General features: G+C 24.2%; 6 protein-coding genes across 6 annotated transcripts in view; 2 read left to right on the top strand and 4 right to left on the bottom strand.

Moving 5' to 3' along the window:
* Positions 1-23,559: 23,559 nt before the first annotated feature.
* On the top strand, positions 23,560-42,667 carry LOC105363668 (Kv channel-interacting protein 1-like). Its single transcript, XM_011501418.1, has 2 exons — positions 23,560-23,772; positions 42,049-42,667. The coding sequence occupies exons 1-2, from the start codon at positions 23,593-23,595 to the stop codon at positions 42,157-42,159; spliced, it is 291 nt and encodes a 96-aa protein (XP_011499720.1). The 5' UTR covers positions 23,560-23,592; the 3' UTR covers positions 42,160-42,667.
* A 12,089-nt stretch (positions 42,668-54,756) lies between these two features.
* Positions 54,757-57,954, bottom strand: Fnta (farnesyl transferase alpha). Its single transcript, XM_011501417.1, has 5 exons — positions 57,103-57,954; positions 55,814-56,168; positions 55,203-55,403; positions 54,942-55,128; positions 54,757-54,870 (listed from the first exon to the last, which is right to left on the bottom strand). Exons 1-5 carry the CDS (start codon positions 57,263-57,265, stop codon positions 54,772-54,774), a joined length of 1,005 nt encoding a protein of 334 aa, XP_011499719.1. The 5' UTR covers positions 57,266-57,954; the 3' UTR covers positions 54,757-54,771.
* Positions 57,955-59,405: 1,451 nt separating this feature from the next.
* LOC105363666 (RNA-binding protein 7) lies at positions 59,406-60,474 on the top strand. Its single transcript, XM_011501416.1, has 2 exons — positions 59,406-59,635; positions 59,792-60,474. Exons 1-2 carry the CDS (start codon positions 59,552-59,554, stop codon positions 60,350-60,352), a joined length of 645 nt encoding a protein of 214 aa, XP_011499718.1. The 5' UTR covers positions 59,406-59,551; the 3' UTR covers positions 60,353-60,474.
* Positions 60,475-61,737: 1,263 nt separating this feature from the next.
* On the bottom strand, positions 61,738-63,379 carry LOC105363716 (UDP-GalNAc:beta-1,3-N-acetylgalactosaminyltransferase 1-like). Its single transcript, XM_011501467.1, has 3 exons — positions 62,532-63,379; positions 62,000-62,276; positions 61,738-61,746 (listed from the first exon to the last, which is right to left on the bottom strand). Exons 1-3 carry the CDS (start codon positions 63,377-63,379, stop codon positions 61,738-61,740), a joined length of 1,134 nt encoding a protein of 377 aa, XP_011499769.1.
* Positions 63,380-63,612: 233 nt separating this feature from the next.
* LOC105363665 (glucose dehydrogenase [FAD, quinone]) lies at positions 63,613-66,134 on the bottom strand (the record flags this gene model as incomplete). The annotated part of the gene is made up of 10 exons (XM_011501415.1): positions 65,984-66,134; positions 65,593-65,904; positions 65,390-65,524; positions 65,158-65,273; positions 64,924-65,091; positions 64,614-64,767; positions 64,374-64,534; positions 64,126-64,303; positions 63,843-64,047; positions 63,613-63,784 (listed from the first exon to the last, which is right to left on the bottom strand). Coding segments are annotated over exons 1-10 (1,752 nt in total), but the record flags the coding sequence as incomplete, so codon positions are not given.
* Positions 66,135-69,481: 3,347 nt separating this feature from the next.
* Positions 69,482-70,575, bottom strand: part of LOC105363715 (uncharacterized) — a 22,949-nt gene continuing 21,855 nt past the window's right edge. Inside the window, exons 2-3 of the mRNA XM_011501466.1 lie at positions 70,541-70,575; positions 69,482-69,799 (exon numbers count right to left, since the gene is read on the bottom strand). The exon at positions 70,541-70,575 is cut by the window's right edge and continues 55 nt beyond it. Coding sequence (XP_011499768.1) covers positions 69,572-69,799; positions 70,541-70,575 — 263 coding nt within the window. The 3' untranslated portion in view covers positions 69,482-69,571. The remainder of the gene's footprint in view (positions 69,800-70,540) is intronic.

The raw sequence follows: 70,575 nt of genomic DNA, 5'->3' as shown, positions 1-70,575 counted from the left end.
TTTAGCTGAAATATTGTCTTGTAAATTTAAATATGAAATATTTGGTAAATATTCAAAGTATATTCACATTATTGTACTATCAAAATGGGTAAATAAAATTAATTTCGTTATTACTGTCTTATATATTTCATTTAATGATGTATTTCGAATGACTAATCTATTCGTATTATTTATACAATATATACTTTAAAATAAAAAATTATTATGTTAATAATCATATACTTTTACATGAAAAACAACTTTTCATCGACGAAGCTTAATATTTTCCCTGGCTTCCTTGTGTCCCTTTCTAATTCAATTATTCGGCTCATCATGTATATAAATTCATTTTCCATTATAATAGATTCACAGCACAAATAAATATCTGTTATAGATTCATAATTATTGTAATACATAAACTGTATTTAACTTACTGTAAAAAATCATTTTTACATATGCTTTTTATTAAAAAATTTTTAATACTAATTGAATGACAGCTGGTTGAATGAAGCAGGGATTAGGATTTAACAATAAACGTGAATGGTATTGGTGAATCATATTCCATAGAAGTGAAGTATGTGGTATAATTAAATTGTAAATAATTCTAGAATATATGAGAATTAAGTTTTGTAGATTAAAGCTATAATAATTATTCACCTAGGACTTCCATTATGTTTTAAGTATCTCATTCACAACTAACGACCTGTGTGTAGATCAAAATGAACTGGATCTTCCTACAATCTAATAATATAAATTCCTTTGCGAATTCATATTCCTAGAAAATAATAGATTAATTATTTAATAAATATAAATTAAAATAACTTGTATATGAAACAAATTCATTACGAAAACAATAAAATTTAATGGGATTTTTTAACGAACAACATCACACAATCGTCACAACGTATTTTTTCGCTATTTTGTTAAATTTTTTTTATAAAAACATATGTTTAATATTATTCTACCCATTTTATTATATATAGGAAATAATATTTAAAAACACTTGTAGTAAAAACTTTAGTATTTTTACTATTTATAATTCATTTATTAATGAAATTTATTTAATATCAAAATGCTAAAATAAATGATATTTTTTTTAAATTCAATTTAATTTTTAAATCCATCATTATTTTAAAAGACAAATTCTTTAATTCGAAATAATTTCAATAATTAATCATGATACTATAATACTCGTATCTTATAATACTGTTTTTTTTGTTGTTGTTTTTTTTTTGTTATTTGTAATATTATTTTTTATAATATTACAAAACATATCGAGCTACTGAAGTATTACATATTGAATAATACTTTAATCTATATTAAAACAAAAAAAAACAAAAAAAAACAAAATTATAATTACTATTGCGGACGAGGAGATAATGTAGCGAACACGCGTGGATAACTAATGATCTGTAACAAATACGTGAGGATATTCTACTTTAATATAATGTTTTAAAAATTTATCGAATATTGCATTTTAATATAAAATAAAAGCTAATGTTATTATTGATACCAAACTATGTACCAAAACAATTACACGACTATTAAAAATTAATCAGGATAGTCCATTCAAAATTAAGCCAGTGTAAATTTAACAAGTATGTTACATAAACGTATTACTGGAAATGAAAATTTGTGCCTCTTCACATTCACAACATCTTGAATTTTGTAAAGATATAAAAAAAAAAAGAAGCAAATTATAGTTCATAAGAAATATTACTTTATTAATTTCTTTGCGATTAGACAATTTCAATAAAAATTCATAAATTTATTAAAGCTTTATTAAATTTCGCGAAATAATTTAACAACTTAATTTTACTTAAATATATGTCCTTAAGAAGATTGAAAATTCTCAAGCAAGATAATGATCTTTTATTTATTCTTGGAATATCCATTATCGAGAAGTTTCTTCATTCTCGACGCTCAAGACTATACTTTTTCTGTAAAGCACGTGCCTATCTTATTGATCGATGTTTTTTTTTTCTTTTCCAGATACATAAAAAATTAAAGAACATGCGTAAATGTGTATGTTACATTGATATAAAAGTTTATGTCCATGAGCTCTCGTTTTATCAATCTCTATTCTTTTTGCACTGAAAATTTCTTTCGTATACTTTACGCTAATTACATAACAATTGTTAAAAATTAACCTTAAATAAATCGAATAAAAAGATCTGGGAGCATGGTAAGAACGAACGAATAAAGAAATAGATAAGTTTATTTATATATATATATATATATATATATATATAATGAGCGATATTTTATTTGAGACGTAAATTCAATAAAAAGTATTTTTAATTCACAAGCGTACTATAAATAATTCTAAATACAAATTATAAACATCACTGCACTAAAGCTTTTCAGTCTCTGGTTTATTTTCAGTTCAACGTATTTCTTTCATAATAATAACTAAGCATAATCAAGAAATTTTTTAAAAAATGAATAAATGAAAGAGAAATCTTATCATTTTTTTTTTCTTTTTTTTTTTTTTACTATTTATAAAATATTTTCAAAGCACGTCTTTTTCTAACTTTTTCTATTACGACTTAGTGCTTTATTCGCTTAAATGTAGAAAATACTGTTCAAATATTGACAATTTTCAAAGCGTTTTCCGTTTTGGTTGTTTGGTAAAAAAGTATTATAGCACCTTTGATACATATATGATTCCAAATAAACCTTTTTAGTTCTTTTATACCTTTCACCTGATTATATTACATTTTTCTTAATATGCACGCATACATACGCGAGTGCACTTATATATTCGTATACTATTTTCATATTTATGTCTTTAATACATAAATTACGTATTATTTTTATTAATTAAATAGCTTCGTATAATAAAGAAAAAAATAACAAAGCAACGAGTCCCTCATTTTTTTTTTTTTTTTTTTTTTTGTTACCTTTTTTTGCTTGTTTTGGGGCACTTTACAAAACTTTCTCCGTAAATGTTCACCCTTTTTCCGACGGTCAAGGTTTTTTGCATAATCATATGATCCCTTATGGATCTCTTTCACCAAACAGTATATCTCAAATTTGATCAACAATTAACTAAATATAATCGGAAATAATATATAATTTATATCCCCATAGTATAATATTTCCATTTTTATTACAATTTAATTAATTACTTTTGGAGCAATAAGCATTCAACTTTGTAATAAAAATAAACACACCTTGTATATGTGTACGTCATTGTAACTGGCACACACTTATTACATATTTAAGACTTTCCGTTGTCGTAAGTGATAAACTATAAAAAATTATCATAATACATTGTATTTCCGTCTAAAAGTTTTAAAAGATACATGAGATATTACTTAAATCAATATCGTATGATAGTTTCAAGTGATATTTATCACTGAAATGAAGTAAATATTCTAAATGGAAACTTATAACTGTCTTTATCCTGTCACTCAACGCGTATGCATTGCGTAAACTAATACATAATTTCTCACATTAAATGCATTCCTGTAACTACATTGTGTAAATGTTATATTGCTGTTCATTTTGACAACATTAAAATTTATTCATCAAATAACTGTAATATAATGTTTTGTATCTAAAATTAAATTGTAAATATTAATGTTGTTTAAAAAAAAGTGTTTCAAGGATTTTCGATAAATGTAGTACTTTATTTATACTGTATTTATTTATTTTTTTTTTTTCAACAACCAATAAATTATATTGAATGTTAAGAACAAATTATACTATTTTCTTAAAACAGCATTCAATTAAAAAAACATTATTAAAAGGAACAATTACTATTTTCATAAGGTGACCAAATATGTTTTTATGTCAATTTTAAAACATAATGCAATTTCCTTGAATAAAAATTTCAAATTCAATTTTGTTATTTAAATTTGAATCATTCAATGAAAAATATTTAATTTATGATCGACCTTTAATATGCTATTTTCTAATAAGTAATTAATTAATAATCGCGATACATTATTTTAATCGCAAAATCAACGTTTCACGATTTTACTTCCAATGTTCTAATAAAACTCTACCTATACCTATCCAAAAACAGATCGATACGTATCTTCAATGTATATGGAAGTCGTAAAATCTTGCTTAACTGTGTAGTATCAGCAATTCTAACTAAAAGTACTGTTTGCAAGCCATATCTCGGATTAAACGTGTGACAAGTGATTTATCAACAATCGGGAGTAAAGATGCTCTTAACCGATAAATATTAAAATCTAATATAGCCACTGCGAAATATTTAATGACAAAAGGACTAATAATCGAACGAACATAGAGAATACTGTCGTTTAGTTATATTCGTTCTATGAGACAATGAAACAAGACTAAAACTCTTGATTTTTACAAGGATATTTTGTATATATACAATATTTATCAGTAATAGACTAGACGATTGACGTTAACAGTTTTAAAAGCTTAAGAAGACAAGATAGAATTTCTAATCAATATTATAGCGTTATAAATTTAGATTTGAACAGGTTTACTCTGATTATAATAGATTCTATTATCGCTATTAATTTACATTTTTCTGTATTCTCTTATAACTTTTAATACCTAAAAATTACCCAATACACTTAATAATGATAATATTTAGTATAAAAATATAAAGTAGATTAATAATACAAATCTTATATTAATATATCTTCGATCGCAATCCAGAATATTTTCATATTTCATTCTTATTATTGCTTAATTCATTATGCACCTGTGTGTAAAACATTATTTTAACATAAACCTGTATAAAAATACACGAGTTATATCCTAAAATTTTATAAAAGACAGTGTCAAGCAGTGGCTACGAGTCGCCGGAAGCTCGCCCTCAAAAACTGACTTCATCGCTCAAGTACAACACGCGTCATTACTCGGCCAACACTTGCAGACAGACACTTTTTTTTTTTTTTTTTTTTTTTTTTTTTTTCTCAAGGTTGTAAGGTAATGTCATAAGTTATCAATTAATTTTGCGCTAAATCAATGTATTTTTACCATACCACCAAAAATCTTTTATTTTTCCGATTTACTTGTGAGCAAGCATAAGCATAAACAATTTATAAAGCTAACTTATTGAAAATTTATAAGTCCCATAAAATTAAATGCAATTTATTATATATGAATATTAGATTATAAAATATATAGGTAATTATTACTTTGATATTTACTTTCGAAGCTTTTTTTCTCCTCGAATGCAAAAGAGCGATAAGCCGTTAAAATCGGATATTGATATAAAAGTGTATAGATTTGTTTATAGAGTAAAATTTAGAATTATTACTTTTAGATAATGGCAATTCTATATTCCTAAGTTATCGATTGTACAAAACAAACATCACATTTACATTATATTTCATCCATCAACGTATACTGATTATTATTATTCAATTCAATTTTTCATTTGGCTACGTTATTTTTTATTTATATTGTAATATTTTTAATTTTTTTAATTTTCAATTTTTAATTTCACGATTTACTAATCGACTTATTAAATTATTGTCTACAATTCTAAGCAATTTGCATAGGAACTCTTAAAAACGAAATGAAATTTACATATCGCAACTGTTATAATCGATAGATAAATCCAATGTTTCAGAAAAGTAATCACTTTTAAGTAATTTGTAAAGTTAAATAGCTTTAGGTAAAAACCCAATCCGTCGTTAAAAGAAGTAATAAGCAGAAGAACATCAATCTCTTGCAGATATATTCGACAGCATTGAATATTTATAACGAGTACTGGATCAATACCACCGAAATTAAAACTAAAAATATAATAACAAATATGAAACTACTTCAATCAAGAACATATAGAATTTTAAAGTAATTTAACTTTTTTTTTAATTAAAGCAATTTACCTAAAATATTTATATATTTATTGACTAATTTTCATGTAAATCATTTTTTAATTATAAGCTTAAACATAACATTAACTGTAAAAAAATTTGTTAGATTATTATGAAAGTAAAAATTTTTATTTTTATTTTTTATAAATTTCTTATATTATCATTTGTCATTGCTGACACGTTGTATTATGCTAATAATAAAAGATTATATGTTTCTTATCATTTAATTAATAATAATTATGAAATAAAATTATATATATATACGTTAACTGTTAAAATTGCAGATTAAAAAAAATTTTATATTTTCTATGATAAATTTTCATATGAAAAATGTTTCTATAAATTATAAACATTGCATGCTTTCTATATCGTTATTATACCATACAAGAGTAATATATTTCGTTAAAGAATGAAAGAAAATTTAATCAACGTGATATTGCATTGCGTGTAACTAGAAACTTTTAAACTAAATATCAAACACAATATCCCTGTAATAAGTAAGCAATACAATTTGTTGCTAAATTGTTTAAATTTTATATGAATAAATAATTCTTACAGCATTGATTAATGAATCATAAAATTAATATTTATCATATAAAATTTTTATATTCTATATTGAATATAATTTGATTTATTATAAATTATTTGAACTATTTTTATATTTCAAATTATATAGAAATAATACGAACTTTCCTACATAGTTAGTAAAACAATTACTACTTGTACCACCTTCTCTTCATAATCAAATTGAATATTAATGAACAGTAATACAGTGAGTACATGAAGAATAAGATAATATTCATAAAAATATATGGCTAATAAATAATTTTAATTATTTATGAGGAAAAATTAAAAAATATATTGAGAAATATTTGGGATAAAAAGGTAAATAAATAAAAACTTAAAAATTTATAATTTTTTAAAATCTAAAATACTATAAATATAAATTATTAAGTGCAAAAGGTTTTAGAATTTCCAAATTTTATATAATCTAAGTTGAAGATTGATCATTTATTTTACAAATAACGAAATATTTTAACGTAAAATGAATTTTAACTTAAGACTTGGTGATATTTATTAAAGAAATTCGACATTCGCTTCACCGACTGCAACGAAAACTTATTTTACATAACAAATTCATTAAAAAAAAAGGACATAATTATATATTAAATCAATGAAAAATAACTTGAATGATCAGTATTATCGAATAATCATTATTTTAAAATTTACTTACAGTAAACGTCAATAACATATTAGCTTATTATTATTTAATGTAAAATAAATTTATCACTAAAAGAAAGTTTTAAAAACAACGTGTCTTAATGAACATGTAATAATTATCTTTATTCCTACAAATTCCATTGGCACACAAAAAAGATTGCTAAGGCATATATTATATAGCTCCTTATTAAATGAATTTTCAGTTTAATAAAAGTAAGGTCTGAGAAAAAATAGTAATCATGAATTGATAAGAAATGTATTAATTTCATTTTATCGAATTTTTGATAGATTACAGAGAATTTTGAATAATTGTTAAAGATTAATTAACATAATGCTTGATGTAGTAGTATTTCTTAAGAAATATATATATTTTTTCAAGAATATATATGAAAAAATTTTTCTCCTACAAATTAAGTAAAGTACTGGGAGAAAAACTGATAAATCTCAACTTTTTATGCTTAAGAAAGATCTATTATTTTTCTTTACTAGGCATACATACTTTTTATATATTTTGTCCCTCGAGATTATCGATGTAAATCTTTCTAAACTTATCATTATACAACATGCTTATAAAGAACGACTTTGTCTTTATTTTATGATAAATATGTCGGAAACTGTCGGCATTAGATACATATTTTTCTGTTTATTATCTAAATATATTCTAATGATTGTTAATAAAAACAAGCAAACTATAAAACATATATATATATATATATATATATATATATTTATATAGTATTGATGATAACTTGTATTTATCATACTTATAAACTATATTCTAAATATTATTAAATAAGCAATTATAAAGAAAAAACGAGCAATAACAACAAATTATAAAAGAAGAATGAACATTGTTTATAGTTTCTTTTTCTTTTGAAGGTATTATAATTACATTATAAGCAATTTTTCTATCACTTTTCTATAAAAAAAAATTGATAAATCTAAATTCTAGGCAGCTCAAGCATACATAATTATGATTTTGAAAGTCTCGATATTTTCTTCAGATAGCAATAAATTTTATCATATTAATTTCAAGAAATATATCTTCTGCATTTAGATAAAAATACTCAAACGCCCGTCGTAATTCTATAAATAATTCTTTGTAGTTTTAAATATAATAAATAGCTGACTTTGAATTTTCATATTCCATTATTTTCATACGTCACTCTGCAAAATTTCTCTCTTGTTGGCTTTCTTTCCATTCTCTAAATACTCGATAATTTAGCGTAATTATAATTAATTAAATTCAAAGTATAATAATAAACAGTAGTTCTGTTTATAAAAAAAAGTTACGTGTACGCGCTTTGTGAGATGAAGTCTTTTCAAAATGATCTTGCTGATTAACAAAATCATGGAAGTTAATAAGTAAGTTAATGTTAAATTCGGCTTGGCTGCTTTTCCCTCTTACTCGCTGGATGAGCATGGCAATGGTTATCAACTTTCCCACGATTAACGTCAAGTCTAATAAATTAGCTTCTTTCGAGTAACAGCTTGAACTCGTAACTATAACATATTTTTAACAAGTTTCCGGATTTATGTAATGTATATTTTAAAATATACAAGTATGTTAAATACAGTTATTTAATTTTAATATAAAAAAAAGTTTTGTAAATAAATTTCTTAATTTCTAAAAAAATATAGAGAATATACAGAATAAAATATACATATACAGAATTAAAATAAATTAAAAGCTTAAAATTAAGATTAATATAGACAATACTTTTATATATTAGATTTAAGAAATTTGAAAAATCTTGCTAATATTTTACTAATACTTCGAATGAAGAGTAAAGTGCATCGATTGTGCTAATTAATCGTTAATATTCCTTTAATGTAAATAAAATATTAAATTCTCTATACTTAGAATGAAGTTCATATATTATCATATTCGTGTCAGAAAATTTGCTTAAAGGAACATATTATTAATAAAATTATCTAAGCATACAACATTTATATAGAAAAAAATATGTAATAATATTATTAAATTAAAAAAATATATCTATATATTAACAGTAATAACAAAATTATAATATAATTAGTGTATAGAATAATAAAATATTATACGATTACAGAAAATATTATTGCAACTTTACTAGGAATACATGACTTTAAACGAAAGTTTTGTAACTATTTGCATTTATTATATTTACTTTTAATTTGATTTTTAAAAATTAAAGATTCTTCTATAAAATATGCAATTAAAACACCATGTTATCATATAATATTAAAGTAAAACATATTTAGACATAGATGTTCAATAAAATCTTACAGTTTTTTAAAATTTGCAGTAAATGAAATTATACAACACAAAATATATGCGCTTATTATTATGAAACTACAAGCTCTATCTCACTTATCCATCTCTCTCTCTCTCTCTCTCTCTCTCTTCTCTATTATATACGTTAAGGAGCGTGCATATATATATATATATATATATATATATATATATATACTTAAGAAAGTTTTCCTACTGTTTTACCAAAACACACAGAATGCGTCCGTATGGATGACCTCTATGAGAAAATAAAGATCTACAGATATGTTTTCACACATCTGCGTATATGTAAAGGTAGTGATACTCTATTAGATGTAGACGTAAAATTGTCCGCAGTAATGCAAATCAATCACTGGTAGTGATTGAGGCATCACATCATCATTATTAACACAAATATATACTAAGCTACACAATAATACAGTTATGAGACTTGTCAGATAGTTGTGTAAATCCATATGAAGAAGCGAATTGAAACAACTAATCACTGTATTAAATTATCGTTAAACAACAATATCAACATTATTTACATATCACTGGCATTGATTATGCTATGGTTGATGTTTACCGAGAAAATAATAATTACATGATGAAATACTATGAATAATTTTATAATAATGAAATTTTTATTAATTTTGCATCAATTTTATGTTAAGAAATAATCCTTTAATTGGATTAACTCTACACTCTTGTGATCTTTTTCACCTAAACTTTAAATTACATTACTGTGCGTCTTATTATGTATATACTTTTATAAATTAATAAATTAAACTATTATACTGAGAAAATCGAAAAAAATTTAAATAATCATATACAATACTCATATATTTACTAAAATTTTCAGTCATTCAATTAATTAAAATTAAATTAATAGATTTAATAATATTATTTTTTATTTAATGCATATATAAATATTATTTCTTTTGGTTTCTCTCTCTCTCTCTCTCTCTCTCTCTCTCTCTCTCTCTCTCTCTCTTCCCTTTCTCTTTCTCTAAATAAGTTGCTGCTTAAACAAACTCGCTATTTATATTTCCCGACATTGCTTTGTTTCAACTATCTATTAATATAATATTCTACATACTAAATTGCTATTTTATGCTTTATGAATAATTAATATTAATTTAAATTTTAATGAATATTTTTCAATCTGTAATATCATTCAATGTTCAATTCTATTCTTATTGCAATTATTTTTTATTAAATTTAAACGTAATTTTTTCATAGTGACCAAATTAAAGAAAATACACGCTCCATGAATTAAATAAAGAAAAATATTCCATCACATAAATGTATACCAAACAATATAGTAGACCGAAAGAAAAAATAGAATTTATGCGGAGAATTTATTTTTTAATTTAAAAGAGTTTCTCTTCCCTTCTTTAATTCCCTTGTGAAATTTTATAATTACTAAAGTGTTACGAACAAATTCGTGTATCTATTTTCCTTATCATGTATTAATTTAACTTGGAGAAATTCAATTTGAAAAATATCACATATTCGTCCATATGTATGTAGAGAGGCGTTATATAATAATAAATAGAGGAAGTTTATAATGTATAATTTAATATATTCTGCCATGTGAAACTAAATAAAAGAATTAATCAGATAGCGCATTGTGTATGTTACAAATTAGTCGTCCGTATGAAAGAAATTCAGGATAAAATCGGCCATTCTCTTTGAAAATCTAATTTATCGATAGAAAAATTCACAAAAGCAATTAACTCTCACTCTCTCTCTCTCTCTCTCTCTCTCTCTCTCTCTATCTATCTATCTATCTCCCTCGCATTGTCTCATTCTCTCGTCCAGAGAATGAGACTATTCACAAGCAACTCATGACATGCACTCAGGAACTCATGTACAGATCACTTACTGTAAAGTTAATTAACGTCGGAAATTCCGGTCGAAAATCATTGTTGTCGACCTTCGTCACATTACCAAACTTGTAATTTCTAAAATACGAGAATCATATACTCTCAAACTTATTTATACGACCTCGAACATAAACTTTTCCCTGTTCCTCCTTTTAAACTAAGAATATCTTGTTTTCTACACTTATCTGCCCGGCGATAAACGTATTTCAAAATATAAGGAAAACTATTATCATTCAAATATGTTATGTACAAATACATACATGTTTTTTCTATTAACATTAATATTAATCCTAAATAATTTATTAAGGTTATTTAGATTATTTAATCGATTATTGTTCAATAGTACACACAGTAATTAGGCATTATTGAAGATATTAGTATTATTTCTAAGGTATTGACAATTTATTTAAAATAAAAAATTATTAAATTATTCGAATTAAAAAATAAATTGGAAATATGAAGGGAAATTAACGTTCTATACAACTATAGTATTAAAGTTATAGTATTAAAGTTATAGTATTAAAGAAAAATTATAATTGGCTTGTATTCTATTCGAAAGAAAAAAATTATTTACGTAAAAAAATCCTGAATTATACAATTTGATTAATTTAAATCACGAAACACAAAATTATTTATCATATTTTATTATGGAAAAATTTATAGTGTTAAGGATATGTCAGAAATAACCCTAACATAAATTAATTGATTTTACAAATAATAAATACGAGGCATCGAAATATTTTCGAAAATAAAATATGAACAAGGGAATTTCAACTGCAATTACATGATTTTTATCTCACTTTTACCCATTTATCAAAATTAATTATTTCCTTTCCGTGTCTCATTATGTTAATTATTACCGTAAGTACAACAACGGAATTATGTAATATCACAATCAACCATCCACAGAAAATGTATCTCTTTATGTATGGGCATGCATAATTTTAAATTTGTATGTGTATATATATATATATATATATATATATATATATATATATATATATATATGTATATATATATATGTGCACGCACGCACGCACGCACGTACACATATATATAAAATTCCTGCTTTTACGAACGCAACGAGACGCAAGAGTACATAATAGGATGCATTTCGCTTGCAGCTATCACTAGGGTATACGTGTCCCTTGAGGTTTTATTCAAGCATACGTTTCTTGCACATACTATAACGCATCAAAGTCAGACCCGCATTCGTTAAAATTTATGTAAAACTTCAAGTTTTATAGATCGCGATGACAGGCACTTTTAACTGGATTTTAACAATGAGGAAAAGTGATAGGAAAAATGGAGTGAATTTCTCTATTTCTTTCAACATTTTTCAGTTAAATATTTATGTATAAACACGCGCTACTTCTTCCGGCCTCAAATCTTGAAAATTCTGGAAAAATTTTTCTTTAACTTTAAACATATTTCTAATACATACTGTCATATATTTCATCTTAATTTATGATTTTAAGAATAGAATAAGTTAGTAGTAGCAAAATGCAAAAATGATCATAATTGTAAAATTTGTCGATACTGTTTGGATGCTAATGAAAGTAAATCTTCTGGGTTTTACTATAAAAAATTATGTGACTCCACTTATTGAAGAACTACACATACATATATGATCATATGTTTAATAATGTGTATATTATTATTATTATTATTATTATTATTATTATTATTATTATTATTATTATTATTACTATTAATTAATTAATTAATAATCAATACAGTATGAAGGTTAATAAAAAATCAATAATATATAAAGATTCTGACTACTTCGAAATATTACTAAAACAATATGTTCATGGGTTTCCTCATTTGAAAATTTTATTTTAGTGTATTATATGAGAAGTCATTATTTTTTAAATTAATCAAGTTGAAATACGTTATTAAATAATAATCTATTTAGTTTAGTTGTCACGCTATTTCGACTTTAAATATTTAGATGCTTAATCGAGTAAAATGAAAAATAATATAATAGTTGAAAACTCAATTTGAAAATTCAGAATCAATTTTTTAAGATAATCTCTATAATAAACTATGTTTATTTATAAAATATATTCGCATATGAACATATGATGTAGCACAAGAAGTCAATATAGATGTTATATAAAAATTTTAGATTAAATATTGATAGATAATTTATAAAATAAAAAATTGGTACTATACTTTACGGTTAAGTAAATAAATATGAGTTATTATGAATACATTCAGCGATAACAAAAAATTATAATTTGATCGATATGGAATAAATTAGTATAACATCAAAATTTTTTTGACTGATTACTTAGTTAGTATATACGAAAATCAAGTTTTATGAACCAAATCTGTGTGTGCGTGTGTGCGTAAATGCGTAAAGCTTAATCAATCTCCATGTATATAATTTTCTTTATGAAAACTGAAAAAAAATTTCCCTTCTTATAACATATTCAATATTTATCAATTCTTTTATAACTTCCTTATCATTAATATCTTCATATATTGTATAATTTGTAAATATAATGTTATTGCATCTTGTTAATATCCTTTGTAAATGATTAAATATTATTAGAATTATCATTTTTAGGCAAAACAGCAAGTTTTATGGATCACGATGACAAGTAAATTTAATTGCATTTTACAATACCCAAAAGTGATAGGAGAAAAGGGGCGAATTTTTCTATTCCTTTCAACTTTCTTTCAGTTAAATATTATTGATAAATACGTACGTAATATGAATAATTATACATAAAATAACATAAAATATTATCTATTTGAGCCGAAATATTTATAAGATGTTCTATTAGCGTCATAATTTTAAATTGCTAATCATGATATAGATAGCACATAATAAACAAAATACGAGTAACTTAATCAAATACTTTCGACTACAATATAAATATATTTAAATATTTAATTTTATCATAGACTATTATTAACCAGGTAAAAATTGATTTTTCACTTACCGTTTTTAAATCCAAAATTATGTTAAGGACCATCCACCAATAATTCGTGTATTTTATTCAAATGTAAAAATTTATTCATTTTTCTTCTTATAACTATCTATAGTATAAAATGCTTTCCAATAATTTGTTGTTTAATAAGTAGTAAATTTAAACTTAATTATTAAAACAATAATAAAAAAACAAAACGTAAAAACAAAGAATAATCGTGTATTTTAAATGTTTATGAAAGGTAAATATAAAATTATAGATCGGTTGCGCTTTCGTAAGAAATAATATAAATACGATTAAAATTTCACGAGGGTTTACAAACTTTCTTCGCTCTTGTTTCGCAATAGAACCACTGCACGTAAGCTCAAGCACGTATGTTACTTCTAATGGAGAAAACCCATTGAACTACTGTATTTTAGAATGTTTCCAATATCCAGGACTGTTGGAGGTGAAAACGACGGCGCTCAGAATTTCGGTCTGTCGGAGCTTGTGACTGTTTTGTAACTGTTTGTAGTCACAATATTTACTCTGCTTAATATGCCGATGCATGATATGTAAAAACTTGTGCATAAAGTTCCCTCTTATTATAATGGATACAATAGAAAATTGGTAATAGAGGTCCCTTTTTTACGGATATTATGTGCAAGACTTTTAATTGAATCGGCGTAGAATATATGAAATAACGATATTAATATTATCAATTACTGATCAAATTTTTAATATTACATGACTTTGCAGCGCAAGATTATTCGAACTGAATGCAATTGTGTAAATAATAAGGATTAAAAAATTATATATTATCTGTAAAATTACTAACTAATCAATGCTAACGTGAATGATTAAACAATATTAACGAACGACAAATATTATTTTCTATCGGAGAATTGTTCCAAAGCCACTATTAACATAATTAATTAACGTAATAAAAATGAAATGTACAAATGTGCGAATAAGCCTATATATTCGAATACTTTTATGACAGTTATTTCTAGTCGTGGTCTATCAAAATAGTATATTTTTAGATTATAATCTCTTTTATATTTACTAATATAAACTTTTTCAAATATCAACTTAATTACGTTAGTCCTAATTATAATATATTAGTTATAAATGCTAATCTTACGATGTATAATATGCACGATGTATAATATAATAGTACCATATTTATTTGATTTTGAGTTGAAAATGCTTCTTTCCAAGTTCTGTATTTATAATTTCATTTAATATTTATATCGGAAATTTAAATTTCAAATTTAAAATGTCAACTAATAATTTACATATTTTCATAGAATAACAGCCTTGCTTGAGAAAAATTATATAAAAGTAAATAAAAGATATAAAGAGATATAAAGAAATTGATTATAATTTTTCTACTATCCTGCATATATTTTCTGATGCGCTATAAAATGAATCAACGCTCAATAAAATCGCTATAAATCTACAGGCTCATGATATTGTAATTAAGTTTAAGTTATTGCAAATGTATGAGAAATTATGTGAGGAGTATACAAGTTATGGTAAAGGCAATATTTGGGTCAGTCGGCTAACTCATAGATGCATAGAATTTCCAATAGGTGCGAAGAATTTATGTTACGTCTGTACAAAACAAGAGTATGGTGCCGGCATAGAAAGTAGGTATAATACGCTAAAGGCAACGACACGAAAAGTTTACAGATAATTCTCGATGCCAATCCCATTTCTGTATTTGCACTTTATAACATTATAAATCTTCTTATCATATTCAAAAGCTTTTCTGTATTACACACGAAGCATTGCTTAACGTGAATAAATATCCGCAGCCTTAAACTTTTGGCCATGCATTCGTTAAATTTCATAGATTCTCTAAGTATTATAATATATCATAGATAAGGGAAGTTGTCGAACGATTAAATATTTAAAATATAAATTAATGAAATACCCTATCTACGTAGCCTTAAAAAAGAATTTTATATTTGCCATAGTTCTCTGAAGTCTTGTTTATTACAAAAAATATTCTAAGATATTTTTTTTTTTTCGTTAAAAATAATTAATATTAAATAACATGTCAATTACATTCTAATTGTATTAGAAAACGTTTTTAATAAATATAATTACATATTTGAGCACATCAATTTTTTTAACTAAATAAAAAATATTAATATTATAAATCATTATTAATCTTATTATATGCAATTTACAATCTACTCACTGTTTGGACATCTTTTTTTATCATATTCATATCATATTGTAATTTTAATTTCTATATTATTAAATATATATTAATAATAAAGTAGTAGAAATAGCGTTAGTAATTCTATTCCATAGTTGTTTGAAATAATTTTATAGAAGCTATAAGAAATGTAAGTTTAAAAATATTAATAAGTAAGTTTAATAAATATTGATCAATCATTATTGAAGTGCGGTATTGGTGAAATTTAAGAAAATATAAATATTAAATTTATCCGTGAAAAAATATTTCATGAAAATATAAAACGAAAAACGTATATTCATTCAACATAAGCTTTTTAAAAAATATACACAAAAACTATCTAGAGCTTGACCATATCTTTAAAATATTTTTATTAAAAATTACAAACAAAAATAATGCTGCAAAATGATTACTTAAATAAATTAAATTCTCCATCTTTTAAATTTCGTTTATTTACCGGAAATTGCATTTCATATACTATTAACAAAAAATTATACAATAGACAAGTAAATTGTTTATTGAACGAATTAGTTTTAAATATTTTATTATCATAAATAATTATTGTTCTAAATAGACTCCATTCACGTGTCATACAAATTAAAGAAATATTAAATATTATTATCTCGTCTATTCATTCGGTTAAGTCGAAGTTATCAATAAATAATAAGCCATCATTATATTTCAAAGATATGGATAAATAAACATTTAATGCATACTGTAAATGAACCTACAAACTATGGATATTTACATATTGCAGATATTTATTTATACATTGGTATAAATGTTTAATAAATAAAGGTGAAAGATGTTTTATTGATTACGTAGCAGAAATATTTCATAAATGTTTAATGAGCTTAAAGAAGACATTTATTGTTTTTGAAAAACAAGTTAACATTTATCTGCTATTTATATAATTGTTTAAATAAAAAAGAAAAAAAATGCATACAGGGTAACAATTTGTATCCGAGTCTGCGTTTTAATTCAATTGTTGTTACAATTGTAATTTGCATTCTAATTCAACGAAAAAAATTAACTCTTATTATTAAATATTATATTTGAATAGTAAGAGAAGTGCATTCGGTCGGAATTGAAAATTATCAAAATCATATAAAATTAATGATAAAAAATAATGATTGTCATATAATAAAATTTTTCAACGACATTGATTTCAACTATTTAATATAGTATTCAAAATTTAAATAAATTAAATTTAATATAATTAAAGATCCGGTTGCTAATCGCTAATCTAATGTTATTTAAAAACAGTAGCTGCATTATAATTTACCTTATTACTATTATATAGAGATTAATTATAACGTTAATACGATTGCGGTTAGATTTAACATTTCATTATTGTCATTATTTTACTATACTCTATATTATTATCATCCAGCATTTGTTATAAATACCGTGGATTAATATATCATACGTTAATTTCAATATCCGCTTATAGCTAATGTCATTCGGGTACAGTCAAAGTTTCCTAGTGAGAATACATTTAATTGATTTAACCATCAAAGTAAACTGAAATAACCAGCTAACATATCTATAATAATATAAAAGACCATAGCATTGAAAGATCAAATTATTTCGCACTAAGGTACACGGCACATTTACTTCAATAATCCGTACCGATGGATGTTATAACGTATTACGGCAATAACGGTGATAGCAGCAGCATCTTGAACAAATTTCGAGCTTCTGGCCATGCATGTGCACACATACAAAGTTTGCGGTATATGGATATGTGCGGAATTCTATACACGTGCCTATGCGCATCGGCGTACTAAACTCTCGCTTACAGGCCAGAATTACCTTTCCAGTTGGTGGTTAACGGCTGGTGCTCCATCGAACTTTATTACCCGTAGGGTCAAAGCGTTATCTAATTCTCGATTAGCTTCGTAATTAACGCGCAATTAAATAGTCTGGTCGCGCGACTCGATTTTCCTACCACATTTTCCTTTAACAATAATCGGCAGAGAATCTGGCTGCTTTATGAAATTCTACTCATTTGCCATTATTGCTTATTTTCACTTTCATTCTCATAGTTTAATCAATCCCACCCATTGAAGATACATTGAAGATAGTACATTGAAGAGACATGCATGATTACCCTCTCACTCGATAATATTTATCGCCCTCCGAGGTATTAGTCTTTTTCCATATAATACTTCCATATAATGGTGTACACATTTTATACTTTGATTAATAGAGCGAAGATTTATAAAAAGTTAAGTATCATAACTTATAGCAGAGCCACACTGAAGCTATTAGTATTATCGTAGAGTAATATTTAACAAATTTAAGCGATTAATTCATTACATTGAACGGCAATTGAATGAAAAGTCTAGCTGTACTATAAAAATAAAAGATGTACTAAAAAGGAATAAATTTAGAATAAAATATTTAGTGCAATTTTTAATGCTCGGTCAATGGCGAAGGGAGTTATAATTTACATAAATTACATTATACAAACAAAAAAATATTATTAACTATTTTATATAATAATTTAAGCTAAGACGCTCGATGTAAAAACTTATTTTCTATGCAAAGTCCGTAATTTCAATGATATATATGTAATGTAAAATTTTATTATCATGCGAAAAACATAGGGCTTTAGCATACATAATATATTTGAATTTTCGAAACTCCTCTGAAATAGTAATAAAGCCAAACAAAAAAAAAGCAAAGCTAGGAGATAGAAGAAATAAAGGAAAACCCAGGGAATAATGTGACAGCGTTTATAAAACTAACTGCACAACAAAATTTATATAACAAGATGAATTAATTTGCATTAATATGCAATTCGCTTAAACATCATAGCAAATCATTGCCTCATTGCATTCTTATGAAAAAATGATGTTTAATATTCAGTCAGCTAGAAGTGAAGAGCATCGATAATTAGATTCTTCACCTGAATATCATTCTGTCTCATGCAGCTGCGTTCGAATATTCGATTCGCTCTACATGTACATGCAAGCCTCATTCTTCGTAACATCGTGACGTCACAGATACCGACTGGACTACTTGAGCCGAGGGTCTTATCGAGTCTTACGAGACGAACGTTTACTAACGAAGATCGTAGATCGTAACCATTTGTGTTTAGTCAGCTAATTCAGTTCTCAGAGAATCAGTACAACCTAAGTATTGCATATTTATTTTCATCAATATTTTTCATATTTTTCATATTTTTCATCATAATTTGTCATGGCCGACGACGTACAATATTAGATAAAATACATTTTGGCCTATTATCCATTAAAAAAAAAAAACAAAAAGAACCACTAAATTTATAAATAGAGATTTTTTTTATTTATACCGAGACAGTTAATTAAATATATTTTACTGAAAAACATTTATTGAAAAACTCTATTACTCGATATTAATTTCATTTGAAATCTTCTACTACGAGCATACAAAGTTATTTATATAATTCATTGTGAAGCAAAAACGAAATCGGATACAAAATCGAAGAAATTCCGTGTATATATGGTAAAGTATATTGAATTTTGAAATCGACAAGATCTAGATTATTAGATATCGTGTACCACTCACAGTATCTACTAAAACGAAATCACCATTGTATTGATAAATGGGTTTTTAAAAATTTTACTACCGACGTCATTATAGTAGTCACATCGTATAAAATACCAAGCTCTTACTTCTTTTAGTCCCGTGCTATTTTCTATAATAATACATCTCGATAAATACAATAACGCGATGAGATACGTAAAAGTGAAAAATTCAACTTTGTAATGATGTTGCTATATTGAAGTGCACTCAAAGTTTCAATCGAATGAACCTTTATACAATTATATAAGACGTCACGAAACTAATTCTTCTCGTCGCTTCCTTCTCCTCTTAACGTACCGGACACTAATAAAATACCAATCAATCAACGTATGACGACGACCTTATAAAGCCAGAAACATGAAAGATATTAAAAACAATAAAAAAGCGAACGTTATTATAATTTCATTAAAATAAATGATAATGATATTATAATTATAATCTAATTATATTACAATTGTAATTATAATTCGTATTTTTTGTTTTTCGTGCACATATGCGTATAAAAAAATTCAGGAGTAAATGCCGAATAAAACGTGAAATTTTTGTATTTGTCTTTTAAATTCAATTTTAATTATAATAGTATGCATTACTATTACAAATTTTACGTATAAAAACTTTTTAACTAAAAAATATCAAAGAAGTCATGTATTTTTTAAATGCTCGCAGCCTTTTATGTCTTACCTTTTTATAAAATTTGAAATGTTCTGTGTTTAAAAGTTTTATGCATTATCTGTTTTCATAAATAGTTGGATGAATTCTGCAGTTGAAGTAGCATTGAAGGATTATAATTCATCCGGCTTATAATTATTTGATGAGTAATATTAATAATCTCAGAAGATTATTAATCACAAGGATCTTTTAATTCAAATTTAACAAATAAAATTATTTCATTTTCAGATATTATATTATATTATATTCGTCTAATTTTGTTGACTTTAACATTAATTCTCGATTCTCTCGTAGTGCCCTCTTAAGATTAATTAATTTATAAATAACTTTAAAATAATAGTATTTATTTTACCGCATACAATTGATAAATATAATGATTTGTTAGGCATTAAGGCACTGATTACAAATTTTCTCCTACGAATACACACATGCATTTCTATTTTTCGCACGCATTTTTTATATTTCCCCTTGGGAGTTATTTTCGATCTCGTATATTTTGTATACAAGTATGCAAATATTTCATCTATGAGTGGACTTTATTTATGCATTATAAATAAAGTCTCTCGTGAGCATCATAATAATGAGGTCTATATATCTTCGCGAGTCAGTAATGCCGCAACAGCTCATGCTAATAGCCTTTTGAATTTACGAGTTTCACAATAAAAAATATGAACTATCGACATAAATAAAGTAAGTAAGCATTGAACTGATCGACGGCTTAATGCTTGAAAACTTATTTAAAAAGAAAATAAATTATGAAAAATACAATTATAAATATATAGAAACAAGAAGTTAATATGTACTTAATACGCGTATAGAGTGAAAGTAATATAATGAGATATTTTTAAATTAATCTTGATTTTTTCTAGATTTTTCTAGATAAATCATTAATATTTTGAAAGCATGAGATATTTATATTACAAAAGCAATCGTCTTTAGATTTATAAAAAAAAAATTTCAGTATCGTTAAATCAGGCTCTGACCTATTATTTGTTAATCTTAAAATTCTGTTATTGAATTAAACAAAAAATATATTTCTAAAATATAATAATAAAATCATTAATTTAATAAAATTACACATATTTTATTAGAAAAAAATGCCTTTTATAATAAGAAGCTGATAAATTATGTTCAATTTATATTAAGTAAATGTAAATATTGAAAATATTTTTCTCAATTAAATTTTCTTGTATTATTTCGAAATTTCTCTACTTTTATACAAATAGTATTTGTTACCAATAAGTATTTTTATTACTTTCATTTATTTAAATATTACCAGTAGCCAACTAAGACGGTAAAAAAAATTTTTTTCAATATAGTGGGTTGTATTTAATACATATAACAATCAGAAATACATTTGTATAGCGTTATATTAAGAGAGTAATTTTAGAATGGAATAAAATTTTTGTAATATGACACGTTGAACTTTTTGAAACTTTATGTTAAAGAAGACTTACTATAAAGTTTGAAATGCAAGTGATGCAATGTACAAAACCAAAAACCAGTGACTATCGTTACTAAATGTATACTACATAGGCATATTTCGTGTTAGCTATTTCTACTTCATAAGTATATATCATATTTTTGTTCTAAATTTAATCCGCTACATCGTAAATTCGCACATGCGCGCATTTGTACATACCCATGTATATGCAATACATGATGAATTTAAATATTAACGTACACAATTATATAACTTAATGTTGATGGCTGGCGACTGAAAGCACGAACATGGACGTATTTATTAAAACCATCATATACAAAATGTCAAATACCTACTTTTTCTTATAAATTTTATATTCTTAGGTACAAGTGTGCATCATAAGAATATCGCCTTACTTATTCTTTCTAGCCACTCGAGTTTTATAGTCGTATATGCTTTAAAAGCGACCTCTGAAAATTTTTAGCTATTTCCGACACTTAGTTACTAAACGAAACTCGTTTTATCTTACTACGAAAAGTAAATGTCTGCAGATGCTACTACCTTCTTATTTAATGAAAATTTCAATTAACGAACAAAATATTTAGCTTCAATAATAGAAAAAAGACACTTTGAATGTAAGAATTGCCATGAGCCGTCAATCAGTTCAAAATACAATTTCCAGATTTTCTACATAACCATTGTCAAAGTATCAAATTGTTGCAGCAAAGCATTATTTTCAATAAAATTAGGCTATTTTTTATTATATTCTCGCTTCTTCCATTGCATAAAGATCCTTTTACTATTTCTTAGTCCTATTTATAAAGAGAAGAAAAAAAAAATAGAAACAGCTACTATTTTCTCTCAAGATGGTACAAATCTTGACTTCATCTTCATTGGGACAAAGTTTTACCGTCTACCATATGGTTTAATAATAGATTCGAATTTTATTGACTCTTATAAAAAAATCAAATGTTAAAGTGTGCAAATGCAATCTTAACTATACCAATTTCAGCAAATAGTAACAGTACATTATTTTAATATATTCATATATTTAATATCTTTCTAAATTTTAATTTAACCATTATCTACTACCATTTGTAATATTTATCAAAGTAGCTATTATAGTTTCTACATACGCTGAATGCTCATAATCAACCATATAGAGTAAAATAATATAGGTTTATTATCTTTTAAATTCAAAAATTTAATCATAGCATTATATTTCATATTTCCTATATTTATATGACTGCCCACATTGACTGATATAAATGATTCTTACTCAGCAACTAAGAATTAGAAATAGCTGAAATTTTTAAGCACAGCTTTGAAAGTACAAAGGATCAGAGAATTTGTGTTATTAGAATAAGCAACACGATTTACATATCAATACTTAAACAATTTCCATTCGTATTTAAATATCGTATTTATAAATATGTGTTTATGAACACGGAACATTTGAATTTTAATACTAATAATAATTTCAATATTGAATACGATTTATTATTGTTTTGCAATTAATTAAAAAATGAATAAAAATTTTCTTTCAGGCACATATTACAATTATTAAAGCATTAATTATAAATTTTGCGTCCTTTGTAGGATTTCGTGACAGGCCTGAGTATACTATCCCGTGGATCCATGGACGAGAAGCTTCGCTGGACTTTTTCGCTTTACGATATCAATGGCGACGGATGCATCACCCGCGAGGAAATGACAGACATCGTCACCGCAGTTTATGAGCTTATGGGGAAATTTGCTGATCCAAATCTCAGCCAGAACCACGAGGGTGTGAGACAAAAAGTTGACAGAATGTTCCAGGTGCGTTCACTCTTTACGCATGCATGTGCAAAATAATCTATGCGAAAGAGGACGAAATAACAATAATACTTATATTAATATAATTAAATCTATTAATGGAATAAATTATTATATATATATATATATATATATATATATATAATATTACGCACCGGCAAAAAAAAAATATAAAAAAGTGTTTCGCTTTTTTATATATATATATATATATATATATATATATATAAGAAATCGTAACACTTTTTTATATTATTTTGTTGCCGTTGCGTAATATTATATTGCATTTTTGAAATGGTCAGACATTTTCATGATATAGTCGCTTAAACTAAAATTTTAAACTTTTATGCTGCCGCGATACTTCTACAACAGCTATAGAGATTTAGCAAAATTAATAAATTGTTCATACATTTATTATTTAATACTTTCAGAAATGAAGTAATGACGTAAACGATGCTAAAATATATAGAAAATAATTTAAAATGATTGAAATTAAATATTAATCTGTATCAGTAAATTCATACAATATAAAAGAAATTAGAATGAAGCTATTATTCATAAATACATCATAAAGTAAATACGAAATATAGATTTTTATTTTAATTTTAATGCAAAATGTTGACGCATTTATCAAAACATATTATAATAGACTAAAATAGACTCTATTCAGTAAATTATTGTATATTAAAATGTATATATGAGTAGTAATTATTAAAATTGTTCATTCAAAAAGAAAAATTGAAAATAAACATACTTTATAAAGTATAAAAATATTAAATACATTCGTATACATTAAAATTGCTTAACATTATAAATACTATAATTCTATATAATTCTAAATATCATATATTTTTTTAATCTTAATTATTAAGGAAAAACTAAACTAAATCAAGATATTTATTCAAATAAACTCAATTGGTTCTGAAAATAAATTAAACTACTTTATTTAAATGAAATAATTGGGGAAAAAATATATCGATACTATTCCATCGTAGCTATTGTATAACGTAATATTTATCAGTGAAACATTTATTAAAAAATAATTCAAACTATAATAACCGACAATAATTGAATTACTTAAATTGAAAAAGAAATGGTTTTTTATGTAATTTTAACCTACCATTTTTACGATTGAACAGAAATTTTTAATTAAAATTTTGTTTTAATAATAAAGTAAATAAAGTAAAAAAATACAAAGAATTGTAAAAAGAGAATACATTTTTACCATTATTAATTTTCATGATTAATTTATATGATTATTTATAAGTATAAAAAATGTTTTAAATTTCTTATAAAATTATGTATTTGTAACAATATGTTACATGCATTAAATAATCTATATTTTAATCATATCATTTTCCCTTAAATTCTTCGGTCCCTTAAATATTAAATCATTACAATTATTTTAAAAGATTTATTTTAAATTTAAATAGTTTGACAAAGAAATAAATTAATTTAATAAATTAAAATAATAAATTACAGAATAGAAGTTTTACAAAGTAATTTTAAACTACACAAAAACGTAATGATTTAATAATTGTAATAAATTATAAAAAATATTTAATAATATCCTACTGTAATACATTATTATGTAATGGTAAGTACTGTTTTACCTTGTCTATTGTACAAAAATTACAACTTCAAGTGACTACATTCATTAGGAGAAAATATAGTTTAAAAGAGCTCGTTTGAATTCTATGATTTGTAATATAATGGTATGTATCGTGAAAGACACGTCGTTTAAAAGAGAAAGCGTATTCGCTTATATTTTGACCTAAAAAAAAAACAACTATCCATAAATAAATATAGAAGAAATGTAAAAGTACCAGATAAGTTGACTACTTAAAAAGGAAAAAATACGGCTAATTAACACAGCAAGAACATTTCAACGACTTCAACGAGCTCTTAAAGTATCTCTGAATTTATGTTTCTACCAATTTTCTTTAAGGACTTTTACATTTGTATATACATATATGTATATATATATATACATATATATATATATATATATATATATATATATATATATTTGTGCTATTATAAATTTATTAGAATATTCTTTAAAATACATCATTGAATACATTGAATATGTATATATACCATTACAAATTCATCAGAAATATTCTTTAAAATACAGCATTGAATATATTGAATATTCCCCTTCCTTTTACCTCATATAAAAAAAAACTCCATTTAAATATTGTAATAAAAAATAAAAAAAATCAATAATGAAGGACTAAAATATTCAAAGTAATGATATTTTTTTTTTTTGTAATTAATTGTACAGATAACTTGTTTAAATCTTTGATATATTAATTTCATCTGCACACTAATATGATTAATATTTTACTCATAATATAAATAAATAATTATACAATAAATTAAAGCCATACTATATATTAATAATGTAAATAGTATTTGTAATTAGAATGAGAAACAAGCCAGTTGATGATTACACATTCATTCGAAATTATTCATATTTTGATTTGAACATATTCAAATTAATTTCACTCACATTGTTTATTACTTTAGATATCGCAATATCATTATCATATTATAGAAATTTAATTAGTTTTCTTATATTTTAAACGTATATTTGGAATTATTATTTTAAATTTTCTGACCGTTTACTTTCAATCTTAAATATTAATTTTCTAATTTATTTTAATTATAAACTTTCTAACGCATCGTATTTGTATATAAATAAATCTTAATTTAATATAGTATTAGCACTTTTGATTTACAATTTATTTAAAATGTGTACGAATACTTATTATCTCGTTTTTTTTTTTTTTATTTTTTTTTTTTTAGCAATAAAAATATTTTAAAATTCTCTTAGACTGAATCTTAGAGAAACGAAAGAAATATAATCGAACTAAGCTGACAAAAAATCGAATATTCATATTAATTGTAATATCATAATAAAAAGAAATCTTATTTTTTAATATATGACGTACTGAAGTTTATATTGTTCTTCATTCATATAACAAAGAAACATATAATTGAGAATAAGATATTATCTTTCGTGTTGCTTCAATATTTTCGAATTTAGCTTAGTAGGAATTAATATGACGAATAAGCATCGCTTCTTGATTAATTAATTTTCTGATTTTACGTATCAATCACTAAGAATTTTAATGAAATAATTAATGAATACGAAAATATCGATCAAGCAGTAGAGATGTCAGAGTAACTTTAAAATAGCAAACAACTGAGATGTTTTACGATATAACTAAAACGAACGAGAAATAAATAGTTCTAAGGCAATAATGTTGTAATAATAGGAATCTAATAATATTTTTTTAAAGCATATAGATTATTCGTTAAAAGCAAAGTAATGGAAAATACGATTTACATAATGCAGTGCATAAAGGTGTTATTTTGATATTTGCTGAGAAAATAATTGAATAAGCCAATTGTATAAAAATAATTTACTGTACAAATATAAGTATCTAAAAAAAAATTGTAAAAACAAAAATTTAATGAATTTTTTTACAAAATTAAAGAAATTAAATAACCACAGCAATAAATGATATAATCGAAAAGATATAAATACATATGTCCGTAATAAATGAAAAGACGAAATATTTATAATTTCAATTATTTTTCATACATGTAAAACCTCGCTCGTCATACAAACTGATGTTTTAATTTTATTTTTAATAACTTAATTGATCGCTATCTACGCGTAGTTAACTTTATAAATATTTTACAAAATCTTTTTTACAAAAGACTTATTTATTCGATTTTGCACGAGATAATAATAATCTCGATTAAATTAGTAAAAAAATTTTACAATATAATGTTTTATATAATCAATTATTTATCCTATTAGCAGCTTATCTGATTAATAAATCCTTAATATGTAGTTGAAATTTTATTTTGAAAATAAAAAATTATTAATTTGTATCCTAATATTTCCAATCGCAATAAAACTTATGGGTTAATACTATTTTTAGTAAAATTGTTACTTAGTTTTTTTTTAAAATCACTAAATTACATATTTTTACAAGTAATTAAACGCAAGAAAAAGTTTCATGAAAAGATTCAAATAATATAACATTTATACTCTCAAAATAAATTTAAATAATACAATTTGTTTTAAATAAAAATTATAATAAATTTACATCATTTAACAAAAAAAAAAAAAAAAAAAACAATGTACACTCAATTATTTCTAAAATACGAAATTACAGTTTATAAACATTAATTAGTAAACGAAAGGTTAAATATATCAAACTTATGCAATAAATTTATTTACTTCATTTTCAAAAAATGAAATTGGTTTAATCAGTAGCAATGCATATGTGTGTGTGCGCGCGCGCGCGTGTGTGTGTGTGTGTGTGTATTCCAAGGGAATTATTTAGAAAAATTGTTTATTTAAGGATAATTTGAATAAACATTTCCTTCGTTTTAAGAAAATTACTAGATATTTTTAACGTAATAAGTTTCAATTGTACGAACTTTTCTTTCCAATATTAATTCAATCGAGACGACACAACAGTAAAGATTTTTAGTAGAATTGTATTTAAAATATTAATGATTAGAATACGTGCTTCCCAATATTAGCAATTGTCTTGCTGTAACTATTTTACGAAGCGATAAATTTCAAAATAAATGTTAAATACTAAGGTATGAGCTCGTAAAACAGTAAACATTTTCATTGCTTCAAATGATATTCAAATATATTATGAAACAATAATTTTATTGTAATAATTATAATATATTATACGAAATTTATTCAATTTATTATCATTATTATCATAATCATATTATAAATATATTGAAAACAGTTTAATTTTTTTTTTTTTTTTTTATTGACAGTTTACAATCATTTTTTATTATGTACTTATACAAGTTTGCATATAAAAATATATTTTACTATTCCATAAAAATAAAGAATATAGGATAGATTTAGGTCAAACTTTTGACAATCTATGTCCTATTTGTATCTATTAAAGTATTTTTATAACTTGCTACCATCATTATGCGGATTTGAAACTTATAGTTTAAGAATTATTGGAGATCAACATGTTACCACATCTAACTTTTGAATAAATTTTTTTAAACAAAATTGAATTTCAACTTTTTTTAAATGCCGCTAAATAAATCATCTTTTTAATATATATTATATTTCTAATTATATGAAAAGATTGTAAATAAAATCCTCATCCTTATTAATCGCAATTTTTAATCTATCATCATTTTAATATATTGTGTTCAATTATAAATTTGGAAAAAATTTTTGATATAAACGTTAATAAGTAACGAATTTCAGCAGATATCTGCTTCGCGGTATAAGCTCATATATATCAAAATTTATTACGTATTCCTTGGTATAACGTAATTCCATTAAAACTATTGTAAAAGAAAATGATGTTATAGTTATAACACAAATAAAGCTTTACAGTTTGACGATACAATAATAAGTGAATTCTAGATTGTAATGTAGTAAAGTGCGACCGACGTATTAAACTCGTGTTTAGTGAAGCTTCGCGCATACATTGCTTTTCCTCGAAAATCTTACTGTATTGGTAAAAGAGAGATCGGGCAAAAGGAAATTGGGAACACGAAAATCAGGAGAATACGAGGATGGGGGACAGAAGAAGAAACGCCGTATGAAATAGAAGATAGGGTAGAATACTTTGAACCCTATCTTTCGTCAAACTACTCTCCCCTTAGACAAACTCCGTCTTCTGGATTTGACAGCAAGAGGCGCTTGATACCGACTTTTCTTATGGTTTCCTTCTGGACCGATTTCTGCCAGAGGCTAAAGGGACTGAACCGTCTCGTTATTTTTCCTCAATCCACCCTTCTCAAGTTGAGGTATGACATTTGTTGGTCCGTCGAAGAGCGGAACAGTCGTCGAGTTCCTTGAAATGTCGATAAAATTCCCTTCAAAAGGTCACTTTAACTACAGAAAGTTATAGAATTTTTTAAGTAAAATATCGTGTCAGATTAATTATTTCGACACAATTGCTTAAGTAGCGGTATTTTTATTCCATAATATTTTGAAATCTCTAATAAATTTGTTATACTGAAATACTTATTCACGTATATAGCTTGCAATATAAATTAAATTCAAGTGTTGCGAATATCAAATGATAAATTAAATCGAATTTTTCTCGTTTATTGTTAGAAAATCTTAGAAAATCAAACATCTTCACAAAGATTTTTTCAACAATATAAAGAAAATAAATGTCCAAAAATTTGTCACGCGTAATATGTTTTCATAATACTATGCTACTGAATTTATTGATCTTTGAAAAAAAAAAAAATATATATATATATATATATATATAAAAGATAAAAAATCAATAAACTGACAAATACGTACTTGAAATTTTCTACAAATTACTGAAAATTATATATCGTAAATGAAAAGTAAAAATGGATATAGAACACAGTAAATAAAACGTGATTTTAAATTTATGAAAAAGTTTCGTACCTCCACAATTACAAAATACAAAATAACATTGAATAATTTACTATCGAGTGTTTACTGAAACACTACATTTCCTAATACCACATTTTTCTTCCAGTCATTGATCTGATCTGTTGTAATGTTTTTTAAATTTTTTAATTTTTCTAGTAGGCCGAGTTTGGATGAAGTCCTAATGGCCAAAGCATAAGCTATACATCTCCGCTCTCCCCCTTATTTCATTCTAAATTCTAAATATTCATTTAAACTTTCGTTATTTTTTTTTAATATATCTGGTTTACGTGATCATCGCAACTTTATATTATTTTGTATAAATATCATTCTATTTATATTACATATTTCTATATTATATAATATTTATATATTCTATTTATACAATAAACTCAATATTATCAAAAGTTTATATTGCTTAATGACTTAAATTAATGATCATTGGCTCTCACTGCTCTCTTCTTTAGTCAAAAAACTCGGAATGGAATTCCAACTTATACATTCGCGTACCATTGCATGCAAAATCTGAGAAATGATAAAAGTACCTTTCAACCAAAGTCTAAAATAGCCTTAAATAAATCTTAAATCTTTCCGAATCGGGAACTGAACGATTGCGAGTTCATGCGTAAATCTTAACTTGGGACAGTTTTAACGTCGCTTTATACTTAAATTTTATTGACTTTCATAATGCAAAATTCTTTCAAATAAATAAATTTAATTAGATTGTTCTGAAGTAAGTTTAAATATATTAGCTATTTTTGTAGATAATTAATGCAAATCTTCAATATTTTATGAAATTTTTACGAATATTTTCTGACTATTGAAACTCAGTATAAGAAATAGAAATATTTAAAAATTCAAACGATATTGCCGCATTCTTATTTATTATTACAACTTTCTTTATTTTTATTCGGAAATATTATTAATACGCAATACGATTATTGGACAATAATATTAAATAATTCGCAAATATCTGATTCAACAATTGAATTTACTGCCTTAAAATTAATTCAATAATTTTATCATTAATTAATTTTTTTTTATATAATAGTATGTGATATAAACAAACCCACTAACGATAAATAAAATTAAAAGCCCATAACCAAAAATAATTTTTCTCTAGAGAAATAAAGATGAAAAGCTCCAAGAAAGTTACTCCCATGAGACACAAAGTACTAAAAAAATAAAGCAAGAGAAAAATAAAGACAAAATTAACTTGGCAGATATTAAAAATTAATGAAATCGACAAAACCATTCCGTGTAAAATAATCCATGTTTATATAAAACTTTACGAGGCATTTCAAATGTTTAAACGTTATATGTATAAGTTACAATTTATTATTAAAATGAATTATTATAATAAACATTTAATTAAAGTAACTAATAATTCTTCAATAATATTCGCATTTAATTTGACGAAATTTAGATAAAATATATCATATAATAATATTTATTAATGACGCTCGTCGTAATTTGGCAATTTATCATTGATATTGTTATAAAATGTTTATCTATATAAATATTAATTTCACCCGACAAATCTTATTAATTTCTCATATAACTCTAAACTATTATATTCTCGAAAAAAAAGTAGATAATTAATTTGAAAAATAAAAAAATTAATGCATAATATATAGCTTGTCATGTTTCTCAAATTTTAATGAAATTCTTCATTCAATATGTAGGACATGATATTGTGAATTATGTTGGTTCCGTAACTCTCAAAAAATTTATAGATTTAATATTGAGTTATTTTTTAGTATTCAATAAATCAAAATTCTTTATACAATTGTAGATAACAATACGCGTATATCTTTCTTTCCCCTATCAAACCAATGCTCCGTGCATTAATATTAATTTCTTCGCCCAGTCATTGAAACTTGCAATATATTTCTATATTTAACTAACCAAATATTTTTCCAAATTATTTTTAATAAAGATTAGTTTTATTTTATAAAATATTTAGATTTAGATCGTTGATTAAATCGTAGACCTCTGATATTTGCAAGTGATGCGTGAATCCAGGCTGTTACAAAGCCATGTGTGCCTTAACCAATAATCTTACTCACTTGTAGAAAGTCCGATATGTAGGGCAGTTCACTTGATTCAGTTGACCCATTAAATACGTGACAGTGCCTCTGACGCTTCTATTATATGCATATTCATGAATCGTTGAAGTATAAATCAAATAAATATCCTTTTTAATATCAAAGTTATTCGCTAAAGTTTTATGGCGATTTATCGTATTAGCGAAACAACTGTTTAATTAATAATACGATATTGCCTCTCAAAATGTTAATCTGTAGTGAAAATTGCGCTGAATGAGATTAATTATGAATATAAAGAGTGGACGAGATGCATGTAAATTTAATCATCAAAATACACAATTAGTTTGAGAAATTTTATTCGTAATGTATTAATCTGAGGCTGAATGTGATAGCTGAGATGTGTCTTTTTCAATAAAAAAAAAAGCTTTAGAAAAACAAAGTTCAAGGTATAATTTTAGATACCAAGTGTTTTTGGAAGATCAAAAATGTTATATCTCCCTTTACATCCCTTTACATATACTTCAAAAAAAAAAAAAAAAAAAAAAAAAAAAAATGAAAAAAATAGAGCACACCGCAGTACAAAAGTAATAAAAAATTGCAAAGTAGTACAATTTTATAATAACGCTTATGCCATCGGGACAATATTGAAATGATAAAAAGTATGAAAAAATTTGGTAAAATATTTATCTTTTTATTTACTTGATCACGCATATTTAATACCTTCAATAAAATATTAAAAATTTCTGATAAATTTCTATTACATGAGGTATATAAATATTTTTGATAAAAGTGTCGCAGTAGCGTAGAATGAAAATATCGTTACTTAATCTAAAATTTAATAATACAAAATACGATTAAAATTTATACATAGATTTATAATAATCTATTAAATTTATAAAGAAAATATATCAATACACTTTGATTAAGTATTATAATGATTCTTCATGACTTCCATAAAGCAACTATATTATTTACGTGTTAATATTGTTAAGATATTGTTGCTTATAAATTAATGACTCGGATACTTAGTCTACAACTTTCACGCACATTTCAATGGAAGATTGTCATTGCAAATGTACCGGAAACTCATTGGTCTCGTAGATGACCTATAAGTATCAAAGTCATTACTATTATGTTACCATACTATTGGTACATATCTAAATATAATGTTTGCCGATATTTGTACGACTCATATGAAATATGGCACTCGTGGCTACATGGATATGTGAATTTGAATTATCTGATGTAAATCAACTTTTTTTTTCTCATTATTTTCTCGATTAATCTACATTGAAGAGTCACATTCAAAGTGTTGTAACTATGTTCATCAATAATTAAACAGAATTTACAATTCTCATTATGATATTCAATTGAGCATGAATTTAACCATACATCATATATAAACGATCTTATACAAATTATCATCCAATTCTTAACAAAAATGCTTTAAGTTTCTGTTTAATAGCTAATTAACAAATGGATTGCATATGTATTGCATAGGTAAATCATTGAAAATTAAATTTCTTTTATAAATACATTGTCCAACGATGAACATGACTTAAAGCGTACTCTACAATAATTATTTATATAATAAATACATTGAAAATAACAATGTAGTTTCATACGTTACAATAGCTTTTTAATAAAACAATGTGCTGTACTTTTTTTGGCGTACATCGAAGAATAAAGAAACTACTATTGAACAGAGAAGGATTAGCGCTATTAGCAATAATAAATTTCCACTGCTACAAACCCATTAGTCAATTACCTATATTTGAAATAAAAGTAAAAGTCTAATATAATTATTTAATCTGGAATATTAGCACTCTACTCTCACGTACCTCGCAGAACGAATAGAATGAAACAACAATTAAAAGGAAAATTCAAATAACCAAATAACTTTAATGAAAATTGCATAGCTCCTTTCAATATTTTACTCCTTGCAATAAAGATTTTCAGTATAAAAATAGTTAAAATACAATTTTATCGTACCGCAATACACGTTCATATAATAATTATGAATTTATTAGGAATAAATATATTATCCAGTCTATATAAAATGAACAAATTTATTTAAAATTTATTTATCGATCATTAATTTTCACTCTAATATCAAACATAAAATAATTAGATTAATGCCCACTTATGCCTTGGACCTATTTAAAGTGCAAAATAACTGCCGATATATTAATTTTAATGCCTTATAAAAGAAAGATGATTGATAAAATCTACGAAAATTATGATTTCTTAAGAATAACAATGTCCTTTCTTAATATAAATCAAATGAAATTTGATTGTTGATTGTCAATATACTGCTGCCGAGTAAATTTTATTCGAAAATATTTTTTTAACACGACAAAAGCTGATATCTTAACATTTTATAACACTTATAACGTAGAAAAAGAATGTTAAATATTATAACGGCAATAGTAACTGGGAATATTCACCAAGTACACTCGTTCAAAGTGCGGTACACGCGTAAACAAGCCAATGTATGAGCGAATGCAAGCCAGTAGTAAGGGTATATGTTAGTAGCAACACTCGGCGCTCCTGTAATATTCAGCTCCTGTCCGTAAATATCGTCGCATGCAAACGTCTACTCCCGACAACTCTCTCACATACACCAAATGAACATTACGCGTTTGCGTCGATTTCCACACTCTCAAGGGTGTGCAGAAGTGCCTTATTTATGGCGCCCGTGTGTCAAAGTAACACGGACAGTAACAAACTCAAATCCCGACAAACCTCGGTACAAGTCTAGCCATTACAGTAACAGTAAGTAAGGTAGGTCGTATGAGTTTGGGTAAATTGACACAGTCACGGTTACTTAGTTAGATCAATAAATAATTCGGTTATTTTATTTATTTATTTTATTTTATTTTATTTTATTTTTTATTTATATTTGCAGTTATATAAATTTCTAGCTACATGAAATGTTGCGATGGAAAGTATGTGAATGAGGAAAAAAAAATTTTATCGACATTAATAATGCTATTATCAATTATCAAAATAATTATGATATAGGAATTTTGTATTCTCATATTCACATACCTTAGTGAATTCTCGTACGATGAATAATACAAAATATTATTATATTATTAATAAAGATTCTATTATTAATATTTTTAATGGCCTGTTAAAATATGTATGACATTTATAATATCATTAGGAATAGACGTTTTAGAATATTTTACATTGTTTAATATAATCAGGTAACATTTCACGATTGTAAGTTGCTTCAGTGTTTATAGATATATTTTTAATACTGCGGAATATTATTAATTAATATTAATAATAATAATAATAGTAATAATAATAATAATAATATTATTAATATTAATATTATTAATAATAATAATAATAATAATAATAATAATAATAATAATAATAATAATAGAAATAAATTTAATTTATATGTAAATTAAATAGACATGATATGTATTGAAATGTTTTGTTTCCTATTTATAATGTGCAATCATTGCTAAAATTAGAGTGTTATCATAAAATATTTTGATAATACTTGTGGATATAATTTGTAACTACACCTTATTTACGATTATTATAAAGCATTCGTTTCCTTCGTAAAACTCCTGTGCAATAAAATAATTAAGTATTGATTTTGCGAACTCTTAAGTCAATTAATTACGTTAAAAGTAAACTCTTAAAGCTCAAGTTAAAAAATAAAATACTTTAAAAACATAATTTAAAAACATTTTATGCAAATGATAACAGTTAATGTATGAAGTAATAAATTTTAAGTAATTTAAAGTCTAGCACTAACGGGTCTTTGGTCGACAGTAATTAAATAGTCTGCTCCAAAGGACAATTAAAAGTATTTATTAATATTCAGGCCAACTCTAAAAGTTACTATATTTTAATACATTGAAGAAACATATGTAATAATAAATTATTATTATTTCAAATCATAATAATAATAATAATAATAATAATAATAATAATAATAATAACAATAACAATAACAATAATAACAATATTTATTATTTTATAATATATATATATATATATATATATATACATATATATATATATATATATATATATATATATATTTATTTATATGACTATATTTGGACACGATTTTTCTTTCATTTTCTAATAGATTAACTCATCTAGAAAACGAAACAAATATCAAACGAAAAAAAGACACAAAAATAGAGGATTTTAATAAACCGAGCCGGTAATGTTTCATTCTGCCTATCGTCTCACCGCTCCACAAGCAAACTCAATATTATATACATATACCGTACATTTAAAAACATGAAAATCAAACTTCCAAGAGATGCGCAGAGAAATGATGAAAATGTATCAAAAGCATATCGAGTACACGAATATAAATGCAATATCACGTTGTGCGCAGACACGATAATACATTCGGGCGCTTCTGCAACATCGATCGTATTATCTTGTGAATGTCAGGTGGCTTTGGTCGGCGCCTTCTGGGTATTTTAACTTTTGTATAATTCAAAGATAAGTCTCGAGCTTTTGTCTAATCTTTTGTACAAATTACATGCTTATTGGCAGACATTAACAGCACAACAACAGCGCATAAACATAACAAAATTAATATTGTTTCCAACTCTAAATATTATTTTAATTTTTGTCTTCTTTTTGTATTCACTGACAAAGTAAATTACGCGCAAACACGTAATGCAACGCTGTTTAGTAAATGTCTATGTAAATCATTATTATAATCAATCGTAACAAAGATAAAAATGAGATGCTAATATACGTAGGTTTAAATAACTAACAATATGTTGCAAATATATCTTGAAATTAACCTACTTTCCGCTACGTGAAAAATATACTTACTCTTAATAATTTAAACTTATCAAATTGCAAAAATACATTGCAATAAATTGTAATTGGACAGATTTTTTTATCGGATATATCGATATTTTTAATTTGTGCTAAATAAAGATAATTTGTATTTTATTGAAATTATTACGTGATATGCTCGTACATAAAAATTATTTTGAATAAAAATTGAGAAAACCAAGTAGTTTTATAAAAAGTATTTATAAACTTGAAGTAAGTAAATAACAAACGTTATATTATCGGGATATTAGTCAAACATTATAAAATGATTTATCCTTGAATATTAATAGCAAATTTTAATAAAATTAATTCCATAGAATAGGAATACAAAAATTCCTCCATCATTTCGATTCGTTAATATTTATTTTCGTTACTTCGTCACAAAATTATTAACATATTTAATAATATTTTCGTTCTTTCGTCAAATTTAATAAGTAACTATTGTAATATAAATAAGGGAAATACATAATAAATTAGTATGAAATGAAACTTCGATTTACCTTGAATTATATGCATTATATAGATTCCTTTGCCATCTATCGAACCAAGACAAATAGAAATTCGTCTTATTTATTTACAGTATATCAATCAAAAGTTATATCTAATAAGTAAAGAAATAATAATAATGACGACGATAAAATATTTGCTCACATAAATGCATATCATTAAATAACAAGGATACACATTCAAATCAAATGTTTTTAAGGAACTCTCATTTTAAACAGTACTTTAGTGATAATATAAAATAGAGTGAGAGCAAAGGATATTGAGTTCATTGGAAAAAGTAGCTCATGAATTCTTGTAATACTTACTGATAACATTATATTAGGAAATTTAGTGCCTCTGTTAGAATGAATGATAAAGGGTTTGACTTTCAATGCTCGATGACTAGATTTGAATACCCTAGTCTCTTTAAAACGCTATTAGTAATAGTTGCCGTTGGCCGTCAGTAACAAAATTGATTACGATATTATTAGAAAGTAGATAATACGGAGGATAAATTTAAAAATATAATAAATAAAATAAACGTTTAGTAATCTTCGATGTAAGATTAACATTTCATGCACAATAAATTGACTAATAATATAAATAAAATTAATTTCAATTATTTCATTTACCTGGCTATTTAACATTAAAACAATATATTATTAGATAATCAACAACTATTTATTATAAGGAAATTGGTATTTTATCGAAAAATTCCTATTAATAGATTAATATATTTGCATACAGTAATTTTAATTGATATGTTGTCATTGAGAAGAAAAATTTCTTTTTCGTTATTATATGAAAAAATTAAACCATAATATTTCATACGATAAAAATACGATACTACGGAAATAGATAAAAATTCAGCACTTAATTGAATTATTTACTTAATTTATCATTAATTATCGCCATTTTCAATTTAACTCTTAGCACATTTCGTTTATATATACATTAAATTAAATAATATAATTAAATTAAACAATTAAAATCGAACTCTAATATATAAAACACGAAGACATTCGTAAATAATTGTATGAAAAGAAGTGTTATTATATTAATTGAGTTTGTGCTCGATTATCAATAAAACTATATGAATGTAATGAGAGAAAAAATGCCAAACGGAATAGAAGAAATAAGAGAATATAATTAAAGCAAACGCAAATCAATTACAAAATAAAAGAAAAGAAAAATTGCATAATGACAGTCGCATTATCACAATTAAATTAATTGAATGCAATCTGTTGAGAATGTAAATCAATCCTGTATCGTAATAAGAATATTTAGCACAAAAGACTTTATGCTATAAAGGCCAATGGAATCCGGCGATATATTAAATTAAGCGCCAGATCGTATTGACAGGGTGTAAAATTCAATTAATGCATACTTTTTAATCAGCCTCCCGTTGCGAAAATAAAAGCGTAATAATAACGAGGGATTGTCAATTTACAGGCAGTTGATCAATGCGCGTTCGCCATTGTCGCACGTAGAGTTTGCTCCTTAATTAAACGGGTGGGCTCGGCCCCTGTAATCTGGCCTATTGTTTTTGCCGAAAGTGCGAGGACTGCATCGCTCGCAATTTGCACGACGCTTCAGGATGTGACTCGTGTAATACTGCCAATAGCCCACTTTTATACGAGGACGTTAAACTCGTCTTGTTATCTTCTTTTTTTTTCTTTATTCTTTTTCTTCCTCGTCCTTTTAATCGTCGAGAGCGCTTGATGACAATTTAAGCAATTGCAAGAGCACAGTGAGCAATCGCCCTAGATTTAATGAGAATCGACGATTCGTTCAGAAAACATAAATCGATTCTCGCTTGTAAGTAAGGATAATTTAATCATATATACAATTGACACATTTCCCTCATAATGAATAAAGTATCTTAAGCGAGTGTAAAATATCTTTTTTGAAAATTTATTCATCTAACGAGGATAGAGATTACAATTATTCTTGCGATCATTGAACATTTGTGAAAAACCTCGGGGGACAAGAAAATATCAAGCGTTACGCATAGAACGCATAAGTAAATTCATCGCTTACTAACGTATTATTTCAATCGCATACTGAACTTGAGAATATTGGAAGAAAAAAAAAAGAACAAAACTCCGAGATAATAATTCAAGTCGCTTATGTATTATCGGCCCATTGCGCACTAGGAGAGCGGAATGCGTTAAATAGTCGCTACTCGCGTCGATATTCCTCGACTCGTTTCTCGCGTACGACCGATCTATCCCTTTGATACGGATATCCAAGATGTTCGTCTCTGCCACTTCGTCCTGTAAGTCTTTCTTTTATCATCGTTGCCCATTGGGGATTTGCCGAAAGCCCCACTCCGATATTCTTCTTGCGACTGGCGCTGAAACAGCTATCGCGTAGTAATCGATTCACATTTCATTTTAGGCTGTTATCATCCTTTCTCGTCATCCGCTGATGCTTCGTTTTTCTTTGTTTTTTTTTTTTTCTTTTTTTTTTTCACAATCGTACATATTTATAGCACGATGCGTTACTTCAGCTCGTCTGCATATGAAAGTGGATCATTGTCATAAATAATAAATAATAAATTGTTAAAATTAAATTTACATAAGAGTTAAATCAGCAAATTTATTTAAATATATCACGATCGTATCGTACGTCAACCGTAATTTAACAAACTTCGTAAGAAGAGTAAAATTAAAATTTATTCAATACCTTCGTCAATTACGTGTCTGTATTTTTTTTAATTTCATTAATGAAAATGATGACAAAAATTAATAACTAACAGCATAGTGCTAATGTAATACTAAAATCGATCTCTTAAACTAAAGAATATGTGTTGAACACGTTAACAAAGTATCTAATTTTCATCAATGCTTATTCCACTTTAAAACACATAATTGCTTAACTTAATATATCATCTACCAACTAATACATTCCATTGATAGCTTACGCGCGCGTTCAATAGGCTCTGTACTTTTCAACATTGTTTTCTACTTTCCCGTATTGGCGGTACAAATATAATCAACGGTGAATTTAACAATTAGCAGCTTTCCATATTTTTACTTTAATGGCAATCATTGTGCAAATCAAAGATACAAAATTGACAGTACGTGAAAAAATAATAATAAGATTATTTTAACGTAAACAATAACCCGAAAATGTCCGTCATTGTCAATCACTTTATTAACATTTTTGCTAAAAGTATATTAAATACAATTATATAATAAATTCAAAAAGAAACTAATATTGATAGTTGGTACAAGTAAGGTTAATTATTTCTTACACTATATATATACATATGTATTTGAAATGAAATAATTTAATATAAGATTAACTTTAATGTGAAAAAAACTTACGTGAAATTGATTTGAACTTATAGAAATTCAATAATTTTATATCTCATACTTGTTAAAATACAATAAACTTGAGTCGAGTTAACTCATTTTTAATATACTCGTATACTTTTTATTTAAGATTTTCTAATATTATACATAATATAAAATGTGAATTTTAACTTTTATGAATTTTTTAATTTTCAACGGAATATTATATTTATCAATAAATTAAATACACTAGATCGAAGGAGAAAATGGATGTAGGAATATTTTAATGTATATAACAGCTTTGTAAGTAACTATTAGATTACATTAAATTACATATGCGCATAACGTGTGCAAGATTTAATAAATTCGTACACACGAAATTTACCGACGAAATTTTAAAGATATCTACATTCTAATAAATCATTAAATTTAACCAAAGTATAGTATTCGGATACATAAATATAACGACAATGAATACAAATCGCCCAAGAATTTCCACTAAATTGTCACTTTCTTGGTAAAGATAATAGCGCATTGATATAGCACATATTTAATTCCTTGTTTATTCATTTTTTTTTTTTTTTTTATCTCAATAAATATTCTTTTTACACATTCGGTGTTATTTATAAAATATTGTAAAATATATATTTATTAATATATTTTAATAAAATGTTATAAATAAGGCGACCGATGTAGAATAATCCTATTTGTGGATTCGCGTATGTGATTCGGCCTGAGCATTTATCAATTATGAATAGGGCGAAAAAAAATTTTTCTACAGATTTATAATAAAAAGGTCGACCTAATGATAAGCGGCTTTATTCGGACGCTAATCGTAATCAGAAACTTCCGCTTGTGCGACGGATGCTCAGCAAAATAAGCCTACCGACGCTCGCGCACTTATTTAATCGAATTATCCTCGCGTTACAATCACCAAGTGAAATTGACGTTCCAGTTTACGTCGCTTGTGTGCGAATTATGTACTTAAATAGAAAAAATCGGTTGTCCTTGTTAATCAATACAAAGTGACAAATTATAATATTCCCTTAAAAACATTAAACGGGAATTCCGGTAAGAATAAATGTTGAATAAATAGATATGAGACAAGCATAACTGAGTAATTAAAAGTGACATGTTTATTCCATAACTATAATTGGAAATTTTTCTTTTTTGTTTGAAGAAAATGGATGGTAACAAGGATGGAGTAGTGACGCTGTCAGAGTTTCTTGAGGCCTGCAACTCTGACCCAGAAATAACGACGAACATCGCCGCCCTGGACACGGCCTTCTGACACGCGGCACGCCCCCTTTACTCAGCCTGGACCTGAGGACTGAAGCCAATGCTTCGAGCAGCCTCTAAATTTCGAGAAACGACGAGCGCAAATGCACTCACGCATACACTTACATACGTACATACACGAAGGCGCGCAAGCGCCATAGGCAACGGAGAAATGACTTGAAGCAGATAAATAAGTCATCGCTATTCGAGTGCAAAATTAAATAATCGAAAGTGGCTAGAGACATCGATGAGGTCGCTACAATTATCCTACAAATTACAAAGGAGAAGTTTATTGAAATAAATGTTAAATGCGTTTGTTTTATTGGATTTTTCTTTTTTCGATTTCATAATTAAGCTCGCGATGACTGCAGTTACAGACTCACAAAAAAAGTATTTCTGCATTGTCTGTATGGTGGGAAAATGTTAGATGATTGAGTTAGTCGATGTGTCAAAAGTATCAAAAGTACCGTAATGGATTTTGCGAGGCACGCAATAAGGAGACAATCGATTCCAAATGACATCTTGTAGGAGCGATTATTGCCGATATTATTGATTGAGAAAAAAATATTAACGAAGAGAAAAACAATATGAAAAGATGCGATCGATCGATGTACCGATGACGTAATAATTAGTAGCCCCCGTAAAAAGTACAGAATGAACGTCTGAAATGAAGAAACGATATTTATAAATTAAGTCGCATAAAAGTGACTGTATTTTTTCAAATTCGAGATGACACTATTTATACAAAAAAATAAAAGGAAGAACGTTAGAATGATAGGGATCTTTTTAATTTTTTTTGTTTCTGTTTTTTGTTTTATTATTTTCTATTTCGAGCACAATATAAATAACATGCAAGTTCTAAACTGAAGAAAATTCTAAAAAAAAAAAAAAAAAATTTAAAATAAAAAAAATTAAAAAAAAAAAAAAAAAAAAAAAAATGAGAGAGAGAAAAGAAAGGAGAACTAGATCTATCGATAAAAAGAATGAACGGTGCCAAATAATCCACGTGTTGACCTTATAGCTTCTTTTGTTATCCTATTAAATAAAATAAAGTGATTAAAGTGGAAATGCATGAAAAAATATATAAAAGTGACATAAGAAGCGAGTTTATTACTCACAATATAGTTGTTATACATGAAATTATAGTTTAATATACCAAGTGCAAAATACTAGTACAGTGACTTGAAAATTTTTTTTTTATTTCTTTCTATATTAATAAATTGATCAATGGCCTTTATTGATTTTATACATTAAGATATAAAATAAAAATGATTTTCTTCAGTTTTACTGATGATATACGCATCGTCACGTAAAAGCAAAATCACCGTTCATAAAACACCTGATTTTTTACAAATACTCCCTATATTTTTCGAATCAAATTCGTATAATTTATTTATTTAATAATATTTCTTCAAGTAATTATTTTTATTTATAATCAAACCAACGAATTATTAATAATAACAATAAACGAATATCATTAAATATTTTATTGTTTTTAAAGATATGTCAATGAGATCTTTTTTATTGCTTTATATACTATCAATAAAATAAAATTTAACTTTTAAAACTGTGAAAAAATCTTAATTGAATTTGAACAAATATTTACACGCTAATTAGAAATATTACTTTTCTTCTAGTGAAATTTTATTACGGATTTTGATCGAAAAATTTAGTTACATATTTATATGCGGATCGTTCGATTTTTATCAATCAAAAATTGATAAGTATATTTTGCTCCAATGTGTTATATTGATACGATTTTTTTATAAGAAAATAATCAGAAGAAAAGAATTTCGCCGATGTAATAAACTATATTTAAAAAAAAAAAAAAACAAAAAAAAAAAATAGGAAATAGACTCTTGGGCAGATGAATATATGAAAAAAAAATTAAGTTTTTGTGTAATAAAATTAGCATCAAAACAATTAAAAAAATTAAACATTAAAACAGGGAGATCAGATATAATGAATGCGCGCATTATATAATAAATAAAATTGTTAATAATTACCTGAATTTACAATAGTAAGCGAAAATTTCTATTTGAAAATAAAATCAATTTTTTTTATAAATTTTTTCGTGTTCCTTCAATAAAATTATTAATGGCAAGCCTACGAAAATCGTTCGTTGTTCTAAAATTAAAGAAACCTAACGCATATAAATAAATATATATATATATATATATATATATATCCACATAAATAAAATAAAAACTTTTATTTTTATGACAAAATAGATTTTAAAAATATAAAACCGCCTGATAGAACATTATGGTAAGATAATTATGCTGTTAAAAATAAGAAATCAATGAAAACAAAATTGTTTTCTTAGACGATTAAAGTTCTATAAAATACTAAATCTATTGCTATCCTATTTCTGTAATTGAGATTTTGTAATTTCTGTTTTACACAAAAGCTTTTAGAGAGTTCTCTATAAGATATCTCTAAGTATACAATTATTTTCTCAAAAAGAAAACTTATTAAAAATAGTATTCTCCAAAAATTAAATATTAATATTAATAAATATAAATTATTTTCAAACTACAGGAAATCAAAAATTAAATACTATTTATATTCTTATTAATATTTACATATTTTCAGTTAAAATTCTTTCAATGTTTTTTTTTTTTTTATTTTCACATATATTCATATTGGAATAGAGCCAATTTAATATATTCATATATATAATATGAATTTAGTTGAAAATTGAAATACAAATTAATAGAATGATCTTTCATTTCAAATTAAATTTTTAATGAATTTAAGTAATAACCTTTTATCTCAATTTGATTTTTTAACTCAGTTTGATAAAAAAACTTCATGAAATTTAGTTTTATTCATTCTTACTATCAATATCATATATGAACTTTGTAGAAATCTCATTACTTTCCTGAAAATGAAAAAATTACAATATATAGACGATTTCGGATTTACATTAGGAAAATTTACACGAATGACCTTCAATTAAAGTTAAATAAACTATTTCTAATCTATTGAGAAAAAAAATACTTATTTGTGTATTTTATTAAAATTCATTTGTAATTATTATAAATTGTCATTAAATCTTATTTTTATTTTATTAAATAATAGTGCATCAAAACTTATTATAAAACGTACGTCATATTTTTACATTTACTACATATGACGAATAAATAGTTTATCAATAGAGCTTTATGCCTTCTAAATTTACTATCGTTAACAAATTACATTCTACATTTAAATTTTTAATTCCTGTATTTAAATAACTATTCAATACAGGAAAAATGATTAGCTAAATTTGAAAATAAATTGTATTAAGTGTAAATTATTTGTATAGCATTGAGAATCTTATAATTTGAGTATATGAAATTTATTAAAATTTTATTAAATAATTTAAGAAATGATTAATAAATTTCATTACCTTAGTTATCTAGAAAATTATAGTGTTTCTGTATCAAAAATACTATTCAACTATTGCTAAAAAAATAAAAAGAAATATCAATCAATATAATAAAGATAAAAGAATATTTAATGAAAATATTAATTTTTGAGTTTTTAAATAAAATAACTAAATACCATCATATATATAATATTAATGAAATATGTTTATTATTAAATATATCAAATTATAAAGTAAATTTTATTTAATTACTGTTTTTATTAAAGACAAGTAAATTTTCCAAAAGGAATTTCATAAACAGTAATTACTTTATATCACATTATATATTAATAACTAAATTTTAATTGAATATTATAAATGAATAAAAGTTTAGCGAATATAAAATTATATATTATTTTTATATTTGTTTTTATAAAAGAATATTTGAACGATAATAACAAATTAAATTGAACTTAATAAGATAAGTTTATATTTTTCAAAAAGATTTATGAAAAATGTTATAATCTCAAAAGTATAGGAAAGCATTACGATACAATATTTTTTATGAAATATAGCAAAATATAAAATTGAAATTATGAACAATACTCTCATGGAATTTATAACAAATTGCATAAATACTCTCTCTAAAAAAAAAAAACTTATCTAACTTTTCATTAATTTTAAAATTAATTAAAAAAGAGAAAAGGTACTAAAATTTAACATTAAAGGAAATAAATAGAGATAATATATTTTTTCTGTATTAAACTCATATTATCGAATAATAATAATAATAATACATTATTTCTTTTATCGTATAAAAACGTTAAATTAAGTAAACTATATCATTGAATTAATTTTAAGCAAAATTTACACAATTCATAATTCAAACTTTCATTATGAAGTAAGATTTATATTTTTTAAATAAATATTTGAATTTTTTATACAAATTATAATATATAAAAATTTACTTTAATTATTTACTCTTCCATTCATATGATTTACCGTAAAAGAATAATTTCCTTACTGTATTAAATAAAAAGTTTCGTGATTTCTTAATGAGAAATGAAAATAAAAAGTACGGCACACGAACTACGTTATTAAAAAAGAATAGTTTTTTTTTAACATTCCAATGCAGTTTACCGATCAATTGATTAAAAAAACAATTTATAATCCGTTTAATAAGAGGAAAATTGCGGTTGAACTATTTTCATATCTGTAGAACATATTATTAAAAAAAATTGCTACTTGTACACTTTCGATCTCTAATATTTATAAAAATCACTATATTAAAAAAATATTTTTAAAAATTTGAAGATGAATATGAAGGAGAGAAATAAAGTCTTCGATTTATTAGTAGACCCTGCGTTAATTTTAGTAAGTAAGTTTATATTAATTATTATCATTATAATTATAAAGAAGAAAATGAGATGTGAATTATAAGATCATCTCATGTCAACTCTATCACTACCACATGTCTTTGATGTTAATTATATATGTATGAACAAATCGCACGATAAAGCAAATAAACTAGCACAATGTACACGTACTATAACAATTTTAAAAACAATTTAACAAATATTTCACTATTGACGTAAAAAACTTATAAAATTCTACTAAAACATAAATTGTAGATTCATATAATAAATAAATGCATGATCTATCTATTATAATCTCCCCGACCTATAAACGCACATGCACCTATTGATATTTATTTAAGTATAACGAATTTTCTGTCTCATTCTATCAACGAGACTTACTGTAGAAACTATATCTATATTTAAAATATGCATATGCACATGTACTTTCCTTAAAATTTTCAAGATATAATATATGGTGTAAAAAAAAATTAATAATATGCTAAAGTAAGAAAATGTATTGCTACGTGCAAATAGAATAAAACTCCATAGATTGTCTTAACAATTAACTTCAAGTAATGTAATAACATATAAATCCGACTTAATAAATACAATTTCATTGTTAAAATAATTATGAAAAAATTGAAGTATATAAACGTTTAAAATTCAATTATATAGTTTGAAAAATAATAAGAAGCGATAAACCATTCGCGAATATTTTTATTAAAAGTAACTAATCTATAATAAAAAAAATCATTGAAATAATTATTAATAAAAACATCAATTTTTATTTCAATCTCAAAATATAAGATATCTGAATTTTTTATAAATCTAATTATTTTATAAAGATTTATGTTATATAATAAATTATATTACCAATCAAGCACTAACATGTTTTGTTACTTTTACGGAATGAAAATGAAAGAGCAATTAGTAGCGTTAAAAATTGAAATAAGAAAGCATTTATGAGAAAAATTCTTTATTCTTTACTCATTTCATAAAAAATACGATTAAAATTTGTAATAAATTAATAAATGAATTTCTAAATTTCAACAAATTATTAATTGAAAATACAGATAATCTGAAAATACCAATCTATCAAATCAACACCATTCTCTTACATAATATTAATAGTAAATTAATAATAGATAAAAAATGAGAATACGATATTCAAACTTCAAATTAATTTATTTTATCGAGCTTGTACATAATGAAATTCATAGGCCAATTCTCTATGTAGGTTACCGTTATGATACTTCTAAATATAATTCATATAAAAATCTATTTCTCCTTAATATATGCGAAACACTCAAACTTACGTAAAATAATTGCAGTTATTTCCAATGAGTCTAATTAATTTTCAAGAGAAATTTTAAAGAGAAAAATTATATAAAAGATAAAATAGGGATAATTTAGAGAAGGCAAGGAAAGTACACGGTAATATTGAAAAATTTTGCAATTTTCAGATTCTATTGACTTAACCATATATTATAAAATCCTTAAAATCATTACTTTTTATTTGATTGTATTATGCAACTTTATCTTCCTTTTTTTTTTTTTTTTTATCAATCATAAAAATTTTAATAAATAAAAATTAAGAGAATCAAAAGCTTTTTAGATTAAATTAATTATAATAATTACATAAATAATTGCAATTACTTATATAAATATTGTAGCCCAATTATTAACAGAGAAAGTCATTTTTAAATTTTCAGAATTTTTTTAATTAAATTTAATTTGCTGTTTTTACAAATGAAAATGAAATATATAAATAAATCTAATTAACTTGTATTCGTTGTATTATCAGAGAAACTTTTAATAGGAAAAAAATATGTTACTAAATCATCATCTTATTTATTAATTCATATTAATTAATTTTATTAAATAATAATGTACATTTTTTCCCTACTAAGCATATTTTTTTATTAAAATCAAAATTCGATAGCAGCGCACTATTCGCGTTATTTCACATAAAAAAGAACAATAAAAATATCCAACTTTCTAATATCTAATTTTTCAGTATATATATATAAATAATATGGCAAAGTTAATACAACTATAATAATACAATATATTATAAAATCACCATAAACCTGAATCGTTAATTTAATGATAAGAACAACAAATATTTTCCAATTAACGTTAATCTTGTATAAAAACAAAGAAAAAGAAAAATATTTAGGAATTTTTTTTATCAATAAAATAAAATAATATCCCAATAAAAATGTAAACAATGCAACCCGACAAATACAATGGTAAAAATATGAAGATACAAAGATAATTGTGCTGTGCTTGTAATAGCTGACGATGGTCAAATGGTCCAATCATAGACTATATGAGAGTACATAATAAGAGTATACATATACACATAATATAAAAGATAAAATTTACAAATAAAAAATAATACAGACAAATATATCTCTATACACACACACACATATATATATATATATATATATATATATATATAATTGATATAATTATAATATGGGTAATTTATATAAAATCCGCTAGAAATATATTGCAGCAAGTGAACTCGCAGTTATTTCCAATTTAACTCTTCGTTGTATTTTTCAATTTTATAGAAAAGATCATAAATTCTGATTTTATGTTCGAGTAAAATATATATAGGCATAAAAATATTCTAATTTTTAAAAATCAGCTTTCTAAATATATTATTATTAAATATATTATGAGTATTTATATTCTTTTTATATCAAATATATAAGTATAATTTTTATAGACTTTTGTCAATTTTATATAATTAAGAAATTAAATTAAAACATAATTCTGAATTGGTTTTAAAGCCATTCTTCGAGTATAGTTATAATTTTAAAAAGCTTTATAGATTATAATATAAGTTTTTTATAATATTAATATTTACAATATATTTATTTATATTTTTTAATCTAATTACCGGTATCACTCATCAACTTATATATTTGACTTAAGAATAAAAAAAAACAATAAAAATGAACCAAATCTGAAAACATATTTTCTTTTGTTTTTATTTTGAAATGAAAATTTTTTTTCAACTATATAATTTTGTATTTGTATTTCAACAATATATATATACCATTAATTTAATAATAAACATTTGAGGACTTGCGAATTTGATTTTGCGCGGTTTTTAATATACTGAATTAAACTAATGCGTATAGATTATATATATCAAGTATATATGTATATATATAACATTCTTGATATATATATATATATATATCAAGTGTTGAGAGCATGGAAAATGTTGATAATGATTTCTGCGTTGATGATGTCGTTGATGAGGCGCGTCATGAAGGACACGAATTTAAAATTCTATTAGAATATTATTATAGTATATTAATTATTATCATGTTAAAGATTATATAAGAATAATTTTAAGTAAAAAATAAAATAAGTAAATTAAAAACAAATTGTAAAATTCAAAAGAGTAATTAGAGGCAGATGAATAAATAAGGTGAAGGTATATAAATAATATACGTTTGCGTGGTGATATATTTTCGATGTAAATCAAACAATAAATATATATGCGTGTGTGCGTGCGTGTGTGTGCGTGCGTGTGTATGCATGTATGTATGTATGCATATATATATATATATATATATATATATATATATATATGTGTGTGTGTGTGTGTGTATATATACATATACATATATTTACGTACGTGTCCATATATCTGCTTATATGGATCTCTGTCTATGTAATAACATTTTAAAGTTACGTGTCTTACGGCTTTAAAAACAAAAAAGCTCGCCTACAATTTTATGAATTTCGCAATGAATAGAACAATTTTCTAGACTAATTATAGCGAGATATTAATTTATAAGAAATCCAGAAATAATGAACATAAGATTCGTTGATTATTATACAATATTTTTAATGGACACAAATTTCGCTCGAATATTTCAAATATAAATCGTTAATTTATTTGTTAAGATTAGTTTTTAATATTAAATAAGTATAAATTTCGTTTTCTTTTTAATAAAGTTATATGTATAAGAATAAATCAATACGATTTATTTCTATAACATAAATATATAAAGACATTATTCCTTCATTTAATAAATATATATACTAGCATTTATAATGGTTGTAAAATAATATTTATTTACTTATAACATTTTTTCAAATGCATCATCAAAAATAAAGCTTCAGTTATATGATTTTTTAATGGAAAAAAGATATAGTTAATAACTACTTTCAATGGTACAGCATACACAAGCGTATAATGATGTAATTGTTTGAATGTTGGTTGTTAAATGTTAGCATAAATAAAATGTTAGCAAAAAAATACTTACATACCTATGTGAGAAATTCAGTAAAAGAATACCAATAATTCTTGTAATTAAATTATAATTGAATAACACAAATTAATACAAATAAATGAAAATCCGATATACCTATTATTTTAAGCAATTCTTCTATAAAAGAAGAACTAAATAAAAGTATGAAAGAAGTAAAACAAACAAATTTATTATATAAATGTAAATGAACCTCTTTTGCATTATTTTCTTTTTCAAATTGAAAATCATATATTTATTTATTTCAAAAGTATAAAGTATTAATATATTATATTATTATAAAAATATAAAGTATTCGAAACGATCTATTTAATTAAATTCATTAATAATAAAAAATTTTTAATCAATCTGGAAAATTAATAATGAAACGATAATTTTGTATCTTGAATATTTGAATATTCTTTATACGATATTCATCTATAATTATAGCATTTAAATATATTTTAGCTTTAAAAAAAAAAAAAAAAAAAAAAACCCATTGTAATGCAAAAATCAATATTTTTAATTATCTTTAATAATTGAGAACAAATATAAGAATCTTATATAAAAAAATCTCGATAAGTTGATTACATTATTTTCTATCACAGTTAATACCTTTCAAACATAATATAGTTAAATGCTGTTTTTAATTTAAATTATATATATACAAATAGAAAAAAAAACAATGATAATGCAAAAGTAAAACCAACTATAAAAATAAAAAAGAACACACAATAATAATAAATAACCAATAAATTTGTTAAATAATTATAAATTGTACTGCTGAATGTCATGGAATAAAAGTATTTAGGATCAGAGTTATATCATATTATAAAAACAAACATTATAATGAATAAAATGAAAATGTTGAAATAATATATTAAATACTCCCACAATGAAAAAAATATTTTTAATTTTGTTGATGCAGTAAAGAACTTGAAGCGCAATTATAGCATACTAATTGTACGTTTATCCGCAACGAGAAAACAATATTTAAAATATTTCTTTGCTTAAAATTTGCTTCGACTAAGTCTGATTAGCCACTGCCTCAAGGAAATTAAAAACAAAAACAAACAAAAAATTAAGAAACTTGACGCGAAAATGTACAGAAAGGACACATTACCATATCAATTTATAGCTACTTACACAATGCTTATGTTATGTGTGTAATAACTACTTTCTAAGACTACGCACTAAAAAATTAATAGAAATACATTCGTACTGCTTTATTATTAAAAGCTAGAAAAATGTTTCGATCAACATTATTGCGATACATTATTTCGAAATTACAAAATAAAAATTTTAAATTAAAAAATACTATTCTCAACTAATTTGGTTTAATTATCTTCGAAATAAACAGTATATATTTCAATAAAAATGTATTACATTATAATGGCAAGGAATATTTTTTTAGTGTGGAAGTTTAAGTACAAGTTTAATCAACCAAAATTTTCGTTATTCTCTCTTATACATTGTTGAAATAAAAGCGTTGCAGAGTTATATAAGAAGCTATCATGTCTTATTTATTAATTAATTTCATTATAATTATTTATACAGCGAACGAATTTATCTTGTATATTAAATGGGAGTATGTACCTATTTTATAAAAATAAATAGATAACCGATTGTCATCTGTCAAACCTTTCCAAAAAATCCTTATTAATTTGCATTTAATACCCTTATTATAAATATTCTTAAAATAACTTTTTCTATTCATAAAATATTTTACTATTCTTATAAGTATATTATTTATATTATTTTAGTTGCGATTAACAATATCGATGATATGCATTACATCATAATTGACTCATAGGCTTTAAATAGCTGAAGATATTTTTATAAAAGAAAAATTATTCATTTATTTTATATGTTCCACATAAATTATTCTATTTCTGATTATTTCTACAGATTATTTACACAATTTATATTATATCTATTATATCCAATTACATCCATTATGATTTTTCAATAGTGAAATAAATCCCTAATACATTTTTTATACTATATAAAACTTAAAACTAGAAATAATTAATTTCTAATAATGACTCGTTTAATTAATTCACAAATGTATTTTACTAAAAATTATCAGAACATAAAAACAACATTATTAACAATATTTTACTACACATAATAATGATAATTTATTTCAATTTTTTATTCTTAATTAATAAGGATATAATTAGAAATATTGTATTTAAAGCTGATTTATTTTAACAAGTAAATAGTTGAAAATTAAAAATAAAATTTTTTTTTTAACATAAATACAATTTCGTAGGCCTAGAATGAACTTGAAAAAATTAATGAAAATAAAGGCTACAAGTAACCGAATACAAATCTGTTTTATTCATCAAATGTTCATTCAGAAAATTACGAGAAAATTAATACAAGCTCGATAAAATACTAAATAATTTCAAATATGACTATCGCCGATTAGTTAATTAATTATTTGCTTAAAATTTATATAACCTGAAGTTATAATTATTTTTCACTTGTGTTATTCATAGGTTAATTTATAGTTAAATAATTATTTTAAATGGAATTTGATATATATATATATATATATATATATATATATATATATTTAAGTACAGTGAATTTCAAAATTAAAGATATATTTCAAATAATTGAAAACTATTGCTAATAAATGCTTAATATATTTAATTCATTGAAAATTGTTCTAGAATCGGATTTTTGATCAGTTATGAAAAATATAAACATATTTCAAAAATTTAAATAATATAAAGTTTATTATTTTTTTACAATTCTTGTAATTTTTCTATACATTCATACCTGCAGTTAAGCTTTTATAATATAATATTTCTTTTAGCTTTGATCACTAGCATATTAGATAAAATAAGGATAAAATTTTTGTATACAGAAAGGCATTGCTTTGAAATAACATATTGATGTTAATATATACAAGATTGAATTGCCTATTGTCTTACAAAATTTATTTTTTCAAATAATTGAAAATTCAAACACACACTTTACAAGCAAAAAGTTCGTTAATTTCTTTTTCTTTTTTCTTTTTTTTTTTAAATAGAATATATGTACATTTTTTCCAACAATCGTTAAAAATGAAAATATAGATTATAAATCAATAACATTTACGAAACGATCACGTAGGTAGTCCAAAAATTGTATGATTTCAAGCATCTATAATTAAGTTGCTCAACATTATTAATATTACATAACTGTATTTAATATATACTTTAATTTAATTATATAAAAATCGAAAAGTATGTAAAAATATTTAAAATAGTTAAATCCTCTATTATATTATTATCTCTTATGCACATAAAACTATAAAAATTGTTTCTGTTACTTATTAATTAGTTTAACCTTTAGTGTAAAAATATATTATACAAAATGTTTACTTTATTACGAACATATTAAAATTGTAAAAATATCGTAAAATTTAAATTATATTCTTTATTTACTATTCTATGTGAAGACTATATTAAGGGTCAAACGATGGGAATGCATTGAACAAAGTTCAAACAGCGGTATAAGTACACTAAAGAGTCCACTAATTTAGTTATCTTAAGTTGCTTATACACAAAAATATTGTTTCTTTTTTCTTCTTTTTTCACTTTTTTTTTTTTTTTTTTTTTTTTTGGTGGTTATTAATATCACTATAATACATCATTAAATTTTTGTGCTAATTGTTGGCTAATATATTGCCAATACCTCTTGCGAATTTTATCATATTTTTCTGCTAAATCTTTACATAACTGGAATATAAATTTAATCATTAATTTGAGAATTAGAACGATGCATTAATAATATGCTATTATATAATTACTTCGAATGCCTGAAGAATATGAAATAAAGATTCCGTTGGCTCATTGGTAGAATGCCTTTCCTGACAGATATCGATAATACAAGCTAGGAGATGATTCGTTCTATATCCAAGATTATACAACACTTTGCACTTTTCCAATACTTTCTTATTAAAGGCTAAGCCTCCATTCTTATCATGCATCAAAATTCTGAAAGTATTTATATAATAAAATCATTATCAAATTTTGTTTCATTTATTACAATATTCAAGAATTTCATTTACCCTCTCAAATAATTCCAAGCACTCTCGTTACCAGGTATTTGTGAAATTTTTTTAAGCGTAAAATCGACTTCCCTATCAATAATTTCTGGTTCAAATTTTGTTGTATTATTTAAAACAAAGTATCGTTGATTCCATCCAGAATTATTACATACATCTTCTGATATTAAATCATCAGTATACTCCAATTCATTTTTAAATAAACTGTAACAGAAAATATTATTTCATTATATAGATTCATTATAAATTATATGATATTATAATTAAGAATTAAATATAAATTTTTATTAATATTTATATGAACAAAATTCAATATATTTCTCAACGAATGTTAATCATCTTTTTTATGAAAGCAATGATTTAAAAAAGTAGTAGGAAAAGATTTAAAAATATTCTTAATTTTTATTTTTATATACAACATTAATTAAAACTTTAACTGTATTGTTAATTTACATATTCTTTTTTTTAATAAAAATATTAATAATAATAATAATAATAATAATAATAATAATAATAATAATAATAATAATAATAACAACAATGATAGTAATATAAACAAAATTTTAATACAATAAATGGCATATTTAATAGTTTGATTAATAAAATATACTTACTTAAACGTTGATATAACCCATTGTCTATATTGCCAGGCATGATAATTTTTCGCGTCTCTTTTTAAAATTGTGCTGGTAAATTCAAGTTCCGCACTGGGATCTTGCATCCATTCGACAATAACTTTTCTATGATGCCAAACCTGATAATTCTTTAAATTACATTTAATGACTACTTGAATAAATTTCAACTCATCTTTGAGATCAATTCCAAGCTCTTTAAGAATCTCTCTTCGATACTGCCACACTGTATAATTACCTACGTTTAACCAAATGCAATCAGCAGTCAAATTTAATGCACGTTCTGATTTTTCTTTGGATTTTAATATGGCTCTAAAGTAGTTATGTGTTTCTGTAACTAGAAAAATCAATTGTGAAACATTTTTTAAACAAAGTAGAAAGTATAAATTCATAAAAGAATTTGAAATTAACGATAGAGAAGATTAACAAAGAAAGACAAACTTTTATTTCTAACTTTTATATTAATGACTATCGATCGATTTTACGACACTTGTGAGTTAATACCTTAATCAATTCTATCTCATAAATGACACAATAATGAATATAAATAATTATACTTTTCAAAAGTAATGGCAAATTATGATACTTAAAATCAATGTACTCTAAGGTAACATTCGATATTTTATAATTTAAATTTTAAAGGTATTTATATAAAAAGGTGAAAAGCAACTTGATTAAATTTAATAAGTTCAATTTCTTCAATTAAAAAAATTTTATAATAAATGAAAAATAGTATGAATTTTAAGCGAATGAAAGTTTAAAAATTCCTCCTTAAAGCACTTGCGATAACTATTAACATATCTCATTTAAATAATTTACAAGTGCTTTTATTTATTTTGTATTTTATAAATATTATCTTAATAATACGATCGATAATGATCTACGCACTCTTTATCCAGCAAAAATTATTAGGCCACAAGCTCCAGGAATTCCACTGATTGACTGATGATTAATATAAATAAGTCAGTAATTTGAAAGAATGCCAATAAACAAAATAAATAATTTTATTAACAATATAAAATACAAATCATGTTTCAAAGATGCGTTAATAGACGATTGATGAATAGAAAAAAATTTTAAGTACAAACGAAAAGTAAGGTTATGTTGTCGATTCAAAAAATACAAATAAATTTCAGCTTCTGATCAGCCTACGCATGGCTTATGCCCTTCAAAAAAAAAAAAAAATAAATAAATAAATAAATAAATAAATAATAATACATAAGATATTCTCCCTCCGATCATTATAATTAAAGAACTACGCGGCTACTTACACTTCTCGGAATAGGCAATAACCACAATTGGATTCGGCCCGTCATCCTGCTCTATAGGCACGACGTCCCTCCACTGTTCTCGCTGACTATAAGGCACCCAGGGTTGAAGTATTTCATCCCTGTTTGCCTCCTCGTCCGGCCTAAGATCTTCCTTGTCCGACATCCTCGCGTCGATGCCGGTCCTACGAATCAAAGAGTAGCAGCACTACGCGCGCCAGCAGCCTTTGCCCACAATAATAATATCTTCGCCGTCGTAATTTTTCACGATTGTCTCTTTTCAACCTTGACTGTTGCGAGCAGTTGATGTTGATAGCGAGGAGTCCGCCCAATACCTACGAAGGTAAGTTTATCCAAGGCGCGTGTACTACAAATAGTACGGATGAATGAAATGAATGAATCAAAATAATCTCGATTCTTACAACCAACCGAATCAAATGCACCGATAATAATACACGAGACAAGAGCGGCAAAACTCGGGAGCTTTTCGAAGGCGAAACTTAGACCATCTTTCAATCACAATTCTCCTCAAGGAGTGGGGGACCTCGGTACAGACACTGCAGAAAGTAAAAGCTGAGGAGCTGCCACTTGGGTGTAATGTGTTGTTTGCCGATCGAATTGCCAGTCTTATAGCGCGCGCGCATTTAATTTAATGTCTCTTAATAAATCAATTGGTTTTTAAATAGCTGGGCTGGCTTCGTTTATTTATTTCGTGTATACGTTTCTTGTTCCGGGCTATCGTCGTATAAACGACGACTCGACGAAAGTCCTTCGTTCAATAATGCCGACGTTATTTTTACCGGCAACTCGATGAGACTGAGTGCGCGGAACGTTGGGTATAAAGAAATCGAGGAATTATTGTGATAAGAAAAATGTTTACTAAATAAAGCATTTGCCACGATTAAACGACGATTTTTTTTTTTTCTCTCTATACGACATTGTTATAATCGGGACTTTATTATTTAATCGACAGTGCCAGCGGAGTTTGCAATAAATAGGACATGTGGAATTTAAAAGAAACTAAATTCCAACTAAATTAAAATATTTGTAATTTATTTTAGAATGCTTTGATCGATCGCTTTATAATAGCACAAACGAATGTATCTTAAGCTATTGCATGGTCGATTCAAACTCCGACTTAAAGAAAATACGAAAAATTTGGAATTTTAAAGGATGTCACGATAAAAGAGAAAAATTCAAAATTTAACGCTAACAATTAGTGCCAAATGTCATAGTATCGTAGCTTTAACATCAATCAAATAACATTGATAATTTACGTAATTTGTTATTAAAGATACAATATTAAAATACAATAAAAATTAGAAAATTATAATAATCTTAGAAATTTTTTCATTTATTTAAACATTACATTACAAAATAATCAAATATTATAACATTCGTTTGATAATAGCACTATTTACAGGATGTAATTTCTAATTGAAATTTATAAATTTTGCGTAATTATTCATGTTCGTTGCCTTTGGCTCAATCTTCTCTGTATATGTAAATTGTCTATATATTCCTCAGTAATAATGAAACAATTAAACTAATAATATTTTTTATTAGATGTATCCAATTAAAAAAGTATTAAAATAAAGCCTTGTGCATATTATTAATTATTATTATCGTAAATTATTATTTCTGTAATACGATTTATTGATTAAACATATTTTTTAAAATTATAATTAAATTCTTAAATATGCGTTAAATTCTTTTAAACATAAAATAAATCATCTCTACAAAATATAATACTAATGAATATAATAAATATGTTTTAAATTTATAAAATAAATTTACTATAGAATGAATATTTTGAGATTATATATATATATATATATATATATATAATTAAGCTGTCGATAAATTATGAATTGAAAAAACGTAAAATAAATAAATCTCTTTACCACATAAAATTATACTATAAATAAAAGAATCTTCTTCGCGAATGAGTAGATAAAAATGAACTGTGAACAAAACTGAATACATATAAGAAATTACACAAGATTGATGATTTTTTCTTAAATTACTGTCGGATTCATTTTTATTGCATATTGCAATTATATATTAAATAATTAAAATAAGCAATTACAACTGTTGAATTATTATTTGATACGGCAATCGTTTCATAAGCTACAATTATGTAAAATCAAATAACTTTTGCATTTATATCATTCTTATAATCGAAATAAAATTTTAAACATCGTAGTCGAGCCGTTGTTCGATAAAAATCATTTTATCGATTAAAATATTTAATGTAGAAATTTTAATGTAAACAAATATTCTAGTGCGATACAAAGTAACCGCCATTGCTTTCATACAAATGACGAATATGCAATAAAAGTACTGTAGTATGGAATAGTTTTTGTGTATATTTATATTTACACATTGTGATAAAAACGTTGAAAGTTCTGTGTGGTTAGTATAACCATTTACATTAAAATTGTTAGTAACAATGGATGATGATGAAAACACAATTTGGTGCGGTAATTTACACGATAAAGTTACAGAAGACATTCTTTACGAATTGTTTATGCAGGTAACTTTCCCATTGCTAACATTTATTGGTTATAATTTCATTATTTTCTTTATAGTTATTAATATAAGATTGCGCATAGCGTAGTATGCATAAACGAAATAATTTTATATTTTTTCTGTAAATACCGATGATTGATTTTATCATTAATTATTTTAGGGTGGGCCTGTGACTAAAGTGAATATACCAAAGGACCGCGATGGTAAACAAAAAAATTTTGGTTTTGTAACATATAAGCATGTGTGCTCGGTACCGTATGCTTTGGACCTGTTTGATGGTACAGTTTTATTCAATCGACCAATGAATATGAAATCCAGAAGTAATAATTTGGACAGCTCTCATCACCAACAGCAGCAACAGCCGCAAGGAAATGTATTTGATAACAGACGCGATAATCAAAACGAATTGTATTTAGGACAACAAATTTTGTTGGGTGCTATTGCTCCTATGGCATATATTTCTAATTCTCCAAACACTATGTTTATGATGCCAGGTTCTGTTGCTTATCCTAGTCAAACTTCTCTTTATTCTCAAACGCCTCAAAATTCTGCAGAATACAATAGAAGTAATAGACATCATAGTAGAAATCATCCCTATATAGATCATGATCGATATAACGATAGACATAGCAGTCGTCAAGAATCCTTTAACCGTGACCATAAATCTTATAAAAGCTCATCTCACCGATCAAATCGTCATGATAAGAGAAAATATTACTAGAATTATTTGATAATTACTGACCTATAAAATGATGTAAATCTTGTTTCCAATTATCTTGCAATTACGAAGAAAAATTTGACTTAATTAATTTTCTTTTATAATCATATGAATTTATATTCAAATAGTAGCTACATTAAGCTTAAATACGTTTTTATACGTACATATATTCATGTAAAAATCTATTTGAATACATGCGCATGTGTGTACTTATATATATATATTTATATATATATATATATATATATATATATATATATATATATATGTATGTATGTATGTATGAATACCTGTGTTGATTAATTCTTTGTAACATCCGATACGTTTCTTAATTAAAAAATTCTTAAAGCTATAGTTATAAATTTTGAATAAAAATTTCTCTTACATTTGATATTACAATTAATGTTTATAATTGAATACAAAATATCAAATACAAAATGACATAATAATTATAATGCAAAATTATAAATTTCCATTATTTTACCTGTTAGAAATATTACTATTAGGCTGAAAATTTTCTTTAAACGACACAATACATATTATTATATATTTATTGCTGAAACATATTGTCTTATAATATAAAAAATTACAATCAAGAGTTTGTAACCATTAATCAATGAGTATTAACTACAAAAATAATTTTTTTTCAATTCTAAGCCAATATTTATTAATAACAATATTACATAAATATATAAATAAATTAGACCATACTAATCAATCTATTAAATATAAAACACTAACTCTTAATATTGAAAAAATTTATTTTTGTAACTAACGATATATAGAAATAGAAATTTCGAATGATCAATAAAATTATTAAAAAAAAAAATTGTCTACATAAATTTTTATTATTAGAAACAAAATGTTTGTTGAAAAATAATTTTACAATTACATCAATTGATTATATTAATGCCTTTCTCATAATGACACAGATTTTAAATATTAAATATGTTAAAAAAAAAATAACTTCATTGAAATTAAAAATGTTATGATTAGTTTAGTAAGAAAATTTTTTCTAATATATTAGATTGTAATACTTATGATATAATTTACATCCGATTCTTCTTATTAACAGTTAATAAATCTTTAATCATTGATGAAACAATGTCATTGAAATATATTTAATAAATATGTTATTAATGTTAATTGTAGTACCTATATCAATTTAAAAATAAAATTTTTTATAAATAATGCAAAAAATAATATTTATTTTATTCAATTGTCCGCATTACATTTGTTATATTCAATATTTTAGATTTTCATTTAGAAATTTACATTTGATTTTACTTTTTACATTTTTCATTTGTAAAATAAAAAAAGAAGAAATTCTAAGCTGGAAAGTTTAATAAAAATATTGTCAATATCAAATATAAATGTTTTGATAAAATTTAATTTTCCTGTACATTAGTAGTTACTGTTAATATGCATTAAAATTTAAAAAATAAACACTCTAGCAAACACAATTTATGATAGTAAGATAAATACAATTAATTTTCATACATTGTAATACTTCAATAAATATTATTATACTTATCAAAATTAATATTATACCATTTATCTTACATATAAGTAAATATTAAAAATTAATTGTTTCATTAAATTTTGTTAATGAAAGTATTTTTGATACATATTTATTATCAAATGACTTACAATTAAAATAAATAAGATATAAGTATTTGGTAGCACAAGTTTTGCTAATGATTGATAGCAATGATATTGAGGACAATGGTGATCACAAGCAAACAATATTTTCCATAAATTATGCTGTTCGTTAGATTCAACGTTTTGCAAAACAATACATTCGTGTAAATTACAAGGATCAATTTTTTCATGCTGACAAAGAAATTTATCAATATTTCTGCGATTAATTTTAAGATCTTCGGCTATAATACTAGTCATAACAATATCATTTATTCTAGCTGCTTTCCTTAAAAATGAAATTATTCTTATAATTGTAAATTTTTTAAACGAATATATTCTTTGATAGAGCCTAACTTACCACAATAAAATTACTCAATAATAAAAATATGAAATAAATAAAATTGACATTTGAATGTATTCTTTATATACTTATTTTAATAAAATTAAACTTTAAAAAAATTGTAATTTTCTAATGATAATATACTTCTTCAATGTATGTGATAAATTAGGATTGAAAATTATAAATTATAATAGAAAGTACTTTTCCAAAGCTTTCTTAAATAATTTTTTTACGGTGTCATTAGTCAGCAAATATGTGTCCCCAACCAAAACTGGTAAGAGGGGCATTTTATATTGTGATGCAAAATAATTTAAATTATTTTGTTTGCTCCAAAAAAGATATGGAATATTTTGTGAAAATTTTGCAAAAATAGTATTATTACATTTCATATGAGTTTTCACAAATATCATTAGCTGTGGCACATTTAAAAAAACATTATCGTGTACTTTTAACATAAATTTAGCTTCTGAACAATACTCGTTTATCCATTGCAATGCAAAATTAGTTTTATAACTTAAGTTTGCATCTGTATCGTGAAGATACCTTTGTATAATATCATTATAAACCTTGATCTCCTTTGAAACTTGTTTTTGTAACCAAAAATCTGTCCGTATACCTAAGAAAAAAAGGATTTGAATTTCTTTGTATTGTCGAAACTGACCCCATGTTTCTCTAATAGATTTTCTAGCATAATAATTAAGAGGATGTGACAAAATCACGATGATTAATCTTAAATTCTTTCCTTTTTTTTTACATTTATCATAATCTGATACAAAAAGGCTGTTTTTATAAATATTTGGATCCGATAAAATGTTGGTATCTTGTGATTCAAAATCATTTAAAATGTTGTATCGATCTCTTTCCGTAACTTGAACATTTCTATTGTTTCTTGAAGAACTTAAAATAAGAGGCTGATATTGATTTAAAAATACTTCATTATACTTTAATTTTCTATTATTTGTCACAAATGAATTAAAAGTTGTTTGTTCAGTTAATATGCGAACTTGAGTTAAAAAATAAACAATAAATATAAATTGTATGTGACACATGTGTTAGTAAAGTAAACCAAAAGATATTTGAACAAAAATTTACTGAAAATACATGCAGTTGTCTTTTGTCTACTAAATAAGAAACATTCAGTTGTTTTCAAAGAGAGATAGTAGCAATACATAATTTATCTATAAAGTATCAAAAATAAAATATTAATTCAATATATATCACTATTATGATAAAAAGTTTTATAGAAATATAATATTTAATAACACTCCTTAAATAACAAAAATACATCACTTTTATAACATTTATATGTTTTCTTAGTACCATCTGTAAAGTCTTTAATAAATAATCCTGCAGCTTTCTCAGAAAGCATTACTACAGGTGCATTTATGTTACCACTTGGTAGCTTTGGAAAGACTGATGCGTCAACGACATATAAATTTTTAGTTTCGTAAACTCTAGGGAAAAATACCATACGTAAATAAATTAGATTTAAGTATTATTTTGCAATTTTACCTAAATTTTGAATCAACGACATCGCCCATTCTGCATGTACCTATTGGATGATATGTACTGAATGTTAAATGTTTTATATAGCATTTCCAATAATTTATAGTATCAAAAGTAATATTTTCACATCCTGGAAATGGTTTTTCATACAAAATAGCTCCAAGTTCTTTCATTGCTTTTGTATTAATTAGCCTTTTGATAAATTCAATTCCTAAAATAAAGTATAATCTCAAACTCTTAATTGGGTTTCATTATATATATATATATATATATATATATAATTTTATACCATCTACTAATTTAAGGACATCTTCTTCCTCCGACAAGTAGTTTGGATCAATAATAGGATTATCATGGAAATCTGAACTTCTTAATTGTATTTCTCCAATACTTTGGGGATGCAGCAAAACAGGTGCAATGGTGACTGCTGTTTTATATACAAGAGGTGCAAAATATTCATTAAAAATCTACAAAATAAACTTTTTAATTCATTATTCATAATTGAACACTACATATATTATTAATTAAATGTCTAACTTTATCAGAAATTCCCAAATTCTTTCTTAGTAAGACTCCATTGTCTTGTGACAGGCCAACAGGAAATGTCATTATTTGAAGATCTGGTACAGACGTTTTATTATTTTGTAATTGACTATGTAATGTACCAATTACATCTACTCCGGATGAAGTCCATGGTCCTAATAAAATTAAATAATTTTAAAAAAATAATGCTTATTTTATATTAATAAAAATTAAAAATAATGTATAATACTATACCTGTTTTAAATAAATAATATTCTAATAATGAAAAAGGATTTATAATATCAGCGATACTCAAAGCCACGCTCGTGTTTAAAATTACCAAATCAACTCCAGTGATTATGTGATCCATTAAATTTTTACCAACTGGTAAATCAGCTACAATTTTAATCTAAAAAAGGTAACTTTAATCACATAATATATTTCAAATATTTGAATTGCTTTTGGCAATTGAATATTCACTGGCAAATTTAAATAATTAAAAATAAACAATATTTATATACAAAATTAAGAATGTATTAATATAGGATATCAGTGAATTATTTACATTATGCTTTTCTAAATTTTGCTTAGGTCCAATTCCTGAAAGCATTAAGAGTTTTGGAGTACCAATTGTTCCTGCACATAAAATTACTCCACTTTTAGCAAATACCCGATAGATTTGATTATTTCTTAAAAACTCAACACCTACTGCTTTCTTTGATTTAAACAGAATCTAGAAATGATGAAATTTTATTAATTTTCCTCAAATAACAAATTAAATTTTCAAACATACATTTACCTTATTTACAAATGAATTGGTTAAAATTTTTAATTTTATATCGTTACTTTCACTAATTAGTCTATCTGTGCTCCATCGTTCACCATTTTTTATCGTCAAATATGGTTTCATAAAATCTGGTAAAAGTAATTAATATAATAAACAATTAATAGACGTTATACTAATTCACAATAATATAGTAATAAATATATTGCATAGCAAAGAATTCATTTATGTTATATATATGTTATACCTGTTGGTAATACTTTATTATAATTTCTTAAAGAATATGATAATTCTGTTACACCTTGTAATATCGCATCAGAAAGTTTTGAATACCAATTCTTATTACTGACATACAGTGAGCCGCCTCTATCAACAATTGGTTCTTTAAAAATAAAATTATATTAAATATATTTCCACAATATAGATATAGTTTTAAAGTGACATACTGACCTTTAATATCAGAAAGCCATGGATTATAATCATCTGGATGTCCTTGAACGTATACCATATAGTTGAGCCTACTTGAGCCACCTAAAATTTTTCCAGCAGACCATATACTTTGATTGTTATTTAAACCTTTGCAAGCATTTTTCTGTGGAACTGTCACATATTTCCAATCGTACACAGTATTTAAAAGCAATGGTGCGAGAACGGGAATATCGAAGAAATTAATTGGAGTACCACCGGCTTCAATTAATAATACATTGGCTTTTACTTTCGATAATTGTGTGGCTAACACTGATCCTGAACTTCCAGCTCCAACTAATTCAAATTATATTTAATTATGTTATAATTCATTAAATCAGTATCTTATAAAAATTACATTTAAAAACATACATACCAATAAGGTAATCATATTCTGAATTATTTTTAATATCACAAAATAACCAATCTTGGTAAAAATTGTACATGTATAATATATCAACATAACACATAAAAACAATAACACCTATACTATAAATAATATAATAAATAAATTTTAAAAGGATCATATTTTTCGAGATGTAAATAAAACAATATTTTAAAACTATGATTAATAAGCCGGGCTGATAACTTCATTTAGGTTATATTAGAATAAGTGGTGTAATTATCAATTGATACGTTTTATTTTCATAAACAATAAATTATTATAAGGAATTCAACTTTAAGCCGAATAAATATACATTATAATTAATATTCAATTATTTTGGCATAAAAACTTTTTATAAAACTATTATATCCACTTTTACTTAGTATTAATGCAAATTTTTTGAATATTTACAATTCATAATATACATTACTCTGAATTACTCCTAAAAATGTTTAAAGAATATATTTATTTTTTTTTTTTATTTTTTTTTGACATAGTTTCATTTATAGTTTATAAGCAAATATAGTATTAACATTTATTTATTTATCTGTAAATTTATGAAATAAATAATAAAACCTATGGGATGGATATAAATATACAAATATAAGAAAACAATTTTAAGCTACATTTCGTAAAATACAAGAAAGCTTTTCAATGTAATAAACGTTTTAATTGTGAATAGATAAAACTCTTTTTTATTTCTACTATTTTATTTCAATAAACGAGTTTTACAAGCAGCTATGCTTGACGTAATATATGCGAATTCACGAATAATTAAACATCTAAATTAAAAATACTCTTGAATTGTTATTATCATTTATTTATTTTTCATCATTATGTCTCAATTAGTTGTCATAATTTATAATATCAATGATGAATTATTTAATATATAGTCAACCGGTAATTCTATAGCCCTTCTTATAAATATAAAAGAAAATTTTACATTCTTCATGTGCATGTTTTAATACTTAACAAGATTTAAGAACTTTATGGTATCATAACTTCAAAATATTATTTTCTCTTAAAAACAGTATTACGAGAGAATTAAACATTATTATTAATTATATTTTCTTTGCCTTTAAAAGATGTTTGTAATTAAATAAAATAAATGTTCGTCATCGATTAAAATGAATCGTGAAAATTATATTTCATGATACTTTATATGAACATTTGTAAGATAATTCAAAAATAAAAAATGAAGATCCTCCTTGATTAGAGAAAATTACATAAAAAAATATTCTTATTTATATTGATAAATAATGGTAATATATATTTAATAATATAATAATAAATGTATATTTAAATATTGAATAAAGAGTACTTTAAAATGATGTAAGTATTAATATAATAATTCATATTTATAAATCTTAGTTTCATAACAAACATTATGCAAGCAATAAATAAATTCCTTTTCATTAAATTTTATAATTATCTATTGATTTAAAATTTAAATTATTAATATATCGAGGTATGGATCTGTCAAACTATCGATTAATCGAACTGTCAATTTTCTTCGACGATCTATCGATCGTACGTATTGAATATTTAGTGAATTTTTTTTCCCCCTAAAATAAAAAATACCTAAAAAATCCTTCATAAAATACTTCATACCATTTTACTTTGCTACTTTAGCATTATTTTAATTGGAGCTTGTATTGAAAAATATCTATATTTCCAAATCAAATAAGAGATAGTAAATAAAATAAAAAATTATAGTTTATTTTTAATGTCAACTATAAAATTCTTAAAAACAACAACAACTAGTTTCTACTGCAAATATTATATTATAAAAAATCATCTTGGCAAGTGAGTAATAAAAACAAGTGCAATGCATGGACTAACAAATTGGAAGCAATATTTTTTAAAAAACGAACTTAATTTATTAAGTTGATAATTATTCCGAATAGGTAATGCATTACGTATATAGAATAAGGAATTGCAAAATATTTTATTTTATTATAGAAATCTATATGTTTGTTATTTTAAAAACTAAGACATTTGTTTATACAAAAAAAATAGATATATACATATATATATAAAATAAATATGCAAAAGAATAAATATAAATATTTTTAAGACTAGTTGAAATATAATTTCTATTATTTCATTTATAATAATTTGTACATTAAAATTATATGACTTAGGATTGCATATAATCACACCGTTCAGATTCCCAATTGTTTACATTTTTATGCAAAAAATTTGAAAAGTAAAATTCTGTTTTAAAAGACAAAATACCATTATAGTTTTACATTTAATTAACAAATTAAATTAACTTATCAAAGTAAATATCGATATTACAAATGGAGCTTTTTGTGTGTTCGTATTTTTGTATTTGTAACGTAAAAATTGCGGAGACAATTTCATCCTTCGCAGTATTCTTGCATCATACTTGAATTATCACATTATCCTTATATATAAGCAAATTAGTATAAAATGGGAGAAAGTCTCAAGTTTAATTGTCGTGCTAGGCTATGCTATATGTAAAGATAATTTACGGGATTAGTGAATACAGTGAAGTATGTGTTTATTAGGCTCTTCTATACAAAATGGCGTTCCTTTCTTCATAATAGATTAGAACTTCTTTTTTTTTTAGAACTAGTCATTTGATCTTTATTTCGATGGTGATGCACAGAAATACTTGTTTTTCGCATCAACTAAGTTTGTTATTAGAATGGCGCTGATAATTCATCGACATATAACTTATTCACACATGCATATAAAAGCATATGTTGCAATTATATCGATTATGCAATTATATCATACCTCAGTGAATATAGATGTACATTTATAAAAATTACTAGAACTAGAACATGATTGGTTTTTATTATTAAATTTATTCATTATACATCTGTATTTATTTTTTGTAATTCTTAAATATAAGTTATTTATTGTACGGACAAGGTAATAAATATTATATAGTCTACTTGATCTTTTATTTTTTAATTAATTTATCGATTTTTTAATGATTTGAACTTCATGTGCAAAAAAAAAACACTTTTTAAAACTAAACTCATGCAATCGTTATTTATAATTGTCTAATACTTTAATCAAACAAAAGCGTTTCTTCATATAAGTAAATTATAATTATTCGAATTGTTTTAATTAAAATCACGATTATTAACTTGCTTCATCGTAAATTTTTTATTAAGTTTTAAATTAAGCTCGTATCTATATATATTTTAGCAATCAAGTTTTCTTACTAACATGTATTATAAATGTAACTACTATTATTATTTATCTATGATTATTCCTGAATGTATTTATATTTATTATATTTCCACGCCTCGGTCGTCACTTTAATAATACATGATACTTTTATTTTACTTTGATGGACACATAAAATTACATATAATTCTAATTGCGAAATACAAAAATCAAAATAATATAATCGAATATAAAATCGAATGTTTCTTTTATTCATTTTGATAAGTGGCGCAATTAAATTAGAGTAGAGAATAATTCATTATTAATTGTATGATGGCAAAATATATTAAACTAAGGACGTTTTTACAAAAGTCAAAGAGAATTTTTTAGACAAATTTACTGCCCCAAAAATATCAGTTTATAATATTATAATTACATATTTCTAATACAATCAGATGCGGTATTAGAGACGATCAAGGATTGCTCGAATACAATTGAATCAACTTTTTGGGCGCAATTAATTGCAACACCTTCCGAACTTGATGGATAGGTACATCCCGTAATCTGATTATAAGCGGACTGCGTTATGCTTTTTAATTCTAATCTTGCCGTCTCTTGACATTGCAGGGCTGTTGCAGTGTTTTTTTCTCTTGCTTGTGCCTGTAAAAATTGTAAAAATTTATTATCGTATTTAAATAATACTAAAAATATATTTACATTATCTCTATGTACTTTTTAATTGAAAATTTCTTAAAATTTCTTAAAAGCTAGACTACTTTAAGATGTTTAGATTGACTAAAATTTTTTGATTCTTTCCGTTAATCAAAATTTCAAAATTTATTTAATAATGTGTAGTGACAATATTTTACAAAAAAATTTTACATAATTTATTACATAAATTATCATCAATTTGAATAAGAGTAAAAATTATTATAATGAAATTGTTAACAATGAAAATTTTAAATATTAACATATTCCAAATTTATTATTAAAGTTGAAAATGCAAAAGTCTCTACTGTAAAGTTAGATTAAATTTATAATTTCCATCGTTTATATTGAGAAACACACTAAAAATACTGAATACAAATATTTTATACGCACATACGGACACTCACGCACGCACGCACGTACGCACGCACGCACGCACGCACACATATAAATAAAATTCTTAAGTAAATATTGATTTGTATTATAAATATCATAAATTTCTATACGAGTTTAATAAATTAGGAAATAAAAAATTATTCTTTAAAACACTTCATCAATTATTTTGTCACGCTTATCATACCTTTGCAAACAAAAACATTCATTATTGAATAATCATGATTGAATAATAATCCAAATGAGCAAATATGATTAAATCTTATATTTTGCAAATAGAGTCGAAATAATTAAACTCACCTTGATATTATTTAGTGCATCATTTATAATGGAAT

This window comes from Ceratosolen solmsi, unplaced genomic scaffold (genome assembly GCF_000503995.2).
Source record: "Ceratosolen solmsi marchali unplaced genomic scaffold, CerSol_1.0 scaffold3, whole genome shotgun sequence".
Classification (NCBI taxonomy): domain Eukaryota; kingdom Metazoa; phylum Arthropoda; class Insecta; order Hymenoptera; family Agaonidae; genus Ceratosolen; species Ceratosolen solmsi.
Note: the sequence above shows the minus strand (reverse complement) of the source record. Positions and strands in the feature narration are given on the sequence as shown.

Bases quoted from the DNA above. Each gene is read 5' to 3' on its own strand.
- LOC105363668 (XM_011501418.1), top strand. From the start codon at position 23,593: ATGGACGAGAAGCTTCGCTGGACTTTTTCGCTTTACGATATCAATGGC. The intron at 23,773-42,048 runs GTGCGTTCACTC...TTTTGTTTGAAG, and splicing joins AAGTTGACAGAATGTTCCAG to AAAATGGATGGTAACAAGGA.
- LOC105363716 (XM_011501467.1), bottom strand. From the start codon at position 63,379: ATGTGTCACATACAATTTATATTTATTGTTTATTTTTTAACTCAAGTT. The intron at 62,277-62,531 runs GTACTTTCTATT...TTCATTTTTAAG, and splicing joins TTTAAGAAAGCTTTGGAAAA to GAAAGCAGCTAGAATAAATG.
- LOC105363666 (XM_011501416.1), top strand. From the start codon at position 59,552: ATGGATGATGATGAAAACACAATTTGGTGCGGTAATTTACACGATAAA. The intron at 59,636-59,791 runs GTAACTTTCCCA...TAATTATTTTAG, and splicing joins TTTACGAATTGTTTATGCAG to GGTGGGCCTGTGACTAAAGT.
- Fnta (XM_011501417.1), bottom strand. From the start codon at position 57,265: ATGTCGGACAAGGAAGATCTTAGGCCGGACGAGGAGGCAAACAGGGAT. The intron at 56,169-57,102 runs GTAAGTAGCCGC...TGATTTTTCTAG, and splicing joins TATTGCCTATTCCGAGAAGT to TTACAGAAACACATAACTAC. The intron at 55,404-55,813 runs GTAAGTATATTT...TTTCTGTTACAG, and splicing joins TGGGTTATATCAACGTTTAA to TTTATTTAAAAATGAATTGG.